The sequence below is a fragment of the Conger conger genome, chromosome 12 (assembly GCF_963514075.1).
Source record: "Conger conger chromosome 12, fConCon1.1, whole genome shotgun sequence".
In the NCBI taxonomy this organism is placed as follows: Eukaryota; Metazoa; Chordata; class Actinopteri; order Anguilliformes; family Congridae; genus Conger; species Conger conger.
In genome coordinates this window covers 4477360-4539883 of record NC_083771.1, presented here as the reverse complement: position 1 = coordinate 4539883, position 62524 = coordinate 4477360, and the positions used below count along the sequence as shown (strand labels likewise).

Genomic DNA, 62524 nt, shown 5'->3' with positions numbered 1-62524 from the left:
GAAGTAGCTAATTATGGAAATCATCCAGGATCTCGCTGACCGCCTGCATCAGTTGGCTGATTCACTCCCGTGGGCAGCCGTTTACTGGAAGTCTCCTCTCATGTGGTCGGGCTTTGGATTACTGTGACATGAGGAATGGTCTGTACTCCCCCTGGTAACGGCCGTTCGTGCACTTTATTCACGTTTTATAACTGAGTTTAATGCAAATGCAGCACTTGCTGTGTTTATCTCTCAATAAAACCCAGAGGCCAATAACTTAATCATGCTAAAACAGCACCTTCACCACCCGTTTTCACTTTTAAGAGAAATAAGAAACTCTGTCCTGCTCTCTCGGTTCCTGTGGTTTGGTCTGTGTAGCTTCCTTCAGTCTGCACAATCAGCACTTTGCCTCTCTAACTTGGCAGAAATATCAATGGATGCTCTGAACACAAACGTTAAATGTGTCTTCCTTTTTCTGTTGTTAAGGAAATAATACTATAATACACAATGTCACACAATGAAAATAATGTTTGTTTCCTGTACAAAAAACCTGTTCCAGCAGGCATGTTAAGACATACACACAAACATATGGTTATGTTTGCCGACAAAAATGCTATTTAGGCCTGGTTTACTATAATTATAGCTCACGTGGCTAAAAGATAAGACCTCAGTGACTTTGAAAGGGGGGAGATGGAGATGGTTCATCTTACTGAGCTTTCAGGGGGAACCGTGTCTTTGATTTGCGAGGAAAAGACATCATTAAGAAAGGGAAACTTTTGCCTGAAGAACATACTCCTGTGTCCTGATGTTTGTGCATTCGTGTCCACTGCAGCTCAATATAAATTAACTGCACATTTCAATCTAAGGCATGCACAGGCAGTTACACAAAACGGTCCATCCAGAATGGCATCCAGAGCAGGATACCAGTAGAGTTTCAGCAAACACTACTTATTACACCTGGTAATGCACATTATAGTGGTGCAAAAAGCACAGACAATGGACTACAGGGCAGTAGAAAAATATGATATGGTCAGGTGATTAACCCTTGAGCGTGTTCTTAAAGAACAGCTTCCTTGTGGATGAACGGTGCTATATTCTCCCAGCAGAATTCTAGTACATTCTATGAAACACCAATCACAAGCTGTTCTGGTGGGGTGTGGTGGCCCAATGCCCTAGAACAAGGGCAACCCCAAGTTAATGTTCACAAATTCATGCATCCCCAACACCCAACAAACGTGCCCTTACGCATGCACACCTCTGTTGCATATTCGATAACTAACTGTCTCACAGAATAAGACACAATTGCATTACCCGCAGGTTTAATGAGACAGGTGCTGGATATCGCGCATCTGATTTCTCCATTGACGTCACTGATACTTTAACATGATGTGGACAAGTGCACTGAATCCGGCCTAACACATACGAGCTTGAGAACGGTACCAGGTTTTCACTGCACGCAGGGAGACCCCGGTGTATTGCCCTTTTGCAGCAAACCAGAAAATCTGTTCGGGAGCTTTGGGAATGTATTACCTGTAAGACCTGATCACAATGCATTCTGCATGTTGAAATGTATGAAGATTACTTTTTAGTTTTCTTTAGTTGGGTTCTTTAGTATGCAATTGAAAGAGCCAAAATATGTTTTTTTTTCTTCAATTAAAAAGATATTTCAGGTGACCCCATTTGGGGAACCCCTGCCCGAGCAAGTATTTTGCCGTTTCCACCTTTACAAATACTACCTGTACATACCTCAACTCTCAATCCTCACTAAGAACAAGTGACAGAATTAGTTTTTTGTTAAATGAGTCATTTTACATAATTGCTTTTGAATTCACTGGAATAATCAGTTTCCAACTGTCTTTCCACACATATTCCCATTATTTTGTGCGACATATGTCCAGTTTCTTAATTTGGCTTTGGCCACCACAACCAAAATGAGTGAAACAGGCTGGGGAATATTTGCTGAGACCAGAACATAATCCGTTTCTGTCAAAGCTCCTATGGGGAAGTATAACTGCTGTAGTCCTCTCAGCCATGAATGTTACCCGACTGTCTTTCAGAGTTCACTGAAACATTTATTGAAACAGATCATTCTGAAAACCAGACCCAAGTGTATTCAGCAATATATTACAAGTGAACTGAGCTCTGACATGATGGTAGTATTCACAATCATCCATGAAACAACTTTGTAAATCCTGTCAAGTATATGATTATATAAACCTTAAGATTACCTGCTGCTGCTTCCTCTCGTTCCTGACCAGACATCTTTTCTAAATGTTTAAACCAATATTTTACATGACAAAGGATTCCTTGGACTAGATTTTTGTCTACTGTACATACCCATACCTGTAGTATTTCTGTGTAGAGTTCAAATGTAATGTTTGGGATGAACTCAAGTGCACAAACATTTCATAAATCTGTGTTTTATGCATACATTTTCTCTGAAAATGAATGTTCAGCCCAATGTACTTGGATTATACAGTAGCCAGATAAATATAGCTGCATTTTTTTCAAAACAACAAAAGTTATCCTTGTTCCCTAAAACTGAAATAAAATGGACCTGCAGAGTTCAAAACTGATTGAGTGGATGTGTCACTACATTTTATATTTAAGTAAATGGTGTATACAAGGAAACTTCACAAACAACTTTCCATATCAAATTGAAAAACACAAAAACATTCAGATTATCTAAGGGTGTATAGTTAATAAAAATAAATTAAATGAATAACTTCTATGTCAAAACATATTAACAACTCTGAATAAGAAAAATAGACAAGTAGACAGGATACTTTTCACCTCCATAAAATAATCACAATGATGGTTAGTACCTGATTTATCCACAAAAAAGCAGATTCTTTTTGAATGAGCAAAAACCATTTAACCATTTCATTTTCATATTTCTAGATTACATCTATTATACATAGGTATATACAATTCCCACAGTATAAAGGGATACAGAACAGATTCTTCTAGAAGGGAAGAATAAATAATGTTTTGAGGAAACACATTGTGAATTTGCTGAGAGAAAAACTCCTTGTGTTCTTTGTAGTGTTTATATCCCATGACCTTACTATTAGAAATAAGTCCTTCCAGATCCTGATGAGGTATGTTTGAAACCCAAGCCTGTGAACTAGCAGAGGTGAAATGTCACTACCTGTGCACAAACTGTCAAGAGTAAGTAGGTTACAGACAAGGCGGGGATTGACGTCGAGTCTGAAGAAGTCTGGACGTGATTGGACCTTCCGTGACCTCGGTCATGGGGCTGGACTGTGATGTAACCGTTTAGGATGCGGACGAGAGGCGGGGGTGGCGGTTGTGCCGTCGTGCTGAAAGACAAAATGAACCCTGTATCAGACCGAACACTGATTAAGCTGGACTGCTGCATCTGGAGCCTATAAAAATGGCAACCATGCATCTGGCGTGAGCACGATTCCTCTACCTAAAACAGGAGATTAGAGAACACAAACACACTGTGCTCTGTTGACAGACGTATTTCTTAAGGGGCCTAACGTATCACTATCACATATCGGTCATATATTTTTAAAGCCGGAATTACAACCCACACTTGTGTCCTACGCTGCCGGCAGACCTTTATCTTGGGAAGGCTGGGGTTTTTCTGACGTTTTCTCCACGTAGGCTGAAATATCACACCGACATGAGACATGCAGAACCTGTGTGGCTTCCCTTTCACCCTTCCATGCCAACCTGCTACTGCGAGGAGATCCCTGACCCATGTTCCGCGCAGCTAGCTGGCAGCTGATCCCCTCCTAATTGAACAGCTATCTACTACAGAGATCTGAAATGAGCATGTAATGGTAATAAGGTATGTGGAAATGTCACCACAGAACTCGGCGTTGATTTTATGGTGTGTCTGGAAATCATTAGATTCAGTCAGATGTGCCAGAAGTGTCTGTACACAGTCTTGCGAACTTGTAAAGCACGCAGAACTTGGATGTAGCAAATGCCCCATGAAACCTCTTAAACCACTTTGAAAGAAAGGAGTGAAAAATAATGGAAATAATAAAGCATTCAAGCAAAGCGACACCTTTTAATACGCCCACAGTCATTCTCGTTGAGGTTTAACTAAGATATAGGAGTAAGTAGCGGGGGACCTGGTGAGGCAGAAGGAATTTGACAGTAGGCTTAAGCGCTAAAAAAACTTGGAGGAGGATGGCAGAGAAATCCAGGCGTGTAGGCCTCTGTCCGTTCAGCAAGCGTGAAGAGAACTGCCATGAAATCGTCTCAGCCGGGCCGTCTGGTGTCTGCCCTGCCAAACTGTGGCAGCAGTGACTGCAGCTTGAACAAATGGACAGGTTCTTCTGCAGCCTTTGGTTGAGCAGGAGTTTAATCCCACTCTTTAACTCCGGCTCCACCTACACGCACAGAAGCTGTTTATCCAATTAATTTGACGTGCAACTGAATGTTTTTTTTTTTTTTTTAAAGAAATCAAATGGACTTTTGTGAGTAGAAAGAGGCATTTGTGGAACGGAGTGTATGGATGGGCATCGGGCCTAGTGGTACGTCCGACCTTGGCCTGGAACTGGTGTGCGCATATTTAATCGGCGTGAAATCCAGTGGGTCATGCTCATTGCCAGCATGTGCCTTTCATTAATAATATTTACTTTTCACTGATTGCGCTTGGCTGCCATGCTTGGACATGGCCCTATCTTGTGCTTTGGGAGTGAATTCAGCGGTTATTCATTTGTTTGCCTGCTCGAGCGGCAAGCCTGTTTATTTTTGTTAGAGCTATCACGGTCCTCTGCCAATGAAGTAAAGATCATGGGGTGTGATCAGGTATGACATTCGTCAGGATGTGGCTCCACATAAGGGCTACTAGAAAAAATGCACTTTATCCTTTCAATCTGGAAGGAATTCCAATCCACATTTTAACAGATATTGGCAAGAACACGATAAGAAGGTGAAAGAACCATAGCCATATAAATGTTTTTTTTATGATGCACTAACAAACTAATACCTAAATTAGAAGTTTCTTTTGAGCTCTGATTTATAATATTACTCTATCTTGGTAAAATAAATGAAGGAAAATGGCCGATTCTGGCATCCGGCAAGAGTGGACAAGCCCTGAACTTTCAGTAAAAAAAAAAAAAAAAAAGCCATTCGAATAAATTGTTTCAGTACTTCAAATTGTAAATGTCATTTCCCTTCCTCCATCTGTGTCAACAGTATTCCTGAACCAGATGGTGTTCAAAGCAACTGCCTGTTTCAACCACCTCAATACAACTATTATGACTGTGTACATCGACAACTAAGAGGATCTCTTAAATGAAAACAACTGTAGATATTATCAGACATTTTATTCCGTTCCAGACAGTCAAGTCTGATGCAGAGCAGAACAAGAAAATGTGTTGTCAATGAAAGTTCTGTTCAAAAAGAAATGACTTTATTAAATGTTTAAAGGTGCTCTAAAGTGGTCCATAGTTTGACTGGTAACTGCATTTAAAAGTGTGTGTTAACTTATGAATTGAGAGGTAATAAACTGCTTTTGGCCCTATCTTTGACTCACTGTGTGAAATGGAATGAAGAACTCTTTCAGGCTCATTTAATTTAACACAGTTAAAGAAATGATGAATGGGGCCTTTAATTTGAGATGGGATCAAAAATTCCAAATGGTTCCCTGAAAAATCTATCTGCATAGACGGAGACATCACCTTAGAATTTCTTCACAGTAACAGTACTTCAAATACGTTTATTTTTTGGGAATGTAAAAAGTCATGATAGTTTTTTTATCTTTCAAGTCTGTATGGAGTCTGTCAAGTGCAAATATACAGATGTTCTTGATGGAGGAAACACATTCAGAAGACAGGATCCAACAACAACAAGAAGGTTCAGAGATGGAAATTGGAATGTTCTATAAAAAAAAAAGATTGTTGGAATCCAATGAGGTTTTGGAAAACTGCTATTTAGGGTTTCACTGGGATCATTTATTTTCCCTAACCTGGTGTCTTTCAGATTCCTAACACTAAACCAACAAGGAGTTTTTTTCCTGAAAAAACTGTATGGAAATTCAATTAAGAAATTAACAGAATAAGAAGAAACTAGAATGGAGAGATACTGGGATATTGGAGAGACCAATAACACAAAGATACAGCAAATCATCTCTACCGTCTAACCTTCAGATACGCTTGAGTATTAGTGCTAGATGACCAACTCGTCCAACTCTGTACTAAACCTGATGGGGTCTATAGATGGGTGCTCCAGCCTGGTAAATGGTTGGCATTTATATAGCGCCTTTATCCAAAGCGCTGTACAATTGATGCTTCTCATTCACCCATTCATACACACCCTCACACACCAATGACGATTGGCTGACATGCAAGGCACCAACCAGCTCGTCAGTAGCATTTAGGGGCTAGGTGTCTCGCTCAGGGACACTTCGACAATGTCGCCCCCGAAAAGCCCCACTGAAATGCCGGATGTGTTCCGAGACGCAAAGCCCCGCTGAAATGCCCGATGTGTTCCGAGACGCAAAGCCCCGCTGAAATGCCCGATGTGTTCCGAGACGCAAAGCCCCGCTGAAATGCCCGATGTGTTCCGAGACGCAAAGCCCCGCTGAAATGCCCGATGTGTTCCGAGACGCAAAGCCCCGCTGAAATGCCCGATGTGTTCCGAGACGCAAAGCCCCGCTGAAATGCCCGATGTGTTCCGAGACGCAAAGCCCCGCTGAAATGCCCGATGTGTTCCGAGACGCAAAGCCCCGCTGAAATGCCCGATGTGTTCCGAGACGCAAAGCCCCGCTGAAATGCCCGATGTGTTCCGAGACGCAAAGCCCCGCTGAAATGCCCGATGTGTTCCGAGACGCAAAGCCCCGCTGAAATGCCCGATGTGTTCCGAGACGCGTCACAAGCCGTTCTCACCTGTCCTCCATGCGGACCCACAGGTCGTTGAACTGCCTCATGCGCTGTTTACGCTGCTTATTGCGCCTCTTCTTCTTCAGCCTGCGGTCCGCCTTCTCCAGCAGGTCCAGGCTGTCGGGCAGCAGAATGTGCGGCAGCAGCTCCTCCTCCAGGGGGCGCTGTTGGTGCTCGTGCAGGAAGGGCTCCAGGTCCTGACCAGGAGAGTAAGTCCTGTGCAGCGGGAAGGTGGGGGATTTCGGCCTGCCACTGGAATGCAAAACAGGATCGTGTGTTAGTTTATGTTTTTGTGTTTGTCTCTTAGCAGCATCCTAGCAATCCGCTTTTGTAAATAATTTTTGGGTGGGTGGGTGAGAACTCCCAACCAAACATTATGAACGCTGGAAATTAGCCTGTTGTAGCTGCCTGTAGGCAATAGCTTCTTTCTTAATTTACAGCTGCAAAACAGGATAATATTCATGTAGTTTGTGTTTAAAAGAGGTGCTGAGAGAGGTTTTTCAGAAACATCTGTTGCGTCTGTTTCGAGAACAAAGTCACATTGATCAAAGTTGCATTGCGTTGCCATATCTTAGAATGTACAGACCTTGGATTTGTGATTCTCTTGCCCACGAGGTAGCATTCTTAAACAATAAAACAAAAGACCAACTGTCCTCACCTCTACAACAGATGGGGAAGTTCATTACTGGCTTTCTCAACAACAGAATCGCAAGTGTTTGATTTTAAAATACAGCAGGGGTGACAGAATCTATTGAGGTTTGTGCTGTGGCTAAAAAAGTGACCTCATTGTATAAACACCAACCCTGACAAAGTCTTATGTGATGAATGTTTATTTTTGTTTTAGAATTTCCAACATCCACATCAAAATGGACACATTATGTGATTAGTGAATTACAAGCCTTTTCTGGAAGTAAATATTCGACTGCTGCCACACTTCGTGCCGATTGCATTAGGAGCTATTAACAGTGATTCAATTTTACAAAAAGGTGGATGTGTATTCGTCTTTGATGATGAAGGTATGCTGCAGTCAAAGCAAAATAAAAGGCTAATTATTTGTGGTTTTTTCGATTATTTGCAGATAACACATTTTTCACAACAAACTGAGCAGAACTGGACATCTGTTTTTGGTCTGTGGTGAAATTACACAAACTAGGGGTGCACTTACTTGGAAAATGATTTCCATTTGAAATCCAGTCAGTGAAACAGAGACAAAAATAAATAAATACTACATAGGCCTCAGGCAGAGGGTGCACTACCAAACTCTGCGGCATAAGTAACCCTACACCTACTTAAGTGATAAAATATGGTCTGCCAGGTTTTAAGAACAAACCATAATATGTAACAAATCTGTGGTAAAGTAAGATATTTTTACATTTAGTTCTGTCTTTTTTCACTCAAGGTAGCATAGTAGGGAATGGAATCCACTAACATTAAAGGTGAAGTTAAAAATACAAACGATCATTAAAAAGAAAAAGAAAAAAAAAGCCCGTTTTAAATTTTGAAGCCTCCTCTCAAAATATTGAGCTGCAAAGATATAGTAAACTTTTTTTAAAGGTTAAGTGCAGGACCACACAAGACCACCGCACTACTGCAAACCAAAACATGAAAGAACTGCTTGTGGCCTAAACATGTTTATCTCTTTTAGGCATTTCTAAGGCAAATGAATATGGTAGTTATGTAGGTGTGTGAAAAGGGACGGACAACATAAAACGGACACTCACAAGAAACATTTGACACGCTTGCAAACTACAAGAAACATTTTTCTTTTTTCTGCTATGGATATTTTATTCTGTTTATCATCTTCCAGCCAAAACAAAATTTGCCAAGCTTTCCAAACTCTGTCACGGCGCATGACTTCTGGGGTTATCGCTGAGCTTGACCTGCTTACTTTTCCCTCATGTTTTACCAAACATTGACACCTCCAGTTTACAAGTGCCAAGGCCAGGAAACGACGTCTCTGGGACATGGTCTGGGCTGGGGTGAAGGGTAGTGACAGAACAGCGAGGGTGCGTGGGTTTATTATTACCTGCTAATGGGCTTCCCTGCCGGGGTGTGCTCCACTTGGTACCCGTGACTGCGTAGCACATCAATCACCGTGTTGTTGCCCAGGAAGTGACCTGCAATGTAAACAGTTCGCCTTTCAGTTTCCCTGTGTAGCAGTGGAGCCCAGAGGTGTCAAGTCAGTAACACAGGGCAGAGGGGCAAAGCGCTATAACAGCGGAATAAGGCCACAGGATTGAGTGGGGCACTGTGTGAGAACGACACATTACAATGCACGCCTGTACAGCCAGTAAGTAAGGCAGGTTGAATATTAACAGCCTTCATCTTTGGTTTTAGACTTGCTTTTTGAAACTGTGTAACCCCACCAGTCCCAACTCACAAAAGGCTGGCTGTGAACACTGTCACCAACTGGACACCCGTAATTTATCATAAATATTCCAGTTCTCAACATTTAAAGGGCATTTCAGATTATTTTGCGAGAAAGAAAAAAAAAAGAATTTCGTTGAATTTGGAGTATTGAACACGCTGTACTTATAAGCTGGTTCTGCGAGACCAAATGACTTGGTGCCTTGTGTTTTCACCAAATACATTTTTTTCTGGATTTCATGTCATGACTTCTTCCAGAAGGTTAAGGGCTCCTGTGATCTGGAAAAGAGATTTTTTTTCTTTCCGCTTGTCCCTTTGCGTGAAACCTTTGCTCCTGCTCAGTTAGGTGAAACCTTTGCTCTCGCTCAGTTAGGTGAAACCAGCCTTTGACAAAGCTCAGGTAGCCATGGCAGGAGTCTCCCGTCCCCTCCGCACAATCACAAAAGAAAGGGGAATCCATTGTGTCCAACAGCTCAGCCACGGACCCTAACGATGTGTAAACAAAGGCCGGCCTTTAATCTGGCCCTAATGGAGACCCAGAACCACTCATGCTAGATAACGTCCAGATAGCGAGGATTTCTCTCCAAAGATGGCCTCAGGTGTGGTCTGTCTGAGGGGCTGCATTGGGTTCTATTTAATCTCACAGCAGCATAATACAAAAAAAAAATAAAAAAAAATAAAAAAATAAAACTCCTGAAATTAATTCCATTTTTCCAAACCGTATAGCTTACATTTAATTCTGCTATGTAGGAGGCTTAATTTTCATTTTTCAGATAGAACCCCATAACAATAGCTATCAACAATCTGTTACCACCACAAAGCACATTTAAGTGAACATTTAAATCAATAGGTCTGAAATAATAGTAATTTAATGAAAGCCTGCCATCTAAATTTCAATGCAAGTCACAAAGCGCATAGCTTACTGAGCTGGCTTTCATCAGCAAAGGTTCAGTGAGCAGTGTACGAAGATATAGCTGATTCGGCTCATGCACAAAATCATCTTCCCGCTTTGCAGCATACAATATGCTGCTACAACCAAATATAGACTCGTCAAGGCGAACAGAAAATGACTACACCGTTCAACTCAGGGTGCAAGATAAATAACCAGTAGAGGTGCACAAGTCCGCTGTTCCATAACTGCAATGCAACTGGAGTGGCAAGGCAACTCAAACGCAGATGGGCTGGTGTCTCTGGCCATGCCCACCGAGTGACTTGGCTAGCGGTCTTTTAAGCTAAACTCAACACTGCGGCAAAGTCAAATACCAGCTCGTACATGGAAGTTCACATTGAAGCACAACACAATAACACGCATTGTTGAGGTCAAACAGATGTTTTTTATTCAACCTACATTCAAACAGATCCCGCAGAGTACTTGGTTGTCTCTCAAGTAAGGATGGAGTTTGACTCAAAGTCGGACACATGAAAGGATATGACATCCATCCTGCGCTGATGTAAATTGTACTGCACTTTACTTGTCCGGAGGAATAACTGGTCTTGGCTATTTGGGGGCCATTGCCTGGGCGTGTGGAGGCCCTTGACAGATTAAATGAGCATTTCCATAAACCGATTTAAAATAGCTGTGGGCCTGTTTTTATTGTTCCTCTATGGGTCTCTAGTGCAGAGTAAACATAAATGTTCTCTCTTATACGAGTAACTGGATGTAAATGTTCTCCAATAAAAATGTATTAGTGGTGATTTAGGTGAGAAGCCAGTCTATAAGCAACACCGAATGAGTATTTATGTCAGAGTCAAATTCAACCTCCCAAATTGTCATTTAGTTTAAGTCACTTGGACATGATCAGGAAGTAAATGTATGCTATTTTTTTAATTTAAAGCAAATCCCATTTTGTGGGGAAATAAAAACAGGAAACATATTCAATCAAACCTGTCAATAATATGCAGACTAAAGACAACCCAACATACTACTGATGCATTGTTATATCAGCCTCACTCATCAGTACCTCCAGCCAAACCAAGGCCACATAAGCCTGAAAGCCCACTCAAAGGAAGTCAAATTAGACTCAACAACCAATTCACTGGAACACTAACTCTCCGCCTTAAGCGGAAATTTGAGTATCAAAATAAATGGACGCCACTGATGAATGTAAGAATGACTTGGCGAAAGAATAGGTGAATGGCGTTAGCGGCTAAATCGTATCTGACAGGAGGGAGAATGCAGATGTAGCCTTTGGCAGTCCCACATTCCAGACCTTTCCGGATACACCGACATGCGCATGATGGTTCTGGTTGCAAACGGTAGCCTGTTGAACCCGTCCGTTGTGCTAACCTGTGGGGTAAGGCTGGGGCCTGGTGTCTGGAGACAGAAAACCGGCTCCTGAATGGGGCTGCTCTACCCCAGGGCAGGGTGATGCCTTTCCTCATTAACACTGAAATGGGAGCCCGGCTATACGTGCTTGTTCAGGCTTGGGTATGCTTAAAGATAGATACACTATCGCAGCCACATCCCTAATGATGTGTGAAGCCCATGTGGGATTAATGTGAGGTATGAGACCTCCCTGTTAGCATGCTTCGCACGTGAGCGTGCAGATCCTTGTAATCCAAGCGATTTTGACATAAACGCTATTTTACCTTATATTATGTTTATCTATGTAGCCTAAAGGCCAACAAAATAAAGACTGATCCATAATTTTTTTCCCCACCAAATCCACTGAAAAATCATTAATAATCATCAAGCCTCAAATGATATTCTAGCTAATCCTTATCCTTTAAAGCATGGATTTAAGGGCCGGATTTAATTTGAACTACAAAGCAGTTTGCCCATACGTTGGAAGACGGATTTAGGCAGCTTTTCTTGTCCTGTGTTTTTGAAACACAACTTAATTGGTAGCTATCTACTGGCCTACTCTTCATATACAGTACTGTACCCGAGCACTGTAACTTCAGAAGGACTGTGATAGGACTGAGTGTTCTGTATCTTTACAGAGATCAAGTGTGCATAATACAGCAATTGTGGAACAAACATGCCATACTGTGTTATTTTGCCATTATGGCTTTATAGGTATATTATAGGTATATGTATATTGTTACTAAGGTAGTGTGTGTGCGGATGTGCATCCACAACATGTTCATCACTTCTTTATTTTCTATACGACTGCCTCCTGTTTTACTGCGTGCATCCATATCAATAGGATCAGTGCTAGAACTCAGGGTATGAAATCATCCATGAGGATGAAAGCAGTGCTGACTTCATGAATCCACGTCGGGTGACAAAGTATCTCCAGCGCTCCTGGACTGAACGTACTATCCTCGCAGGTCCAAGTCTCCGTAAGCAAAGCCAAGGAGTGCTCCATGTGAGCCAAGGAAAGGCCAGCAGTCTCCCAGCAGAAGTGCACTCAGAGGGGGCCCCACAACCAGGCATGCTGCCTTCCAGCCTTCCTGGGCTGTTAGTATGATTAACTGCACCCTTGAGAAATTATTGTCATTACTGATGTTACTCACCTGTGTTCCAGAAAACACCCTCACAGCAGGGGTGGCCGGAGGCCAAATACCGATGGTGTGGCTCTCTCGATCCTCTGATGCGTCTTTTTCGTTAAAATGGAAAACTTGCTCCACCACCAAACCCCCCCCCCCCCCCCCCCCAATCACTGCCCAAGTGCACATCCTTTTATCTCAAATTGCTCTAAGTAGTCAGGCCGATGCAGACAACCTCTGGTTTTGCTGTCTTTTGGAGTCAACCCAAAGATTCCAAAGTGACAGGTAAAAATGTTTTCCTCCACATCTAAAGCTGTCTTCTTAGCATACCTCAGGTGGAATATAAGCTGGGCTGCGCAAATCGCTCAACATTTTCAAGTGCCCCTGACCTGGACCGCATTCTCAATCCGTCCTACAATCGCATGAACACTAGCCAATCGTCCATTAGCAAAAAGTCAACATGGAAGCTTTATCTGTGAGAACAAAAAGAAACAGTCTTCAGTCCTGGAGTCAGGAGCTCAGTGAATGGCTGTACTCATCTGTATCTGCGCTTCCTAAAAGCACAGCTGATATTGTGCCAAAGTGGATACAGTAAGGACACAATTCTATTGGCTCTTACATGCAAAGCACAAGGCTAAAGAGTTTACTACCATGAGATGAGATTCTCAACATAAAGTCTATGACCAAACTATACGGTTTCATTGAAAACTTCCTAATGCTACATAGGAAATGCATCCGCTACATGTATCTGTCAGGACTTAAATACACCAAACTGTATTTCAGTGAGAATGTGAACAATATCATGGATGTGTAAATAAGTGAACATGTGGGCTAATAAAAATGATAAATTACATTACATTACATTACATTAATGGCATTTGGCAGATGCTCTTATCCAGAGCGACGTAGAACAAAGAACAACAATACCAAGCAATACGGTGTTTCCGTGAATGCCTCCCTGACATCTTATTTCAAATACCTAACATTCGTAGATGATGTATATTTTTGCTTTGATTTATATTACTTTCTATTAAAAGTAGCTACAGTTGACCTCCGTACACATTTAGTACCATAACACTGAATACCCATGAACAGAAATATGATATTGCTATATTGACAGCACAAAGTACAAACTATTTTGATTTCCGGGTAAACTGAGATATGAGCTGACAAATTGCGGGATTTTCAAATTATCACTGTTTAGTCTGAGAAAAATGTGGGGTAGGGAGGGGTGCACGAACATGGTTCTTTATTCACCACTAGCAGGACTGAGTAGTTTCAATCTTCACTGGCACTGAGACTGTTTAACATGACGATGACAGAATTGCTGTGCTTGGCATATTGCAATAGCTGCTAGTCTGACAGACTTAGCATGTGAATGCATATTTAGTCAGGGTTAACGTGGTGTTAATGTGCTTTTCTGCTCACGCTGCACCCTTGGTACTGTTTTGGGGAGGTAGAGAATATACCCACAGCAGGAGCGGATTTCCTACACTTGAGGATCACTGTAAGGTACTCGCTAAATACACAGAAGACAACTCGGCCTTATCCCGCAAGGCTGCAGTCTTCGCTCTGCCTTTGGGCTAATGGCTTGGACTGGAGCTCTGTTTACCTGGTCCAGTGATTTTGAGCGCTATGGGTCATTGCAATATTTTAATTGAGCGCCAAGGCTTGTAAAACTGTTCAGCGGTAACTAAAGTACAAATTCATTTCGGTTTGGGGAGAAAAAGAAGCAGTTGTGGATATGCTATTTGCCCGTTTGGGGGTACTACCCAAAGCTGGGTAATAGCCCCAAGCAGTTTCAATAACATTCTGGACCCATATAAATAAATGATATTTCCATATTCTGAGGGAGCTCACTTAGCCCAGCTGTGTGTGTAATATACATCTGTTGCATGGGCTTAATTCCTGACAGCCCATAATTTTTAAGGGCCAGTGGAGCTAAACTTAATGAGACTGGGGGGGTGGGGTAGGGTAGGAGTACTGAGGGTTTTTCATGCACAGCAAGCTACGCACTCAGATTTGCAGATCCTTCACCTATTGTTGAGTTCCTAAAAGGCCAGCCAATATGATGAGCAAACAGGCTCCTGCTCCCAGCCGGAGACACACTCAGTTGTGCAGCAGTGATATGTTTGCTGTAACACCCCGGGCCCTTACCCGCGGCCCTGCCGTCTCTCAGCGTTGCTCACTGAGGGCAACGCGCCTTGTGTCCCCGCGTTCCTGCGGATAATGCAGGGTCAAAATGTCAACAATCACCCCCAGCACTGCGACCATGACAACTGTGGAAACACCGCCCCCCACCAATGCCGAGATGTCCGCACAGACATACACTGAGAGACAAACACACACACACACACTCTGTCTCACATGCACCCTCACACACACACACACACACACACACTTTCTCTCTCACACACACACATACCCCACACACACTCAGACACAAACACACACACACACACACACACTCACTTACACTCATTAAATTACATGACATTACTGGCATTTGGCAGACGCTCTTATCCAGAGCAACGTACAGTTGATTAGACTAAGCAGGAGACAATCCTCCCCTGGAGCAATGCAGGGTTAAGGGCCTTGCTCAAGGGCCCAATGGCTGTGCGGATCTTATTGTGGCTACACCGGGATTAGAACCACCGACCTTGCGTGTCCCAGTCATTTACCTTAACCACCACGCTACAGGCTGCCCTGTACACTCCACACACACACACACACACACACACACACACACACACACACACACACACACACACACACACACACACACACACACACACACACACACACACACACACACACACACACACATGCCCCCCCCCGCCAACCCCCCAACCCTCTCTCACACACACACAAACACTCACACACATACACACACCCCACACACTCTTACATACTCTCTCACACACACTGACGCACACACACCCTCACACACACACACACCACACACACAGACACATACACACACACACTCTCTCACATACACACACACACACACCCCATACACACTCTCACATACTCTCTCTCTCTCTCTCTCTCACACACACACACACACACACACACACCCCACCCTGTCATGTCTGTACGGGGGAAATGGGCTAAAGGTGACCAGGAGCACTTATTCCCTCATAGCAACACTTCACACAGCTGGGGTTATTTACGTTAGGCTCCTTATCTGAAAGCGATAGGGTTCACTTTCAAGGTAGGTCCATAAAGTCTGGAGCCACACAGGCGATTCCTGTGGTCCTAAAATAAAACTCGACCGGGGCAAAGCTGCGATGTGTGTCACTGTATGCTGATTGATGTTGAGGGAGTTGTGCACATTCCAGCAGGTTTCAACTCAAGCCTCAGAAATACGGGTCCCATTGAGTCTCCTCACCCCTGGGTATTGTGTAAACTATGACACGTCTGAAACACGGCCTGCTGTTTCTAATTAAGCTCAGTTCATGGCCAGATTGAAACAAAAGAGAAAATGTGTAAAAAAACAAAACAAAAACAAATGTATTAAGTATTACTTGTCCGTACAAGACAAATATAAGCCGAACCAAACAACCATACATACAAAGGACACATTTCTGAGAAAGTAAGCCATTATACTGCCTGATATAGTGGGGCTATACCAGAGGTTATGTGACTATACCAGGTATATGTATAGTCACGTGTAGATTTCACACAGATGCATACCCAAGAACTGGGAAACTCAGAATTTGATATGGTCTCTTAATTTTTTTTACAGAGCTGTAGGTTTTGAGATATGCATGTTTATAACACACAGCTTGAGGAAAACACATAAACACTACTTTGAAAATGACTGTTTGTGTTTTCTGGACCAGGACACAATGAACAATAATTAGAAGTGAGCGGAATAGGACATATGGTGTAAGAAATATTTCTTATTCATTGGCATACCACCCACATAGACCTCAGAGCAATGTTTGTAAGAGGCAGGCCTCAAGTGTTCCACAGTGCTTTTGCATAAATCAGCACAAAATCGTATTTTGTTGACATACGTCCAAGAGGTCAACAGCAAAGTTTTCCAGCACACTGGACTGGAAATAGAGGGGCACAAAACTGGGTGTTTTTCTGCCATGGACAAGACTCATGAAAATAGTGAACAAAACAAGCTGTCATCTGCAGTGTCACCATTTCTCTAATTCAGGAAAAGGCCGCCTTAAATGTCTTTAATACAGAAGCCTAACTCCCAAACAACTCCCAAAACATCCTCATCTCTATGTCCTTCAGGTTAAAGTAATGATTCATTAATTCTTTAGCAAAACAACTGACCATGTTAGAGACTGAATTCAGTCAGAGTCCCTGACATCATTATTACTACACAACTGCAGACTTTTATTTCTCACAATATTTGTGGTTGTCAAGTAGCGAATTCGGCTGAGGCAATGGTTTTTAACAGAGTAATGCAGCTCATAGTCAATAATTAATTTTACTCTGTGCTTTATAGAGCAGCATACAACTACAATCGCCAAGGGAGGTAACATTTTATTCAGCAGGGATTCGGAGCCTGGCTTCTCAATAGCAGCTCGAAAGGTTAATCAGGTCCCTGAGTTCTCCTTAGGGCAGTTGTTTCAGTACCAGTCTGCACAGCCCAGCTACACAGCGACAAACAACAAGTGGCTGACTGCATACGTTTCACTGGAGACACTGTTACGCACGCACATCTGAGGAAAAGATGTCGTATAGATGTCGTATAGATGGGACAAGCCTGGAATTATAATCGGGTGTTCCAATATCGGGGGGAGTAAACTCATTTAGCAGGGATGAACTTTCTTGGTTTGAGTCATGCTTTTATTGGATGCATTTCAATTTATTTTAAATGCAATGATCCGTAATGTAGTGATCCCCAGAGTAATATTTGGAGTGCCACAAGGCTCTGTGTTTGGGCTTCTGTTTTTCTCCTTATGCTTGTTAACCCTTAGAGATGTTATACAAATAAGTTATGCCAGTATTCTTTACTGAGCTGTTGACATATGCTTTTTTGGCACCATTAAACCAGGTGAGGCCGTTGCAGTTCAAAAACTGTATTTTTTTCGTGAAAAGTTGGCTAGTTAGAAATTATGTTTATTGGTCATAAATGGCCCTGTAACATAACAGTGCTGTTTGTCTATACAATGCATGGTTTTTCAGCAATTTCACCAGCAGTGGTAAAATAATCCTGGTGTAACATTTATGACCCAGACCTCTCTGAGAATGAATACAAATCATTGGGTAAATGGGACCAATGTTTAAATGTATGCACAGCAAGCAACCCGTTTGGCCTTGTCTACCAATGTAATTGTTAAATTGTTCAAAATATCCAGTATTTTTATTTTCTACCTTTACACTTCCCATTATATGCATTGTCGGCATTACATCTGATGCTTTTTTTTGTCATATTTCCCCACTTTTTTCCCCTTTTGCCAGAAAAATAGCAATGACATGTTTTGGATGACACAGTGGTAGCCAGGGACAGATGCAAAAAATCTATTTCCAAATTTTGGAGGACAAACAAAAATGTTGTCATTTTTAATCATTACAGTAAAGGAATGGCATGTACATTGTTTTGCCAAAAGCCATTGAGGACAGTGACGGCATATGAAAAAGACTCTGCTGTCTTTGAGTGCATGGCTTAAACCTTTGATACTGACTGGCCTGCCTTTCCTGGGATTGGCTGGTTTCCTAATTTGACCTGCAGATGACCCTGAGAATAGGATGTGAAGTTTAGGGGGAGGGCTCACTGACGCAGGGCCTAAGTTAACGGGACACTGTAGTTGCAAACCGGCTGATGCCAAAACAAAACCGTGGACTTCCTGTGTGTCCCGTGAAACTGCTCGGAATGTTCAGTGCCTGTTCGGTCCTTTCAGCTGTATTTTCCAGCCTTCAAACTCACCTGAGCATGAAAGTTATTGCTATGGCTCTGTCAACAAAGTATTGTACTGGCAGACTTCTAAAGCTTTCCGTGAGAGAAAAACAGGAAAAAAAACTGAAAAGAATTGACAGCCATCTTTTAAACATTTTTCCAAAGCTTATCCGGGGGTTTGCAGGAGTGACTGGACCCACAGGCGTTGCACAGGACAAGGTATAGTTCTGACTCAAACATGGATGAACAGGACAACCAAAACAATTAATGTAATAAATTCAAACAACCTTTAAATCTGTCGAGCACCTGTAGAGCTTCAGCGCCCTGTGTGAAGCCTGGCACATAACTCTCACATGGAGGTACACCCACCTCTGCTTCACCCACCTCCGCTCCCACACACACACACACACACACACACACACACACACTCACATTGTCCAGTTTAATCAAATATTGTATGTACTTCTCATTTTTGAAAAATGAATTCATGTGAGAAAGTCCAGATTAACTTTGAATCAACATGTGGTTGACGCCTGAAGTACGTGTATGTGAAACCGCTGGATTATGAGACGATTACACACAGCTAATGCAGCCAATCCCTGGACCTTATAAAACAAGGGGCCTGAAGGCATTAACTGAACATTTGCTCTACTAAAGCACAAATACACTGCTATTAAGAACCACAATGTTTGGCAAAGATATGTTATTCCTCTGAATTACGTTCCGCATACATGCAGTCCTGTAGCAAAACAAAGCCATGAGCCAAATAAAACCTTCACAAGGTTTTATAGAATAATAATACGTACTTGTTAATACCATTTAATGAGGTTTCAAATCCAAGATTTGATTCTTTAAGTAATGGGAAATTTCAGGAGTCAATGAGCTGTTTAACTGTCAGTTTGAATTAGGCAGATTCACACAAAAAGGTGCAATTAAAAAAGATTAAGCCGAGGCTGTAAAACTACATCAGAGTCAAACACTGAATATTATATTCATGAATGATGCATATGATTTCACAACTATGGAGGTCATTTCATCTAGATTAGAAACATACAATTATTTGACCAGTCTGCCCAAATTCAGGGCATCTGCTTTGCTAACAAACAAATGCTCTGTTGCTTCTAATGAACAAAACGTGTATGGGTGGGGCTCCAATCTGACATAGCAGGTCCAGACAACTCCACCAATAACCTATAACATGATGGCTTGATAATACTCGCAAGATCCAATAAGAGTGCAGGATTTTTTGCGGAAATCTGTAACTTTATTTTCCAGATTCCAGACTGCATTGGGACAAAACTATAATAAACCTAAACAAAACAAAAATGTATTGTTTTTTCTTGATATGATAACTTCATATTTGGGAGGTCGTAAAGCAGTCCAGCATTGAGAATTGTGCTGAAGGCCGGTTTTAAATAAATACAGTTGAACCTGGAGTATGCAAATGATTCGGAAATAAAGACACACCTATTCTAAGGAAATAACCTTAATATATCAATTGAAATTTACATACCGTAAATTACTTGAGTTTTAAATGTGGAACTTGGTTGGGTGACTCGGTTTAAAGGCGTAATTGCACATGCTAATTCTGGGTTCATACCAGTTTGTTTGACCGGTCAGTCATTAATGATGTTGTGAGATCTAAATGTTTGGAGGCTCTACCATATTATTCTACTGATTATTAGATCTTCAAAATAGGAATTGTGAAGATTTTTTGTAAAAAATCTCAAAACACAATGATGCCAGAAAAGACTTAAAATAGAAATATAACTATTTAATTAAAAATGGTCAGTTGAACAGTTAGAATATGAACACTTCAGATGAATATCTGACTTTATGTATTTTGGACACTGATACTGGAATAAAAATATTCACAGCGTGAGTAATAAATACACCACGCTGTTTTATGCGTTACATATTTTATATATACTGTACTGAATATATATTTAAACCTCTGACAATCTGTAGCTAGGGACATTTTAACCAATTTTATGTTTGCATTTAACATTTGTTTAATTTGTGATTCTTGTAGTCTTGCCCGGCTAAAATAACTCACAATGCCTAGCCAACCAATAAAATATAAAAAGAGTGATATTTAATAAAGTATTGTCCAGTACAAACACACTAAAGCCAAGGCGGGAGCACGCTGAGACTTTCAAACGGCTCTTTTACGAGGCCGCACTTTCGGATACTTTACCGGCCCGTTAGCGCGCGGTGCTGGAGCCCTATGATATGGTTGAGCTGTTATGAAAGAGAAAGCTGTAGCCTATGTTTGGGCCCTCGAAATGACAAGTACAAGAGAAAAGGGTTCATTCATGCAAAGGAGGTCCTATTCTAACATTCAAAAGGCAAAACATTCAGATCTCCCGAACAGATCCCCCATTGCTGTTCTCCCGGCCCTTATAAAAGGTTCCAGTGAGGTATGTAGGCTACTGGTTTTATGGGTTATATGATCACATCTATCTCAACAATCAGTTGCCATCACGACACAGACATACAGTCTGATAAAAAGCCTTGATTTCAATTCAGCGGGATAATGGAATGGAGAAAAACGGATATCAAACAATAGAGGAATTTTAAGCCTTGAGATGCCAAGCTTTGATACGGAGCAGGTCTGAAAATACTCCACCGTGAAGGATCAGGTTTAAAATAAAAACCCTCACAAAGACTGCACAGACTTTACACAGGCAAGCTTTCAAACTCAAATCTGTCTGTCAGTACTAACTGCATGGCTTCTCCAAGAAAAAATAATCACTTAAAATACAGTCTAACATTGAATTTCTAATTTATTGGTTGTACAGAATCTTATGGCTCTCAGTAATTTCCAAAGACAAAGTTTATTTGTCCATGAATGCCTAAGATAATACCAGTAACAGACAGTATTCTATTAACACTTTTAATTTAAAGGTACAATAGGTAAGAGTTTTATGTTAAAACATTGTTACAACACCATGGTAAATCCCCTCCTATCATTGAAAAAGACACTGAAAAAGGCACTGACATGTTGACCCTCTACCCGTGTTTATAGTCCTTAAATGAGGGTTTCAAAATATACTGTTGACGGCCCGAAACTCTATACCAAAACACTGCATAACTGTACAATAATTCAAGCTCATTGGTTAAAATTGGTTCTAATTGGCTCTAATAGCCACAGCCAATGGTGTTAATGAAGGGGGAGGGATAAACAGTGTTGCGGTTTAAAGGTCTTGAAGAATTACCTATTGTACCTTTAACTTGTATTAACACTTTTAATGTAACTTAATTCACATCACAGGAATGACTATGCTGCCTGATTTCATCAGGGTTAGCGGAATCTGAGGAAAGCACTGTTTATAACAGAGAGGTGGGGTCTGGCTATACCATAAAATTATTTACCACTAACTCATAAGTAAGGGAAGGATTTTCTTTCCAGAGCAAAATATCAAATGAAACTATAACTGACTCCAGAGCGGGCCAAATGTAACCTTTAAAATGAAAAATGAATGTGTGTTTTGGAAGAGGAGTGTGCTAATGTGTGTCTTCCCATATTGTTGGATGATGTTGCGGTTAGAGCTATTGTTGGGTTTTCCAGATAGGGAAGCAGAGGAAAAAAAAGGGGGGGGGGGAATCTCATTCTATGCAAGACATAACACATAAATACTCTCCTGTCTGACAGACATTGGTAAAAGTCCATTTTGGCAGCTTTCAGATTGGCTTACCCACTATTTTGGCGGGTGCTGCCTTCAACATTCCAAGAGTAGGACACAATATTAGTCCCAAATTTTATGCTTAAATGGCAGACTAAAAAATGTAAATAAAAACCAGACCTTTTTAACCACAAAACAGTCCCGAACAGAATTTATGGCACTGTCATCTAGATGAAATGAACTATACAAAATCCTGAATGAATGCCGCTAATATCAAAACACAAATTGGTATTCTTTAAAGCACATGACATGGCAATGTCAGCTTACTGACAAACTTCCAAGTACGCCATTTTTAAAATATACTGTATATAACAACAACCTGCTAGACCCCCATCAGTCTGGCTTCAGATCGGGCCACTCGACAGAGACTGCGCTCCTCTCCGTCAGTGAGTCACTTCATGCCGCACGAGCAGCCTCCCTCTCCTCTGTCCTCATTCTTCTAGATCTCTCTGCTGCCTTCGACACTGTGGATCACTCCATCCTCCTGTCTGCCCTGTCAGCAACGGGCATCTGTGGCACAGCCCTGGACTGGATTGAGTCCTACCTCTCTGGTCGCTCCTTCCAGGTTGCCTGGGCTGGTTCGGTATCGACACCTCGGCCCCTCGCCACAGGAGTTCCCCAGGGCTCAGTCCTTGGCCCGCTTCTTTTTTCTCTCTACACTCGCTCCCTTGGCCCTGTGATCACTGCACATGGGCTATCCTACCACTGCTATGCGGACGATACCCAACTCTTCGTCTCGTTCCCGCCGTCTGATACGCAGGTTTCAGCCCGTATCTCTGCTTGCCTGAGGGACATCCAGAGCTGGATGGACAACCACCATCTAAAGCTCAACCCAGGTAAAACTGAAATGATATTCATCCCTGCTAATACCTCTCCCCATCTGGATCTCTCCATTTCCCTCGGGGATACCACACTCACGCCGTCACCCAGTGCAAGGAACCTCGGCGTGGTGATGGACAGCAGACTGTCCCTTTCCGAGAACATTGCGGCGGTGACCCGGTCTTGCAGGTTCTTCCTATACAACATACGGAGAATCCGCCCCTTTCTCACCCCCTACTCGACCCAGCTCCTGGTCCAAGCGATGGTTCTGTCCCGCCTGGACTACTGCAATTCCCTCTTGGCTGGCCTCCCAGCGTCTGCCATCAGACCCCTCCAACTCATCCAGAATGCAGCAGCTCGTCTGGTCTTCAACCTTCCCAAATACTCACACGTCACCCCCCTGCTTACTTCCCTCCACTGGCTGCCTGTCATGGCTCGCATCAAATTCAAAACATTGGTGCTAGCCTTCCAAGCAGTTAAAGGGTCTTCCCCAGCTTATCTGCAAAAAATCATCAGACCCTACACCCCTGCCAGACCTCTTCGTTCAGCCTCCACAGGCCGCTTGGCACCTCCCCCTCTCAGAACCTCCACCTCACGCTCACGACTACTGTCTGTTCTGGCTCCACGGTGGTGGAACGAACTCCCCGTTGAGGTCAGAACTATAGAATCCCTCCCCACCTTCAAGCGCAAGCTGAAGACACACCTCTTCAAACAGCACCTCTCCCCATCCCTCCCTACCTCCCTGTGAACCTTAATTGTTGTCTCTGTGACTTGTGTATCAGTATTTTAGTTGGCTAGGTAAGCAGTGTTTGGATAGTTAACTTTGGTGACTTTTGCTCTGTTTGTTTGTTTGTTCAAAAAAAAAAAAAAAAAAAAAAAAAAAAAAAAAAAATGGCCCTTGTCCTTATCTTTGTTGTACAGGTAGCAGTTGAAATTCTACTTACCTCTAGGGTCTTTCAGCGAACTTATCCCTGGTTATGGGTATGCACTTTGTTGTACGTCGCTCTGGATAAGAGCGTCTGCCAAATGCCAATAATGTAAATGTAAATGTAATATAATGTAATTTCCTTGTTGGGAGGAATCTCCAGGAAGGCAATAGGCAGGAAATGTTCTGAAATCAACTCAGGAAAAAGTAATTAAATTACCTCCTGCAAGGGATCGGCAGCAGTAAGTGATTTTGTTCAATAGAGGAGAATTTACCCTCTTACTGCAATATAAACATATGGTATATCTACTTAATACACCTTCTTAAATTCAACCAATAAATGTTCAACAATAATAGTAATCATAAGCATACATTTGTATTATTAATTGCAGTGGTAGTAGTCCCACTCGTATGTTGTCCATTTATTTCTTCAAATATTAAATTTATATTTTACTCACTGTGGCATGAGTTATGTTAATACAGACAGTATTAATCTTCCAAGGTGCAACAAACTCATTTCATACAGGGATTCTCATTACATTTTCACATTTGGAGTTTGAATTGGTCTGTTTTTTTAATCCAGTAATACAGCATACTACATGTTTGCTACACGACAACATGGCCAACTACAGCTTGGGCTATATGGATGAATTCTGACCAAAAATGTGTTTTCACTTGCAAGAAATGGGAGGTGTTTCTTGAATTGCCTACACAGCCTGAGTAGAATCAAGTAAGGCAACAATGCTTGTATGTTCCCTGACACATTTTGTATTGAAAATGGTGATAATTCGGCCCTAACAACTGCCAATCCTGCCAAACATATGGCAGCTGGACACACTGGGTTCATGTGAACAGGGCTATTCCCTCACCATGCCTAATAATACTCATTTGCAGGTGAATTGGCTTCAACAAAAATATAGACAGACACATAATGTCTGTTTTAAGGAATGCCAACTTTTCAAACGTCAATACTCTCCCTATGTTCTCACTATTAAAAAAAACACCCTGTTAAAATGTTAATATCATATTGTTACCCCACAAATAATCTAATACTTGTCCTCAAACATCACCCTCTTCAGGAATCGCTTAATTTCTTCAAGATGGGTAAATGAACTGGCGTTGGCTCCTGAGAGGCTTATTGCCTTTCACTGAGGGCGTTGATAAGACGTGAGTCAGTCCACAGTCTCTCCCCGCATGGGGCCATGCCATTGAAAAGCTAACTTCTTGAAGGCACCAGTGGGAGTCTGTAATCCTCACGTTTATACAGATCGAAGGACATCTTTTATCTGGACTCATGCAGAGTGTCTGAGGGTGTGGGGTTACAATATCTGAAAACAGGGGCCCCGGGTCCGCTCCCTTTCAGAGAGGGTTACCCAGATTTATTCCCTCTTTCATCCCCGACCCATTCTGGAAGGACCCGTCCAAACGCTTCCCAGGAACCCCACAAACAATGCAGCTGTATTATAAAACAAAGTCGAGGAGACAGGAGCTCACAGAACTTCTGTCCCAATATCAATTTAAGAGTACGTGTTTTTATATTTATTTTGACATCCATTCAGGAATTCTCTTCATATATTATATCATTCAAATTATTATGTTTAAAAATGATGAGAAAATTACTCTGACATGAGAAATAAGAACACATTTTCTTCCAATAACAACTGAGAAATATAGAATTATCCCCCAAAAATTCGTGGTTCGCAATCACTATCCTTCATTTCTTTAACAGTACTGGTAGAGGCATTTTAAGCTTCATCTCTGAAAAAATTAAATGCAGTGCAATGAGTTGGTTGGATTACCCCAGCACTATATATTTCATTTCAAGCTCCAATTAGATACAGGTATGAAAGTAAATCTGTAGCTGTGAGATAAACTGTTTCCTCACAAAATTAAAACATTTTCATGTTAGCTTAATCAAAAGACTAAGGTGATTTTACTACATAGCTAAATTGAATAAATTAATTTAAAATAAATGAAAATACAGCTACGGTGTGCGCATGCTTGGGCACACACACACACACACACACACACACACACACACACACACACACACACACACACACACACTCTCCCTGAGTACATTTGTCTTACAAGCGCATTTACAGGTATTAAGTGATGCAGCCCTAGTTAAACATGCATTGGTACATCACACCCGTTGTTTTACTGACTGGCCTTATCTGGAGGCTGCTGTCGAAATGCTTTAAAAATTCTGTCTTGTAAACAGCTTCACGGTTGTGTACAAGGTGATAAATCCCGGAGACAGGCTACACCTAACCTTATTAGACACAAGCTGGAGGGAACAGACAGGTTTGAATAGCCTTCAGTGCGCGTTGCCTTTTACAACCAATCTTGGGCGAGCACAGAGCCCCCATGATCATTCCAGTTCCATTTTTGCATGTGAATTTTTAAATGCATTTAAATATTTTCTCCTGTTTTGACACCTGTATTCAATTTATGTGACAAGCTTTCACAAAATTGTAGTAAAATAATATTTTTCATGGGGTCTTTGAAAACCTAGCTCCCACTATTTTTTTTGTCAATCCTTGCTTTTCTCTTTTTTCTATACCAACTGACAGTAAAGATTTGTGAGTTTGGTGATACTTAAAGAAATAATATAAAATATAATTTAAGTACGAGAGCCAGAGGTTTTAACTGGTCCCTTGGGCTGGTGTCAATGGCCTACGACACAGTGAGTAATGTGATGGATTGAACAGATCACCATTGCACACCCGTGCACACACAGTCAAAGTCCTGTGCTTTGGTTATGCAGGAACATATTCCATTTTCACTCAAAATCTCCCTCAAGTGCTCAGCAATCCTTACATGTTGAAATACAACAAAATTGTAATCGTCTGTGAAAACTGCTATGTGAGTAAAATGGTTTAAGTAAACAATGGCAGCCATCTGACAGCCACAATTGCCATTACTTTGCCGGCTACCGTGAGACTGAACGTATGACCACGCATCAGAGAAACAGACATAGAGACGGTTTCTGTAGAAATACAGGGCCACAACCACAATAATGCAAGATTGCTTTGTTATTTTTGCTTTAAAGGAGTTTGTCAACAAGAGAGTTTGTCTAAAATTAAGGGGTTTTTTTATATCGCGCCTTATAAACTGTGATTCGGAGAGAAGTAATAAGCACTTCCATACATTCCTCAGAAATTACTTATGGATCCCAGCATGAAACTTATAACATATTCTGGGAGAAACTAAAGGGGTCAACGGTATCATTAAAAACATTAAAGCGCAGAATAATACCAGGATTAATTGCTAACAACCTTATCTATGAACTATCACACTGTCAGTGTGTGAAAACCGATGCAAGGGAGAGATTTTTCACAGCGGTGAAATTAATCATTCATCTACCCAGGGTAGGTCCTGGAATTGAAAAGCAAAGAAAAATGTGGATGAAGCATATTGAATCATTTGAAATGACGACTGAAATAATATTATACAGACATAATTCACATGGAAGAAAAGATAACTAGTCAATAAGTATCACTCATAAGTATTTGTTTGCTTCAATCTGCCTTAACATTTCTGGCATATTCGTCTTGATACAGGTTAGAGAGGAATTATATCATTATAATAATAGTTACCCTATTATTAAACAAACACTATGATTTAGCAAGTAAAATGACTGGAGAACCATATTTGGCTTGCCGTTTCAAATTTAACGAGTTGTTCAATAAATGTTTTAAAGAGGTTTGTGGAAAAGCACTGCAATTTAGCACAAAAGAATACAGCGTTTCAGGCCCTGAGAGATTTTAATATCCCAGTGGCGGACCGTATTCGTATGGCAGACACTGACAGTTTAAAACTTTGTTACTAGCTGCCAAGGTATTTATGAAACTTATTCCTCAGCAGATTGCAGTTTTCAGATATCAAGGTATTGCTTGAGGTCACAAAACTTCTGTCCGGGGGGCATTGTAGGCAGAGCTAGGGATTAAATTATGTCTTAACCTGAAGCAATAAGCGGCAGCAGCAGCCAAATAGTTGACAGATCAGATTTTACACTGAGCTAAAGACAATATGCCAACTGTGCCTCTCCAGATGTTATGAAGAATGTGTGGACCTAAATCCAGTATTCTACGGTATTCTAAATACAATATTTGTTTTTCTCTTTGTCAGGAGGTGTTCATTCCGTAAAAACAGAGAAATAAGAGACACCACCAGTTTCGCAAATTCCAGAGCTGTGCAGCCGAATGATGGGCTGAAAACTATTTTTAAACGAATACTCTGTTCATCAATTCATGCTGGAGCTAAAATAACATTACAGCTACGTTTCGTGCGGAAAACAACGACAACGAAATGGCAAGATTGAGATCAAGCAGGAGAGAATGGTTGGCAGGTGGTGAATGAGAAAGTTCAACTAAGCTATAATTTTCTAAGCCGGTGTGCCTTCCATGTGAAAATGCTGTTTTACCTAAATCACATGCTGTGGTGCATACCTGTAGGCCTAGCACTTTGGTCTGTGTTAGACTGACGTGCTTGCACTGCCGTTATGCTGAGTGTATACTGCTGGACCATGTTTTGCAGCACTGATGGTAAAATGTTAATAGCTATTTTACTGTACACTCCCAGGATGAAAGCTAATAAAAGTGCAAACTATAATAGATGGACACGCAATGAAAGCCTCTGTATAGACCTATGTATTGTCTATGTACCAGTGCATTTAATTACACCACTATGCTGTGTGATGTATCCCAGAGGATGAGTGATGAAGGGGGGGAAACAGTAAGCTTAGAGGCCACTGCTTCATACCCCAGAGGGCCAAGTGCCTGGCACCAAAAAGCCTGCAGAATGAATTGTTCTCCCCCGTCCCAGTCAAACAAACGGATTCTTAACGGCTACACTAGTTCCCAATCATTTTTGTTCCAGTGACAACACAGATCCATCTTTCAACCTCATTGCTTTTCCATCTGCCAGCCATTATAGAGCCAGGAGCTGGTAATGCATCCTGAATAAAGCCACTCCATAACACTGTGGCTGTATGGGGGCTCCGCATTCGACCGTACTGGCTACCGCATGCAGCTTTAATCACTGTTCAAAACTAGGTCCACGGAGAGAAGGTTCTTCAGAGTGCTGAAGCATACGTGTGAGCCTGAGCAAGTTTGTGTGTTTGCAAAGAAGAGAGAAAGATGGAGAGAGAGAGAGAATGGCTGAAAGAATTATAGTTAAGGTTTTGGCTGCATCCCGCAGTCATTGGAACATACTTTACAGTTCCAAGCAGAAAGCCGCTCTGAGATGCAAGATCCTCGGCATGCCAGACTGTGGACCGTGCACCGTGTCTGTTCACAGCACAAATCCAGCTTCCACACAACCGTCTGGCAGGAAGTGCAGCATTTTCCCTGGGTCTCTATTCTCGATGGGAGAGAATTCTGCTCGTAACACGGGTTCAGATCTCTTCAGTTAAAAGCAAATACTGAGCTTACAGAATCGGCAAGGTTAATAAAGGCCCATATTCAGCCTCTTTGAGACCGAGCCAAAAACCTTTCGACACCTTTTGAGAGCCCTGTTGATTTTCTAAACTAACCAGTAAGTTAGTTATTTACTGGTTTCTTTGCTCCTCAATTCAACTCCCTCACTATTATATTCTCTCCACTTAAGCTGCACTTTTGCCACTGACCATGATAACACAGGGAGCTGTCCTTGTTAACAGAGAGGTGTCCATGTTAACATAGAGAGCTGACCATGTTCATACAGAGAGCTGTCCATGTTAAATTTTAGCTTGTATAAACACAGGTTCAGTAAAAAAACATGGTTTGTGAATGTTTCATCTTTCTCACGGTTATAAATGCAACTGGAAAAAAAGACTCTTTACAACAGACAAATTATACCCAGAGACTTTGGAAGAACTAACTTCTGTTATCATAGTTGCCGTACGACCATTTAAAAAGATTTATTGTAACCGAAGAATATTTTGTACGCAACATTTTGCATGATGTATGACTCCCATCAATGCCGTATGGTTCACTGAACACCCTTGCCCCAGAAGCCCCTGTTAAATCGCAAAGTATCGGGGAGACATTTTGAAATCAGTGGGTATGGCAGCCACAAAAGGAGATTAGCTTTCACTCAGTCTGGCCTGTAGTTCCCTGAAAGAAAAGGAGGTTTTTTGTGCGAAAGTAGACAGGGTTCAGTGCCTCCTCCTTGATTTCTGCTTTCGAGGCTACGAAGACAGGAGACAAGGGCTGATGAGCATGCCCTCACAACTGAAGTTACAGGGTCTGCGAGGACCGTGTTATAAAGGCGTCCATTGTGGGCCCACACTGTCTCTCGCTCCGTGCCTCTCGGGGGAATAATTACGACATGTTACCCTTCCGTGGCAGCCCAGCGTGGGCCTCCCGGCACGGGGCTAGCCTCGCCGGATGCACCGCGCGCAGCTTGTGGGTGAGTGGGCAGATCGGTTTCACTCACCTTGGAGGACCGAGCCCTTGTTAAAAACCTGTGAGGACGCGTCATGAAATGTGCTCCTTGTTAAGACAACCTGAGTAGCGAGTTCGGCAGACCTATTAGTCTGTCTCTGTTTTCACTCAGGGACTTCCTGTAGTTGCCAAGCTCACTAGACTGTGAAGACCTCTGCTAACATCTTACTTGAGAAAAATGGGGGCTGTCTTATTCTGTTTAAACGTGCTTCAACGAGATGAGACAATGACAGTGCAAAAACTACAAAAGAATATGAAAATGGATTTTGAAAGGTAAAAAAAGAAATACCAACCAAAAGGTCAAAAGCAAGCAATCAGGCCAGAAATATTACTTGTAAAGGTTCACATTCACTTTAGTGTCTTTATGTGCCAACTCGGATAGATTATTTGTGTGTTAATCGATTTTTCACATCAGCACCAGGTCTGACACAAACTGCTTCTGTACTAAAAGCTCAAAGCAGGCAGGCCAGGTAAGAAATATTAGCCAATTTCCTTTCATACCCCAAAAATAAGAATCTTGCACTTCCCCTCAAATCAACCTTGTTGGGATGTGGATATAGAAAAAAAAAAATCTAATTTCAGAGTTAATTTGTGCAAAACACAAATTACTACAGCACCACAAACAAATAGTTCCGGAGCAGTACAAATAGTAAGTCAGGACTTGAAGCCCACAAACGGGACGGATTCCCTAAGTGGCATACCATATGGGTCTGTAAGGAAAAGGAATACAGAACAATTCAATGTCATTTTCAATCACATTACTTTTCATATGAAGGGACATCTGTTATTGGATTGCTATTTCAGTGTCTGCTTCTTACCCATTTGGAATTCAGTTAAATGTATACTGTTGCAAAGCAAACAGCTACATAACCGCAAATATGAGTAGGTCTTGCTACGGTTTCCCCACCCAAGGGCTAAATGTGTTTGGCTGGATGTATCACGCATTCATAAACCAGAACAATTTGGGCCTCTAACATACATCCACCAAAACTCGTGGTTAATTTTGCGATGCTCATTGAATCTTTCCAGAAAGTTTCAAGGTCTTATTAGATTTACAAGTTAACGATAATTGTAAGGTAAACAGCTGGCACATTCTTTCAGAGCACTGTCCCCAAGGCTTTGAACACTAAGACATTAGACTGAGTCAATTTCCTTTAGTGCCACGTGCATACTCATCTAACTACTTGACACATGTTGCTAAAAGGAATTCCTTTGTCTTTTTGTACCCAACAACACTAACTTTCATAGCACGGTAAATAAAGACGTAGACAAGTGTATCCATCATTACCTCCCAATGCTTGGTCTGGTTCCTTTACCACGAATAAAGTACAATTTAAAAAGACATTCGCAGCCATTGCTAAGTGCAGGTAGTTTGAATGCTTGAGACTGCAATAAAATCTACATAATTGCGGAGGAAATATGGCCATGCTCTACAATTTCGCTCTTAATTTTGAAACGACTAAAAGCAGAAACTACATTTATTTACCATGTTTCTGTAGGATTACATCGACTGTGACTGCTATAAATATGAGTGTTCCAATATTTTGCTTCATAAACAAAGTTTCCTGAGTTCGGCAAATAAAAATGAACTAACCAAACTACGCATTTATTTGTAACTAATTTTCACCATGATCGGGGTAAATGTTGACTGGATCCATCCCAGTGTCTATAATAGGATATCAGCATTTGTCCCACTTCAAGTATCCAAATCCTGTTGTCCTCCCCTCATTTTTGATGTGACTGGGGTGTGCTTATTCCCCCCTTTCCACATGCTCAGCATTGGTAGCTGCACCATCACAGGAGCACAAGCAGCATGTTCTCACTACATTTTGTGACAGAAACAAAGAAGTTGTTGTTGAGAATAACTTTATCCAAAGCACTTTACAATTGACACCTCACATTCACCCATTCACACGCACACACACACACCACCGGCGATAGGCTGCCATGGATTGTACCAATCGGCTCATTGGGAGGAATTGCACAGGGACACTTCAGCACATGAACCCTCCGACTGCCAAACTACCGCTCTTACCATTGCCCTATTGTGCCTTGGTTCTGTGGCCACCACCTCCTGATTAAATCTGGGCTTCTGTACAGCCATGATCGTTACACCACCTCACACAGCCTCTTTGTTGACTTAACCCCAATTCCCACGGCTTAATTAAATGCGCAAACTTTGCTGACAGTGGACTTATTTTATCTGACGTTTCATTAAAAAGGGGGTTACACTAGGCGTAGGCTGGTCTGCGTGCACTCACAGATGTTATAGATATGAAGATGCTTCCGATGTGAACCGCTGATACTGATATGTCCCCGGAAAGGCAAGGGGCAGAGAGGAAGGCCTAAACTTTATAAAGATGCAGCCCACTGAAATCCAGAAGCATCTGTCAAATGTTTTCACCTTAGCTTAGACACTGTGGGCAGAGGTACTGGAGTTCACACCTACAGAAAGTGCAATAAAGTGCAATTTAGATTACTGGAGTATTTTATTAGCAGTTATAACACACATGATTACATATACAGTACAAGGGAGAGTGTAAGTGTGGAGTGAGATATTTCTCTAAAGTGGGATTTGGCGAATAAGACTCAGGTCTATGCAAACATTGAACTTAGGCTTTTGAAAATCCAATGGATCATATTTTATATTCTCAGCTTCAGGTTTTGAGTTAAATTGAAGCAGACAATGTGGCAATATGTGGATTCCTGGATTTTCCTCATGAATCTGGAATTGTTTCTTTATGTATTTATGTTTGAACCCCAGTCAATGAGGACTTCTGTACTTCTTGGTGTCGGATTCTAGTTTTCCCATGATTTAAACATTTTCCCAATCTTATATCTCAAAATGGATGCTTTTAACTCTCTTTGTGTCACGATCAACTGAGTTTGAATAAATTGTTCTAAACTGGCCTAAATCATATTTCAGCCCATTTGCTGTATGTGCATGGAAGGTAATCTTAAGATGTTGTACAAAAGTGATAGCATGTCGTGCCATTATTGTGCTGCACAGTGAGAAAGTGGGCTACATGAGAGAGATGAATAAAAAGATAAAGCCCAGGACTCATATTTTCTGCACATCTGGTGCTAGGAACAAGATATTTGAATCCCTGCATTTAATAAATGTTCAACATTAACCATTGAATATCTTTAGAAAAGTATATGCTTATGACCACCATGAGTTCACTATTGATTTTGATCACAATGCATGAATCCATCACATTCAATATTTCAGAACCAAAACACATTACAGGCCTGTTGCCCAAGAATATACACTCAGTGACCACTTCACTAGGTTTTTATTAGACTTATTAATTAGCCTTTTTGCTCTTCTGCTGCTGTAGCCCATTGACTCAAGGTTTGGCACGTTGTATGTTCAGAGATGCAGTTCTGCATACCACTGTTGTAATTTGTGGTTATTTCAGTTACCCACGGTTGAATTACAGTGCCCTCCACAATCATTCACCTTCATAAAGATGACTAAAGAATGCAAGTAAGAAGCGATACTGTACGTTCAAACAAAATGGTGACTCAAATTTTGTAAGCAAGTCATATTTTTCCACAAAGAGATATTATAATTCAGTAAAAATCCAAGAAAAATAAATCTACATTGACATGCTACTTTTGAAAGTAGATCGCAATCTTACGGAACTGTATCGTGGCCTACCATGACTTCCTGTCTCACTGGAGTATAAAAATGATCTTGGGGCTCTTTTTAAGGCCATTATAGAATCATGAACTTCAGTAAGTACCAGAACATTTTGCCAAAAACCTGGTACCCTCTGCCCTGAAGCTAAAACTTGGCTGCGTGTCTCCAGACTTGAATCTGGTTGAAAGTTTTATATTTTTATTTGTCTTCACCGAGGCAGTGAATAACTCCACTGGCTGGCTACTGAATCTCAGCTGAACTGGTCGCTTGTTGCACGGGTGTGAGAAGTGACTGGACTCACCGGCTCCGAAGGCAAAGAAGAAGCTCTTGTCTGGGTTTTCCTCCAGCAGAGCCTTCACCCTCCGGCCCATCCTTTCATTGCGCTTGTAGATGAGCTCCTGCCTGAAGTAGCTGTCGATCTCCTGGGCGGTGATCTGCTCGCTGGGGGGGAGGGTGACATTGTTGAAGTTGGGAACCTGGAGGAGGATCGCACAAAGAGGCCAGCTGAAGAACATCAAACCCACGAGTCCCACAATGGGAGAGGCATCAGGAGTCATGGGACGCCCCCCAACAATGGGCTGCTTCTCCATTCAGGGGTGCAAAATGAATTTGGACGAATGTATTTGGACATTTTTAGTTTAAGTGTAACCATTTTTCATTTGTATCCCAATAGAATACACAAGAAATGTCATTAAAGCATTTGCACAATGGGCTTAAAATATTGAGTTCTACCACTGTGCCCCTTTGTCTGTGCAATGAGCTCAGAATCCAAGTGAATCCACTGAATGTCCACCTCCCTCCATGAGGCTCGCTAGAAGCAGTGCCCGGTTGAGGGAAGTAGAGCTGACTCACCTGCGAGGTATCGTGGTTGAAGATGATGGAGTTGAGGTCTCCGCAGTTGTAGTGCCTGATGAGGTCCTCCGTGGTATAGGGCACCTGCAGGCTGCCTGCACGCAAGCTCTCCTGCTGTAGGAGGGTCTGGTTAAGGGCGAAAATAACCTAGCAGGGAGGGAAAAAAATGGCATTTGTTCATTTAACACGCAACACATAATTATGCAGATGACCTGTGCTTTTTTCAACAAAGAATTAAAGGCATTACTATGCTTGTAGCCTTGCTGTGGTCCTGTGTTTACAATCAAGAACTGTCCTCTTCTGTCCTCTCACCTCAGTTTTTATATTTGATCTTTATATCTCCATTTTTCGATAGCTGTCACCAGCGAGATCAAGCAATTCCAAGGGTCACTCTGGTTTTGATCAAGCCCCGTCGGCTTCTCGTTTTGCTTCGCTGTACTTTTGCTTCTTAACCTCGACCATCGCAGTAGCTAGCTCGCTCAGCTGCTGAAACATGATCCCACCCCACACGCTCTGTAGCTACACCCACCCCTCCCCTCACAGAAAAGAGTGCCACGCCCAGAAAACATCCCAAACACATTTCTACAATAATACAGGTAAAGCAGCACATATTTGGTAAAGATGTACAAAGACAGAGATTGCCAGTGCATCATAGACATGGCTTTTTATGTGGTTAGTTTATAATATTTTCAACATAAAAATCCTGCATATTGTAACTTTAACACCATAATTCATCAGTACCAAAAACCCATATTTATAAATAATATTTGTTTATAATCTGTGCATTGCAGATATTTGCCACTAATAGCCTATTATCTGTGTGTGAGTACAGAGAAGGATGTATTTGTAAATAATATTGATAACATTTACACAATTTTGCAACGCAAATAAAAATAAATGTATAGCCTAGGCTATTCGCAAAACTACCTAATTAGGGAGGGCTCATGGATTTGAGTATTTTGTGAATTATTGTATTGAAGGAAGATCAGAACAGAATGTTTTTCCGCCCGACCAATTTTCAGCCTACCTACCACCACTGATTAGTGATTAAAGGAGATTTTTCTCAATTGTGTCTCCCGAACACAATGTGACTGACCTGTGTGTTACTTGCCTATTAATTAGCGCGATTATTGGCATGCTTGTTATTCAAGGAGGAAAATTAATGAAGACAGGTTAAGATCAGTGATCAAGGATTTAAAGGAAAGGATTGGGTTTCCCCCATTTTCAGCCCACCGACCACCGCTGGTGGTAACCTAAGGAACCTGGCCCTGGCCAGCTTCAACCAACCCCCTCCCAAGAAGGACCAGGTCAACTGTGTCCAGTCCCAGTGGACTCATGGTCATAGTTGGCTGATGTCTCGGCTGAAGCTCACGCTTGCGGAGATAAAACCTAGCCCGGCCTCATGGTCAGCTTTAATCACTGAGTCACTCTGGAGCGCTAGAAAGCTAGTGTAGATTTATAGTTACATGAATTACCATCCACTGCAGGCTGTGGAGCCAAGCCCAAGTGCCATTCAGCAAAACACAAGAGCACAGAGACTGCAAGAAATATGTCTGGACTATAATTAAACTTTTGATGAATAACCTTTTCCAAGGGTTTACCCTTAAGAAAAGATATTTATGGACATAGTTCTCCTCATCCTTAGTTTCCTCTATGCGTTCTAGATTTGTGGCGTCTTCTTTACTCATTTAATAGTCTCGTGTTTATTTTGAGACCCAAGCTCTGATGGCCATTCTATACATCTCTCTGCACCCCCAACTAAAAGAAAAACAAGAACAACAATCAATCTCCCAGTACAAAAATTCTACTAGATTATTTTCTCAAGTGGAGAAATAAACTACGCCATAGCTATGAACACGTATTCCTTGCAACACATACTCACATACATATGTGTGCGTTGGTTTATTTCTTCTGTTTATTTACTTATCGTGCACGCAACCACTGACCGAGGCTTTTTCTTTTTTTGTGATGTTTTCTACAGTGCTCAGATGACACTTTCTACTTTCGCCGCCATTGTCAGTGCGGCAGCACAGGAGGAGAGGGCAGGGCTCCGCAGATGCCTTCTTGTTCGAGACAAAGGCATCCCTGCCACCCTCTCCAGTCCCTGCACTTTCATCCAGCCGTGATCAAAGCGCCACTCTGCATATGAAAGGGGGCTGGCTTTATGCTGCCCAAATTAGCCTATCGCCACCCCGCCGGCCTCCCAACTCCACAACAAAAACTCTCACATCTGTTCTGTCCAAGCCTCATCTTTGAGGGGGGGGTGGGGGGGTGTAAATCATGGGTGTGTTGGGGGTTGGGGAGAGTGCGGATCACTCACACAAAAAAGGAGTAAGAGGGGGGGAGAAACGGAACTAAGGGAGCGAGAAGGGAGAGCTGAACGAATTACATTTCTTCCTGTGATCCCTTCTGTTGTGTGGTTTTGCCGTGGGTCAGCGGGTGTGTTCTCCTCGTCCATAGTCCCCCCCCCCCCACTCTCAGCTTAAGACACGCAGCTCGTTTCGCCTCTTTGCTGGGCGGCCGCACACTTCAAACCAAAGTTGGCGCTGGTATTAAAGCACCGCGTCCCCCAATGAAAGTCAATAATTGTCATTTGTGATGGAGATGCTGCTTTCGGTGGGGAACCAGGTGGCCAGGGGGGTGCGTTTTCCCTAAGGGTGCTCATTTTCTGAAGTTTATATGCACACTTCCCAGTGGGGGTAATGAAGTGGAAGACCATAAGCTAAATGATTACACACTTAAACAAGGCATAGATTCAGTGGTGGTAGTGCATGGTTTTTTTTTTTTTTGTTTCAAGCCATCTTTTCAATGTGCTGACGTTTTATTTAAGTTTGAGGCTCAGCAAACAGGTTGTGTATTGAATTTCTGAATGCCATTTTGACAAAAAGGAACAGAATATCCTATTTTAATTCTCTACTAAAACGCTAGAGCTGCTACTGTGGAGCATGACTGCAACATGAATAAACACTTTTCAGAGCCAAGTGTTCCTGTGAACACCCTAGCTAGTTTATAATCAACAAGAGGTTGTAAGAGTCATTTTAGCTAGGGAGAGTTTACCCCGCCTGTACACCTGGACTAGCTCATTTTGTCTGGGTTATCCATTTCCTACACTCCCTTCAACAGGTGCTACCACCATAACTGTTCACTCAACTAGGTCATTAACAAACAATTTCTCCATCCATTATACAGTTAACAAAATATTAATTTTCAGTCATATACTACGGCCATGCTTATTTAAATTTTCACCTTTCATTTATCTGCCTAGATGCATGGTTCTTTGCGTTACGGTCACCTTTCTGTCAGCTTTGACCAGTCAGGCCATTCTCCTCTGACCTCTCTCATTAACAATGTGTTTCTGCCCACAGAACTGCTGCTCACTTGATGTTTTTTGTTTTTCGCCCCATTCTCTGAAAACAGTAGACACTGTTGTGCGTGAAAATCCCAGGAAATCAGCAGTTTCTGAGATACTCAAACCACCCTGTCTGGCACCAACAATCATTCCATGGTCACTTTGATAATTTTTTTTCCCCATTCTGACATTTGGTTTGAAAAACAGCTGAACCTCTTGACCACATCTGCATGCTTTTATGTGTTTAGTTGCTGTCATGTGATTGGCAGATTAAATATTTACATTAACAAGCTGGTGTACAAGTCTACCCAATAAAGTGGTCACTGAGTGTATGTTAGATTAAACAATGGCATAAGCAGGAAAAGAGACAGCAGCACTCTTCTCTCTGATTTCTTCTACTGCTCGACTCTGGCTTATTAACAGTGTAGTTACCTGTGCCTGCTCAGCTAGCTTCTGTTACTGCTCAATTCCTTCCTGTGTTGTTTAATACCTCTGTAGTCATTTATCGACCGGGAAATGAATGTGCTCATCTTATTGTGTAAATTCTAATTCTAAGTTTCAGCAACAGGTGAGGCATTAATGTTACATTATGAATGATTGCAGGCTTACCACAAAGGAGGGAGAAAATATTTTGTTCTCCTGCCAAACGCTATCACAGACAAGAGGTAATTTAAGGATTTTCCCCCTGTTGACAGACGCGCACTGAATTTTCAACTAAACTGGCGCTAGCACATGAGGTGCCTGCAAGCTCCATACGACCCAAAGTGTGAATCAGGATGAGACCTCCAAAACACCAATATGTATGGCAGCAGTCTACTGACACGAGGACTTTGTAACTTGAGGCGTTTGCATTCAAAAATGTGTTTATTTATCAAAGAACCCAAAGTGTTTCTGCACTGCCTCCTTACTTGGACAGTGTGATGAGAGGAGACAAGTGTTTCAGAAAAAAATCTAGAATGTTCTATGTGTAGATTCGCTTCATCACTTCGAAAAGTAGGGTTTTTAGAACGTTTTTTTCAACATTCTAAGCCTGTGCTCTAGAATGTCATTGCTTTCAATCACCAGTAGTGCTCGTTACATCAGCATTATAATGTTCAGTCAAGCATGTTCTACTGAGACCTGATCCTATCCCAGCCCACAGGCCCTGTAGCCACACCAACCCTTCCAAACACAGGAAACACCCTGCACACATTTTAGAATATCAAATAGCCTACAGCCTACATATTTGCTGTAATGTTTCTTGAATATTTATCACCATTTCACATGTTTGAGAATTGGGCACCTTTTTTTGGGTTATTATATTTGGCAAGCTCTCTACATACCTCCACCCCCTCCCCAATAGATAACGAACAATCCCGATCCCTATTTAACAGGGTAATTGGCCACTGGTGTCTATGGCACCTTCACACAAATAATCCTAGGTGAAAGACTGTCCTACAAATCTTTAAATACTAGCAGAAAGTCAGAAAGTCGCAAAATCATCTACACATTTCTTATACAGTACATTGTCAAGTCGTCTATTCTATCTTGAATAAATTCTCCCCAAAGTAAAAACAAAAAAGTGGTTTAAGAAGCTATATGCTAAATGAATTTAAATTATGAAGTTCCAGTAAATCAAAAAATTGACTACGGACAGTTTAATTTACTGTACCTGTGTTAAACTAGAAAATGGCATGGTGGGGAAATCTCAGACTAACCTCTACAGCTCCCTGGTGACTGCAGGGCCATACAGAAGCTACACTTTCATCCTCTCCACAGCTGTGCTGAAGGACAGCTTCAGAGCGCTGTTTTAATAGCCTGCTGTTAAAAGCATTAACCCTCATGAAAAAGAGCCTTTATCTCTGCTTCTTTTGCACAGACACTCCTCCTGTCCCAGTAACACGTCCTCGGTGGAAACGGCTAGCTCTATTCTATGCACAAAAGATGGAATTATAACCACAAGTGACAACATCCTCAAAGACAGAGAGTGGATTGCTCTATAATCATCTATAACCAGTGCAAGGCTTCGTAATGATGGATATGACACCTGCACTCTGACATCTGGAGTTTGACGTCTCGCAGTAAGGCCGTTTTTACAGCGTAGCCTACATTTGCCTCACAAGGCATCACAATAATTTCCGATCTTAAATCACACTTTCATCCAACAGTTTAACAACACACAAACTGAAGTGACAGCTAAAATGAATGTCAAAGAAAAGTGAGGTTTCTGCCCACTGGGATTTCTCACTGTTATTTCTTAGCTGTAGAAAAAGTAGACAAAAGGAAAATGGCAACGTTTGCTACTGTATCCAGCCAAAGACTGTCACGTTCTTCTAAATGCTAGCTCTAATGTTGATTCATGTTGCTATTACTCAGTAGTAGTACTCCACTAAGTATTTTACTGAACTGGCTAGCATGCTAGCTTTAAAAATTTGATGAACTAAGAACCAAGCCACAGTGTGGTGTGTAAGAATGTGAAGGTGCCCTCACTTTACATGAGGTGACCTGATCAGAACCTCCAGTAATCAGTATGCGGTCTGAACCATTTCCTTAAGGACATCTAGACATGACCATTTAAGTTACCCCAGATAGCTCTCACTTTCATTTTTCAATTACCCAGCTGTTACATCCTTCAAACTAATCTCAGCAAGCTGGCTCGGCTGCAAAACGCAACTAAAATATGGTTTTAGACACCTTGTGAAAACGATCTGATAATTTTTGGAGATAACAGCAAATGGTGGATGGTTTTGTATCACAGATCCTAAACATGTACAATTTGTATTCAAACCAATTTGTACAAAAAATGCATCTTGTACATTTGAGTATATGCATGGCCCATATCCAACTAAAACATTCCCAAAGACGTTTCGGAGAAGTAAGTAGTCTAACACATATCGTACTATTAGTTACGAAATTAACTGATCTGTGAAAACACTCATGTATGGATGTCAGTGCTTATTTATGTCTCGTAACGAATAATTCAGTGGCACACATGTGCGTTTCATTTCTGGTCAACGATGCCATTTTTCTAATTTTATTACTCCAGACTGTGAAAATAGCGCACAAGTTGTCTCTCTGGCAGACTGTTCAAGGTCAGCCCCTGCTAGAGACTGTTGCTGCTGGCTGTCCATTTTGGCTCAGCCAGCAGCAGTCGCAGCTCCAGGTCTGCACTTTGATGCGGCACGCACTCCACACACCGGCCTGGTCTCGAGCTGTGACCCCTGCATTCCGGCAGGGTCTAACGGCTGGAGAGCGAGGACTCCTCATTATGGATTACTGGAAAAATCTTGAGGTCTGACTAAAGCATGCCTTTGAAGATTTTTATTAATTTTCCTATCGGGGAGGTGAGGGGAGGGATAAGAGTGAGGTGGACATACTTCAAGGATTTTACTACAGACAACTTCATTCGAGAAAAAATGTCAACTATTGATAAGTGTAAGCAGTAAGCTGTTCACATAGGAGATCCAACCTGCCCCTGTGTTAACTAGCTGCAAATATAAATTAATTTGTAAAATATATGCCTGACTAACTGACAATGGACCGAGTTAAAGAAGCCTCTGGAAAGAAGGGGACCTGTTCTCACAGAATGGGCTACTGTATTGGCATTCTGAGGGGGGAAAATAAACATGTTAGGCACCCAGGGATGGGGCCGGTTAGCCTGGATAGATGTGGGCTGAATACGCGCTTGTCTTTGGGCCTGGCGAGCGGGCCCTCCCTGGAGCGTCTGAACCTGGCTGGCCGCGCGGGCCGTGTGTGCGATCCCTGTTTCTCCTCTGATTTCTCAGCCACTTACGGGACTAACCTCAACCACTTCCCACACAGTCTTGGAGGGGGAATGTATGACATTACATCAGGCCTACCTCCCTCAATACACTGAGCGAGGCACACACACACACACACACACACACACACAAAAAAACACATTCTCGAGAAGCCAGTTTACCTTGGTGCGCAGCCACCGCCGCCTATTTAGACTGTCAGGAGGCATCAGCATCAGAAACAAAATGGCTACAGAGCCCAGGATGATGGCTCCTCTATGCCCTCCCCAATGGATCACAAGTGCTGGGCAGTTGATCCAACCGCCGACACCCATCAGCACTGGGTCTGACAGGAGGGTGGACAGGGGGAGAGGCACAGGGAGGTGTGGACCACAGAGAGTCACTGTTCCCTGGATCAGTATGGGCCTTTCAGAACAACATAATTAAGCCAAACCGATTCAAACCCGAGAACTCCCAATTTTTACGAAATTAGGAGGAAAAACAAAAGCAGAAACGGGAGCGCATATCAATCTCCCCGGGGCTGTTGACTCGAGGGTGTAATCTGTAGTTTTAACACAACGTGCGCTACGTACTACTCCTGCTGCCATTATCCCCCGTTGTATCCACCGGGGACGTTCTGCATTCATTTACATTCATTAGCGACCGGAGAGCCAAAAGAGCCTTTATTCCAGTTTTGAACACAGTTCATTATATGCCTTCAGAGGTGAGCTCAGGTTTCTCCCACGTGCAGTTTTCTTAGCCCAGAGAGCATTTGTTCTTAAAAACACTGCCTCCGTACACGATGGATACCGAGTGATTAGGAGGGGGTTTCTGGATATTTCTTCGAAAGATCATTATTTTGGGGTTTGAAAAATGCCTTAATGCAGAATACTTCTGCATTTTTTTATAGATTCACATTCAGATTTTCTAAGGATTTCGGTCCAAACACGACTTTCGTTGCCATCTAATCTATTGAAGATGCCTTCCATAGCTACTAAACTATTTAATAATGAATTGATCCTGTGCATTATGACATTGTTATCACTGATTTGAGGCGGGCTTGAGATTACGATGTCAACCAGGTGCAAATATCATAACACATCCATCATGTCTACAGTCTGTGTGGCTCATGCTTAGAATAATAAAGTTAATGAATGCTTCCATACATTTTAATTTTGTTTAGAATCGATAAAATATGGTTAGATTTAACATGCTAGCAGCTATATGCCGTTTTATATGTAGATTTCTCTCATCTCTATGGAAGATGGGAGCTTATATGGGTGACATAAGCTTACATGTGTGACAAAAGTTAAATAGTCCAAAGTGGCTATATTGCTAATTGCAATCAGATTCTTTGATTTTAGATAATAGAGGCATGTAATGATGTATGAAGCCAGGATAGTTGGAAGTGTTGTATAAACAAAACCCACTGAGTACCACTGCTAACTCTGTCTTGAAGGATGTAACTTCAACATATCCAAAGTAGAGGGTCCGGTGAAATTTGTGACATTGGTTTCTGGGTGGGTATAAATGTGCTAAAAATGGCCAAACTGAACTTACCTTGGTCAAACCTCAGCTAATGCTATTAGTAATGTGTTTATCTTTACACAATGAGAAAGTTCTCTCAGATGACTCTCATTTACAAATAAAACTACACAAAAATTTTTTGAGGCCAGATATGACTTCTAGATTCAAAAGATTTAGGGGTTTAGGTTAAGTTTAGAAATATTGCATTTCGTGCCGTGACGTGTTTTTCATCACGACACCGGCCGAACTGTAAACGGCTCTACCAGCAGGATAGTTGCATATGAAGCTCAAAATTTAGTTCTATATCTCATCATTATCTACAAACGCACAGAAAATCCTAAGGGGTGCTGTGGTGCGACCTGCTGGAGTTGGCATGGAATGGCCCATTCATGAAGCAGGTTTCCTGGGAACTTATTCAGCTTTGATTGATTTGGAGCAGACCTATAGTTTAAAGTAGCATTACCGGATCAAAGGGCTTAAAGATCCAGGGATTTGTAGCATTGAGATCGGCCCAGTGGGCCTGCTTGCTGGATCTGTACGTCTGTGTTTAAAGAACGGAGGGGAAAATAGCCTGAAACCATTGCACAGGGTTGGAGACAGGATGCCCAAATTTCAACAGCCGTATTTATGTCACACAGCAGAGGCTGGTGGGCTGGAAACAGGAGGGGCAGAAATAGTTTTTGATTAATAATCCACTGGGAGGTATTCACAAAGCTTTCTCTTAGCTGTGTATTACAGCATAGCCTTCTCTTTAGTCCTGTCACACCAGGGAACGATAAGAATATGTTTCAGTTTGGTAAAATCAGCGTGATGGTTTCAAGATTATATTTAGAGGAACATCCCTCCGTTTTCTGTGTATTAGAGTGCTAAGCAGAACACACAGTAAAGACTAGCAAACAAACTTCGGAAAATCTTTGCCAATATCCTGAGCATCTAAACCATGTATGCTGATTTTAAAGTCATCTGTGTTTTGGGTATGGATAATGAAGCGTACATTTCTCTAGTTGTAATAGTCTGGATATATAAGAAAAAAAAGCCACAATATTTTGGTGATATAAAGAAAAATAATGCCTTCACAAAATACAACCTGGAATAATTGGCTATATCTACTGCCATTCATTTTTTAATTTCATCAATAGCTGGACAGATGACAGTAATGATTGGGTTTAAAGGTTACAGTTTGTCCTGTGGGAAACTACACACAGCAAGGAAAGCTACCAGTTGCAGCTTGTTAATTGGCCTTAATTAGAATGTGTGCAAATGAACAGGACTACTGCATGTGTTCCAAAAATCCTCTTTAAGTCTCCCGTTTCAGTCAGTTTGCTGAGTGCCATCCTACGCACAAATGGCCATTGTGGCATGATGACATTATCTGAGGATGCCCTATGTATTAAATGTATGAATGCATACACACTGTAGATGCCTTTTGTGCAGTTGTTCGCTTTCTGCACTCAACAAAGATGGTAATGCTCAAGTTTCCACTGCAGACATCGCTTTCAAAAGCAGGTTAAAAGGTTTTAACCCTGCAACATCTGCTGGTGCACAGGGGTTACTAACCTGCTTCCTTCTGGAACCACAAAGGAACATGGGTTAAATAAATGTTTCCTTGCTGAAGCTACATATGGTAATAGCACTGAACATTTGTTAGGCACGTCCATTACAGAGATTGGATGACTTCTAACGCTCATCTTTGCGATGGCTTTCCCGAGATAATTTTTTTTCAAGCAGGTTCATGTCAGGGTTTGAAGCTCTAATTGACAGAGGCCACATTCACACTGATTGTGTCCTGTGCACAAGATGTGCTTGTTAGGAGGCGGGCAAAATAAGCCCTGCTCATTAATCCTCTCAAGAATTTTCAAAATCAAAAAAAAAAAAAAAGTTGTAGAGTTGACTCTGTAGGAGCCATTCACTGTTGGGCATAATTGCTACCAAAAAGTCTAAAACGTTAAGGATGCCAACAATGGTTCGGTTACTCATGAAAGTCCCTGCCGTAAAAAGAACAAGATGTAGAATTGGCAGGGGATCTCTTTCAGGACTTCAGTTGCCACAGGCTTGGTGAGAGCAATTCCTGAAATAGAAACCACACATACATGGATTACAAAAATCCATCCAATACCCCCGGATGAGGCCTGGACCAAAAAAAAAAAAACACTGGCAAATTTACCAGGCACACGCTGAACATAAATCCCATATAAATGCAAGAAAAGATCCAGTAAGACCCCTAAACACAGAACAAATAATCTACATGCCTTGCACTTTAGAAGCAAAAGGTCAAGATGTACTGTTAACTTTTCGAGAGCACAATACAGACTATTACAAACTTTGTTGTATTGGCTCTGATAACCAGAATCACTGCATCACAGTCTAATAGACTGTTAGCTACAGCATTAAAAGGCTTAATGTTCAGCTCTGATTTAGCGTTGAGGGTCTATTTATATTCAAATACTTTGATATATGTATATTTTATTGTTTGCATATGAAAAAAATGCTGTTATGCAGAATCCAAAAACATGTACTTTTAAAAATGGCCAGATAAAATTCAATACTCCACAATGTCAAACGGAGAGAACAGTGAGACCAAAGCTGGAGCCCTGGGCATTATGGAGGACGTGGGGCCGTTTGTGAGAAAAAGGAGAGGACGGGGGAGAGAGAGAGAGGAGATGAAATTAACTGTGAGCCTGTGAGAGGAACAGTGGGCTTCTTGTCAGAGATCTACAGCTTTTATGAGGTCGGCTACCAAATCCTGACAATTCCACCCCATCCCCAAAGACAAACACTCTTTGGGCGCAAATGACCCTGAAAACGGAGGCAGCTCCTCCTGAGCGTGTGGAATTCTCTCAGAGCGGGACAAAAAGTAAACAATACAAAGGGTGGGGGGCAGGGAACAGCCTTTCACTCTCAGAAGTGCCAGGGCAGATCACTGCGCATTAAACAGAACCGCTGACCCCGTATAAATCCAGCAACAGGAGTAAGAAATACCTTTCAGGGACCCCCCCCCAAAAAAGTGTGATATTCCTTGCAGTGTGATAGCTAAATAGAATATATCGCACATACGAAGTGTGCTGAGAATTCTGACAGATGAGGGGGAGAAAGAAAGGCTTTAGATCTGGCTGTATGAAGAAATCAGAAATGCAGATCAAGAAATGTAATTCCGTGTACAGATACAAATGGGCTTCTGTTCTATAGGCCTAAATATTAGAGATGATAACGGGGTGTTAATTTTTTAAAATCTCAAATATGAGCCATACAATCACAATTAAATCCTCTGCCTGCCCATCTGTGTGTCTGCTGAATGCATCCTTTTAAAGATCAAAACTTTCCTCCAAGACCACACTTTTTTGGGGTATTTTTTAGTTTACTTGCCACTCTAAATGATTTTCTTTCAGAGGAATTGTTATAATGGTTCCAAAAGATGGACAGTCATAGTTCTCACCACCTCAGAATATTGGTCTGACCTTTAGTAAGGAAATGGCAAAACGTTAGGTTTGATTTCTGCCATATTTCAGCCCCAAAAGCAAAAATTGCAAGTTACCACTGCAATTGAAGGCTGGACATTAGGCAATGTTGTATAATGGTCATTTTTTCAGCCGTAACTCGAGTTTCTCTCTCAAAACTTTTAATGCAGTTCTGCCGAAATATATGTTCTGTCTCAAATGAAATCAGAAATTGTACGTGATTATTAGACCAACCATTAACTGGCACACAACAAGATCTATGCTGCCATTTCAGTGAGTATTTCAACAAGAGCCATGGCAAACTCACAAAGGCTATTACTGGAGTTCAAATTTCATTAAGTCTATAAAGGCTGGCTGTCAAAATGTTTTTTCTTCTCCTCTCATTTACTTGTAATGGATGTATGTAATGTCCATAATGAATGTCGACCAAAGACTGTCCGTTTCAAAAAAGATAACTTTAACACGTCTACTTCTAAGGGCCTTGCTATGCTGTGGCATAGGCTTTTATAACAAATTTAGGTTCCAACTTCAAAGGGGCACACAATTTTCCAGCCCCCAAAACATGGTGCTGAACTGTGGGAGCAGAGCTACCAGATATGGCCAATGGACCTTACCAAGTGCCAACCACATTAAACCTTACCGGTCCCGTTCTCCCCCCACTTCCTGTTTGCCGCACAGATGAGCAGAGCAGCTAGCATTAGAACATCACCTGCACAACATCTCAATACTTCACGAAATAGACCACAAAAGACCACAAAAGAGCACAAAAGAGCAGAAGCACCTTTAGAATCTCGACATTCACCAACGCCTGCTCAATCGTGACAACATTCAAGGATTTATTACACAGTGTCCATGAATCTTATCAGGAAAGCCATCAGTGAGTTTATTGACTGCTTTTCTCAAAGGGCACGTTCATCTCCTGTCAACTCTGGCTTTTGGATCTTCAAAGATTTGCACAAAATGTGCTTCTAAATTCCTGCTGTGTCAGTGTTAAGACAAAGCTGACTGTTGCTATGTAATCTATGGACATGGGCTCCCTACAACTGAACAGTCCAAGGGGGTCAACCCCCTGGCCCTCCGTCCAATTAAATATCTGCTATTCCTGTCCACCACAGATGCAAGATGTATAAAATGGACTGATGGAGAGATATAAAAATCTTTTTTGAAAGCACACAGACCATTTCTTACACAGAGCATGTCTTATCAGAGTTTATGCTCACACAGGAACTTTGAGTCGGTAGGAATTACTTCAAAAATACTTCCATTAACAGCTTGAGGTATGAATCGATCATCTGTCTCCTGCACTAAAAATGTCAAGGATAAGAGACGCAGTTCTTTTTACAACAAACTTTCAAAAGCTCCAGGCAGGTTCTGAAATGAAAAGGAATTTCATTTGATGTTTATCAATTTATAACACCAGAGAACAAAATGAGTGTGCCTACAATACGTCTGTGTCTGGACAAACCCTGCAACAGGAATATTTTTTTCAAAGCCTAAGCAAAGGCAATAGACCATCATCGTGCATATTGTCTCGGCCCTTGATTATCTCAGGTCTTTTGCCAAGACAGAAAAGCAGTGAAAGAACTGCTTTACAGCTTATCAAAGGTTGTTCAGATGTTATCGGAAAAAAAGAAAGTTAAATCAGTTCCGTTCACATAACAGATCTGACATTCCTTTTTCATAATCTCTGTTCCATGTCAGATCATTTTACTTTTGTTCACATAGTACATGGTCTTTAAAAGTCAACAGGGGTTAATAGGAATAATTATTTCTCCGTTTTAAACAGCTGCTCTTGCAATTCATGTGTATGAAGTTGAAATGCTCCACAGTTCAGGCATTTATGTCTTTATAACTGCATATTAGTGGACAGATTGGACTATTTGGATTATTATCTTTGTGGTGGTATGCTGTGACGTTTGACCAACTCCTCCACAAAACAGCATCTTAATAAATGTGATCATGTATATATTACATTCATGAAACATTTTGTGGATTCAGATGGCTATGGCATGTTGCTTATATGTTGTTTAATTTTGTAAACAGCGTGAAATGCCTACGCATGCAGGTAAAGGTCCATTTCTCACATTTAGCAGTTCCCTGCTATCATGATATTTGCACATTAAGTGACGATGTGTGCTAATAAAGACACAAAGCTCGGGTAATTGCTTGTAACTGCTGCACACAAATGCTAATTGAGGGATTGACTGGGACAGCCCAAATTGATCCCTTGAGCAACTGTTACATTTACCCAGCAGTAAACTATCGAAAACAATTGAGATAATGATGACCTGTTAAAGGCTTAAAGAACAACCATTAATTAGTACATTGGCTGTTCAGGCCCATCACTGGGGTTTCCTTTAATGCGCTATCAGGATTACAACTATCACCTCTATCTGCAACACACATCCAAAAAAATTAAGAAGACTGCAATACTCAAATTTCTCAGTAACCAAGTGGAAAACCCAAACTGCAACACAATTAGCACCTACTTTACAAACCGAGGGCATTAGCCATCTTTTTCAGCAGGATTTTAAACAGACACAGCTACTGTGTCTTGATATATTGATATATGACCGGAGCAAAGTTTAAAGAATCAAATATCAAAGTGCTATTTTATCATAAATCCTAAATTCATAAGGTTCCATGTTATAAAACCTTCTGGATAACCACCAGCTAAGCCTGTCTTCACATGTCTGTTCAGAAAGCAACATTACTCTCTACATCACTCTTTGAACTGCACATTTGGCCTTTTTTAATCGATTTTTTTCTTTCAAGTTTGTATTGCACCATGACTGCAGTCCTCCATCAATGGTTGAGCAAAGAGTGTGGGTGCTGTCAGATGTGTATTCTTTACTCTCTGCAACCCTTTTGCGTGATATGAGTCTGGGATAACAGTGACGAATTTAACCCTTCCTCCCTGGGCGATGATTCAGCCAATTATATGGCACCCCAATGGGCCGCCACAGTGCTTTAGTAAAACATACAACTCAACATATTTTTGAGATGACAGATAAGTACTATAGATTATGTAGTACCTATTCACAACACTATCCAGATAAATTAGGAACCGTGAAGCTTTAATGACCTAGAGCAATGGAGAATTATTTTCAGTGGTTCTTTTGGACGCATCCATGATGCTAGCATGTTAAAGTCTGCCATGACGGGCTCTCCACGTGGTACTTTGTTAAGGGAGTGAGCAATTGTCGGTTACTGTTGGAGCCGTCTGTGTACCCCACACTGTTGGTTTTAAAGGCAGAAATAATCCAAATTGCCCACGGGATGTCGAGGTATCTACTGCGACGAAGAGATCACAATCTGTGATATGAATGTCTTTGTTCATCACAGTGCACATCAGGGGAAAATGCCAAGAGGGAAAATAGAGATTAGATGATTTGCATCATTTGTAAATAAAGCAAATTTATCCTATATTCTCAGTCTCTCGCTCGCCAATTATATTAAACCTCCTAAAATCAAAGATGCCTTCCTTCCAAAAACAACATGTTGAAGAATCAATAATTACTATAAGCCAAAGGAAGGGACAAAATGTAGATTTAATATATATATATATGCTATATATATATATGCTATATATATATATATATATATATATATATATATATATATATATATATATATATATAAAAACTTTAAGGTCAAAGGTTAAAGTCATGATATATGCTGACATAATCAAATGTCTGTAGGGTGTAAAGTACTTCAGTTAGCTCTGTGAAGAAATGTAACGGTGACACTTTTAGGTACACTGTGGCAGCGCACCCAGGATAGTATAGTTTCTGATTTCTTCCTATCGCCAGCTCCCAAACCCAGCTGCTGCTTTACAAGACCCCATGCCAGTCAAATTCAGAACCAAACTCCCATGAAGCTTCACCACGGATCTTTTGCTCAGGAGGGGAAATCTAAAACATCTGTGGTACAATATTTAAGAAGGTTTTTTGCCCTTCAGCAAAGCCACCGTTATGTACTCTGTATTCGAAGGTTTGAGAGTAACCATATAAAATGCATAAAATAAATATCACAGTGGTCATGGGTTATTTCAAATAATTAAATATGAATGTGAATACGTATTTTGAAATTGCTTATCTGAGCTAGTTCCATCCAACCATTTTGGTTAGTCATTTAGAAATATGACACCTATCCCCCTCTTTCAGAGATGAAATTATTTTTGCAACCATGACTGGACAATGATAAATGCGTAATTTATAACAGCAGGAAAAAGTACCCCTTCAAATGATAAGCTTACGCTTATTATTCTTAACACATTTAAGTTGCTATTTTAAACACATGCAAGTGCAAATTAAATTAATGCTACAAAAATATAAAATAATTAATACATTTAACACTTCAGGAAACTTGCTGAATTTGAAGTCCATCCAATAAGGGGCATGGAATATGCAGGGTTTTGTTCTATTTTTAATGGAAACATCACTCATTAAGATCTAATCTGATTAGCCAACAGGTTCAGACAGATTTTTCCGCTGTTGGCAAACTTAGAAAATGATTGGCAGGTTGCCAAAATTTTGCCAAGAATGGAAAATAAGGACCACTATTGTATTTACATGGGTCCTAAAACCTACACTTATGCAGTGCTATTTCAGTAATCAACACACTGGAAATTATATAGTTTCACTGATTCGAACCGTTTAACAATCTGCACTTGACATGTTCAGAGTCAGCTTTCTGCACAATGCTGTTCCACAAAAATTGAGTGATCATATGAATGCAATTACCTTTTTCAGCACTGGGTCACAGTTTGCTATTTCTGTTTCATGTATCAGAGAAGTAATGTAAGCAAAAATATCTAAACTACACTGTATCAACCCATAACAGTGTGAGAATACATGTGAGCATTCATTTGCATACCCAATCAAAGTTTTCTTTCTACTGTAACTGCACTCAGGCATTTCAGGAATAATTATTTTAAAAGTTCAGGCTCTCTTTGTAGACTGAAATAAAATGGCAACAACCACCAATATTTTACATGATTATTTCCAACGGTTGTCATCTTTTTATAATTATCTCGTAATTATCTGAAACAGACAATTAGCTACATTTCCATCAACCATTTCCACCATTTTAATACATGCCTGTGCATGCAGAACGTGGAACTGAAAATCATCCCTTTCTTGCTTGCTGACTATTTTTGTTCTGCTGCTGTTTAAAAACCAGCAATTGGACTAAGAAGGCCCATTATTTTTCTCCATGGAAAACTAACATTCTTCAATTGCGGGCGAAGAATATCATAATTAAGTTGAAGTTATAACAATAATTGGGTTTCAGGCTTGGCTTGGTGTAAAAGTATGCCTGCTGCATATAAACTATACTTCTGTCACATATCTGGACACAGATGGGGACGAAAGCACGAGTTGATCTCTTTTCTTAAGCAACGCCATCTGCACAAACACTATTTATAATTATCATTTTTCTCTCTCTCCAGATGCAATTTGATGCAGGGCTACTCTTTATTTTCTAATTCTGTTTGAATTGACTGCTTAAACACAATAATAAGTGTGGAATTTACTGGGTCTTCCTTTCTAGGCTTGTCTCTAGAAAAGAAATTCATGAGAATGATCTTGACTACAGATACCTCAGCATATGGTTTGGCTTCAGACCCCAGGTGGGACAGCTGCCGTATCCACAATGCACGCTGACCACTCACTACTTTATCTAATACGCACTTTGTGTTTTCATAAGCAGACTGTAAAAGACTTATGGCGATGCCTGTGTGCTTTAATCCCGTATGAATGATGACAGAGAGCTGTGACTCCCTTCTGCAGCTTTCAGTTATGAACCGAGACACATGAGGGTCCGTCCAACTCCTGGTCTGTAGTGCGCTGAAGCCAGCCGATTAATCACTTTGTTTATGGACCAGTGCTTACAGTGACGGGGAAAAAGAAAACACCGCTTTCATTACCAGGACATTCCTTCGAGGTCTGCACAGTTCCACGAGTTCCAGAACAGACAAAGGTGTCTTGCTTGAGAAATCAATTACTTATGCGACCCAGCACACTTGTCAGAACGGGTTTAGTGCGCACGCTGACCGGCAAAAAGTGATCATTCAGAGCATAGCCCCTGGAAACCAATGACACTTGAGGAAAATGACCTGCTTCAAGACAGAAAAAAATAATCTACTCCTGATCCGGTCAGATTTCATATGGATGCCTTCAGCTTCACCCTACACTTGTCAAGGAAATACATTTCTCTAGTGTTGGCCTTGGAGGAACCTTTCACACTGAAATGAAGTGACTTGGGGCTCGGCTGTTTTGGTTCCCTGTTCCTCTCTGGCCTTGTGCTGGTTCAATGAAACAGGCAGGAAGATGTTCTGAATTATATTGACTGGTTGTATAACCATGGAAATAAGACATTGTAATCATTACATAATACTACTTTTTTGTAGAAATTAACTTGCTCTAATGGAAACAAATGGTAGAAGTAAAAACGAGAGGTCCAGAGGCCTGCACTCAAACGGAATCTATGATGTGCAGTGTGTGAGTCCTAAAGAGAACGATGCTGAAAACATACACTGCGCATTGCACTAGAGAAGGACCAGTCTATGTCTGTTTCTGCTTTTACTAACACTGCTTTGGATCCAAACATTTTATGAAATTGCCACGTGTAATCCCCTTAGTTCCAGTGGGACACGAGCACAAATTGCACGACTCAAAATGGTCTTGATGCAATTGGATGCTTTAAAGGACCTTCATAATTGCAAGGCCGACAGTTATCCAAGCACGAACAGGGATGTTTTGAGTTAGATTCATGAGAAAACCATTAGGGTCAAATTTTTCTTAATACAGGAACAGACACCAAAGTGGATTATTTGTTCAGCTGATCCAATCCACGTATATTTTGACTCAAAAAATCCTACCCAGATGTCTCGGAAATCGACATTTATCTTGATGCGCATCACATCATGAAAATACTGCCTAAGAAAGTAAAATTTTAGTTGGTTTGACAAACATAAAAGAAGTTGTCACGAAGTCAGCAAGGATGTTCTCCAATACTTTTGCCTCAACAATGAGAGAATGAATAAGTCAATGAAATTTTAATTTCTTGAATTCAATGAACTTTAGACCACAGTCACTAGAAATAAAAAAAGACAGGAGCTACACATAGAGAATGAATCCAGCTGGGATGGATGAGAGGAACACTGAAACGGGATACTGCTCTAATAATGACGTGCGCACGCTTGACAGAATAGCAGTGCTGGCACACAGAACTAGTTCAGTTAGACACACCGTTAAACTTCATGGGACAGGTAGCAAACTGATTCTGGCCACGATTATACGAAGCTAGTTAACAGTGGCAGTACTCTCAACCAGTATGGCAATGTAATTGGTACAAAGTATTGGGGGGCGGCCTGTAGCCTAGTGGCTAAGGTACATGACTGGGGCAGCCTGTAGCATAGTGGTTAATGTACATGACTGGGGCAGCCTGTAGCATAGTGGATAAGGTACATGACTGGAGCAGCCTGTAGCCTAGTGGTTAAGGTACATGACTGGAGCAGCCTGTAGGCTAGTGTTTAATGTACATGCCTGGAGCAGCCTGTAGCCTAGAGGCTAAAGTGCTTGACTGGGACCCAGTGGGTGGGTGGCTCAAGCCCCGGTGTAGCCACAATAAGATCTGCACAGCCATTGGGCCCTTGAGCGAGGCCCTTAACATTAATGGCATTTGGCAGACGCTTTTATCCAGAGCGACGTACAGCAGATTAGACTAAGCAGGAGTCAATCTTCCCCTGGAGCAATGCAGGGTTAGGGGCCTTGCTCAAGGGCCCAATGGCTGTGCAGATCTTATTGTGGCTACACCGGGGCTTGAGCCACCCACCCACTGGGCCCCAGTCATTTACATTAACCACTAGGCTACAGGCTATTCCAGTCATGTTGTACATTAACCACTACGCTACAGGCTGACCCAGTCATGTTGTACATTAACCACTATGCTACAGGCTGTCCCAGTCATGTATATTAACCACTAAGCTACAGGCTGACCCAGTCATGTACATTAACCACTACGCTACAGGCTGCCCCAGTCATGTACATTAACCACTACGCTACAGGCTGTCCCAGTCATGTACCTTAACCACTACACTACAGGCTGTCCCAGTCATGTACCTTAACCACTAAACTACAGGCTGTCCCAGTCATGTATATTAACCACAAGGCTACAGGCTGACCCAGTCATGTACATTAACCACTACGCTACAGGCTGCCCCAGTCATGTACCTTAACCACTATGCTACAGGCTGCCCCAGTCATGTACCTTAACCACTAAACTACAGGCTGTCCCAGTCATGTACCTTAACCACTACGCTACAGGCTGCCATTCCCACCCCACATTGCTCTGGGGGGGGGGATTGTCTCCTGTTTACTTTAATCAACTGTCAGTTGTTATGGATAAAAGCCTCCGCTAAATAACAAATTATTATTATTATTAAGTCCTGCCCGCCTGTCTCCCAGCCCCAGCTCACCTGGGAGAAGTTCAGCCCATTCAGGGGGTGGCACTGCTCCTCCACCTTCTCCACGGCTCCCGTGCTCTTCCTCATTCTCTCAGCCTCCTGGGCCAGGTACAGGTCCAGCACGGGGACGCCCCGGGTCTTGATGTCGGCCTCGGTGAGTGAGTTCACCATCAGCATCACCCACACCGGCCTCTTCCGCTCCCAGTTGCCCGCGATGGCGTTGAAGAGGTAGTCCGCGTAGAGGCCCTTCCCCCGCTGGTCCGGGGTCATCCAGGAGGGCATCATGAGCTTGACGTACTCCAGGTGGCGCTTCAGCCGGCGGTAAATGTCTCGCGGGAGCACATCCTGCAGGTTTTCCCCCTGCGGCAGCAGCTGGCAGCTGGTCAGCGCCGAGATGGTGTAGGGGTCGGTCAGATCCAGCTCAAAGTACACAATGTTGCTCTCCTGGAAGGCTTTTTTAGAGTTCTCCGGAATGAAGTCCCAAACTCTGGTGTAGGGGACATGGATGGTTCCGTAAAAGTAGGAAGGCGGATCGCGTTTAATGGTCCACAGGAACGAGTTCAGGTCACTTTGCTGCAGCAGCGGAGAGGAGACACGGTTATGTTAGTACCGGCGCACTGCGCGTTTAATTTCTCAGCCAATCTGGAACTGATCGGGACTGACATGTCTTTTGTGCATCGCAGTCACGTCGTCAGCTGCATCTAATGTATGTAGTCTATGTCTGTGTTAGACGTCGCTACTGTTGTAACACAAAGTAATTCATTTACCATTTACCATTTAATTCATGAAATAATATTCAATAAATCTGTCATTTGCCAATACAAGTCACTCAATTTGTATGGAGCAATTCATTCTAAATGTGATTTACAAGACTCCATAAACACCTTATGTTATTTGGTAGAATGTGTTAATGTCAACACATTCTCAAAACTCACAAAATTCCCCAGGCGTTTTTCCAAAAGATCTATATATTGTCATACGATTTAGCACACTGTAAAACAAAAAGTTGCTCCAACATGCTGGTATGTATAAAATGGAAAATAGTTCATAGTTTATATTGTGTGAGCAGATTGTAATAAAAATATTTTTTAACAAAGCTTTATAAACTATTTGAAATTGACGTAAGCCGACATATACCTGGAAAGCCATTTGCTCGGAATTGGTCTATTAGTGATGTGAAATAATGAATGTCGAACTTAAATATATAACAAAATAAAATAACAAAATTCAGTCACTGGCACAATAACTGCAAAAATAAATGACTTAACGGTACTTTCGGTGCAGGCCTAGCTCTCGACTGAGTGTTAACTCTTAAAACTGTGCTAAATCAGCTGTTTACCAGTAATGGAAGTTGTTTTGAAACACTTGTAAATGCGTTAAAGTTCACTTTGCAAAACAGGCAGTGTGTGCTACATCAACAAATGGGAGTTAAATAACCTATTCAGGGGGCAAATTACGGTTCCGACGAACATCAAGGGACAGCAATAACATCTCATTGTCACCACAACATAAATATTTAATATGGGGTGCAATAAAATGACAATAAATTGATCATTACTGTAGTTCGAAAAAAAATCCCTACCCACTGATGTTTTCAATTGATATGCTATAACTTGGTCTGGATAACATACAACATTTTGTTATTTTACACGGGGCATATCAGTTCCTAAAATGAATCGTTTTATAGTTCGTAAAGGGAGTAACCTACGCGATTAGCTATATTTTACGGGGGAAACGTACCTTTTTGTTGAGTTCGCATGGAGCTGGGTCTCTCAGGTTCCACCGGTTGGCTCTCACCAACAATATTAGAAATGCTTGGATAAATGCGCCCCAAGTGATCAGCATCGTAGCTCCAAATGTGAACGGGGTTTCCACAAATGTTCTTCCCGTCACCTTACAACATTTGAGACTACAGCAGCCTACGTATATTATAAACTGTAGAAAACTTCAACTTAATCAGCCAGAGTTTGCCCGATGTATTGCTGCTGTCCTGGCAGCACTCATCGTCTCTGTGTGAAAGTCTTTTACGGCTAGGCTAATATATTGTTTTAAGGTGCATAAATGGGCTGAAGTTTCATCAGTTCTCAAGAGGGGAATTACTATGGCATACTGCGATGGGTTTCCTGACGGTGTTTTTCATCTTTCAAACCGTTTTGATAAATAACGTGGTACGCCTCTGTCACATGTTTACTCTGAAATCAAAAGCAAATCTGGAATAGGCTATGTTCGCAACCGTTTGATACTTTCCTTCATACTTTTGACAATCCTGTTTCATTCTTCACGCCGTTTTCCCATTGGTCGTTTAACTCTGAGGTTTGTCCTATGAACACGATCACGAATCTTGTAATTCCAGAGTTTGCGGATACTCGGTAGTGTTGAGGAAACACACGAGGTGCGGGTTAAACTTTCTATCGTGCATGGACTTGTTGCTGCAACTTTCTATTAATTATTCGACGAAAGGGTGCTTCCTCCGTCGTAAGAAACCTCCGCACTTCTGTTCTTTGCTTCCTTCTGTACCCCCTTTCAGCACCAACTCGACCATAGCCAACATATATCTGGGAAGTATCACTCCTTTAGTGTCTTTTCTGTGTGCATCCACTACTTCGAAGAATCCTCATGTTTCGCTCGCAGTGGGATACTGAAGTTGCGCGATCATCTCTGTCAGGGCAGAACTGTTCTCGCAAATCCCCCCTCCACAGCACACACTCGTACTGTGCAATAATCTGATTAAAGCATTTCATCCCCGCGGGCAACAGGGGAGGAGCAGGGACTCTCATTGAGAAAGTAAAAAAAGAAGATTGTTTTGAAGAATTTATTCAAGGGTCGGGCATTAGATAATGCTGGGCACCGGCCAACCGGTCCTTGCTTTGACATTTTATTTTAGCGGCTGTGTGTAGATTAAAAGGGAAACTTCACACAAATAAACACCTACAGGAATGTATCGCAAATGAAATGTAAGCACTAGACTTGCATAACTCACTGTGGCCAGACAAGTGGGTATAGAGTGCCTGTATAATTTAAATGCAGCCTATATAAATCGGGATCGCGGTTCTTCAGTTCTTTTTGAATCGTTACTCTGCTTTTAAAGTAAGGCACGTATTCAGTCATTAGGCTTTTTAATGTTTTTTTTTTTTGGTTTGTTTTTTATGCAGACGGAATTTGTTTCCGACGGCTTCCCATTGTGTATTGAGTGTAAATAGTTGGTTTGTGTTGGTTAATTAATGACGGAATAGACTACACGAGGTGTTCGGTTTCCTGTTGTCAGCGTTATGTCCTGTTAATGCCCTACAAACCACCAGCTATTAACATGGTAATAGACTACGCAGGGAACCATTATGGTTCTTTAAGTTATAGTATGCCCTAAAATGCAATTACCAGGACCGTCCGATAAGTCTACATATTGCTTCTCTCTCTAGCAGAACCTAGCCTATCCGTTTTAAGGAAGCGATCAGAGGAAAGGTTATGATTAAAGTAATCTCCCAGATCAGTCCTAGGTATTTGGTGAATTTTCGTGCAGGAGTGGTTTTCCCCCACCGTCCTACTTGTTGGAATTCCAGGCGGTTCCTCGGGCGAATTGTTCAACTCTAGAGATCAAGCAGGCCTGGGTCCAGTTTGGAGAAATAACGTAGATAACGTCGACAAAACTTCGCATGGCCACACAAAGCTCCAAACTCGAATATAACTTTTGGCTGCGAGTGAATTGTCTTTAGAATACCTACACTAGTTTGACATGCTACACTAGGAAAAGAGAGTCATATCTAAAAACACTTTCAACTTAAAAAGATAAATACATTAAGCATAATCTCTAGAGTTCTGTTAAAACCACAATTCCTAAAAATCTCTCTGCATGCCAAATTATTGACATCAAAAGAACCTAATTTCACCGATGTATTGCGTCCAAATAACATCCATGTAAATGCCAGACATCGATGCCTATACACATTAAAGTAGCTTGGCCCTGTGTTTCTTCATCTTGCCGTTGAATGTGTATTAACAGTATGTGGGGATATTCGCTATTGTCAACTGAACCTAGGTGCAATTGTAAGATAATCATTTATATTTCGGGTGAAAGACTGAATTCTTTGTGAATTCTGCTGTCTGTTAGAATGCAGCAAGTATAACGATTTACTGACTAACATATTGGCTGTTTGTTAATTACACCTTTAATAGTGACTGTTGACTTTTCTAAAACATTCTACAGTGTTTATTTTGCTGTTGTGTAACTTACAGCAAGGGGGGCTCTGCCAAGGGAGAGAATTAAGAATACCATTGCACAAGTAAAATTAATATTCACATTAACAAATTAATGATCATATGATTTTGTGTAATTGGGCTTGGTCTCAGATCCGTTTAAATCAGTTAAGTTACAACAATAGCACCAAATTGTGGTATTTTTCCAGGTTGATGCATTGCGTTAGAGTTTTAGGAATTTCTCACTCGCTAAGAATTCAACATAAAACACTCGTATGCGCATCACTCTTCACTCCGAATGGCCAAACCGGTCGCCATCTAGTGGGCGGATTAAACAGTCCTGAAATTGTGAGGTCCTTGTGCAATAACGCGATTGGCTGTAAATTCCGGTTGCGTTCAACTATGAGTCGATCAGTTGACTACAGATATTAATTTACTAGCGTGCGAGCTGACAGTTTTACTAAGAGCAAACTTCAAAGACTTCAAAGAGAGAGAGAGAGAGAGAGAGAGAGAGAGATGCAGTGATTAGTATTTCCTTTATATTGGCATTTACCTGTAGTTCAACTTCATATCTTTATAGGAAGGTCAGCATAGTGGAGCTTTACAGTAGTTATCCGCCAATTATATTTCAAATGACCAGGACAGCCCTAATTCTTCATCATAGAGGCTATCTCTTTAAAATAATGCTAGCTGGACTGCTGGGTGGCTTAGTTAAGATAAGATAGGTACGATATACTTTATTGGGTAAATGATACTCTGAATTTCACGTTACTTGCAGTGGGCAGCATCCACGATGCAGTGCCTGGGGACCAGTGTCTTGGTCAAGGGCAATGGCAGGAGCAGACCTAACTCGATCTGCATGTCTTGGTAAATGGTCGGAATTTATATAGCACTTTCATCCAATTGATGCTTCTCATTCGCCCATTCACACACACAGTCACACACTAATGGCAATTGGCTGCCACGCAAGGCACCAACCGGCTCATCAGGAGCAATTGGGGGTTAGGTGTCTTGCTCAGGGACACTTCGACACACCCAGGGCGGGATCAAACCAGCGACCCTCCGACTACAAGACGACTGCTCTTACCGCTTGAGCTAATGTCTTTCAGCCACCTTCTGGTAAGGAGGCTGTGGTGCATGGGTGAGAAAAAAAAAGTCTCAGAAAGAGTCCAGAACACGGCAGGGCTTACACTGGCCGGGGGCTCCGGTTCTGCATTTCATTGTTGTCGTGTGACCATTTTCCTGCTGCTCAAACCCACTCTTGAAATTAAGTTTACAAGAAAATATGGAAAGAAGAATTGACCTCTAAAAGTCAGTATTTGGGATCCACAGTTAATGACATTTTATGAATTCCATTGCAGATTGTGTGGCATAAGACTCATGCCCCAAGGGTTGCAACTGCAAGATACACAATCATTTGGACTGCTCCTGTGACAAGTCTTATACAAGACAATTGTTTTGTTGCATTTTGCTTTAAAATCTGTATCTTTTTAATATTTTGCCTGGCGAGAGTAGAAATAATGTTTTTCTCTCTGTGTGTAAACTGTACTCTGACTCATTTGTAGAGAGCAGTCAGTCACTTAGTTGACTGTGAAATAACCCTGAAATGCTATCAACCCCAGCACTAAGGGAACTGCACCCTATTTACAAATCCCCATTTAAACACAGAACGGTGTGTAAAGCACTGTTTTCATAGGTTCGCCTTTTTGATTTCACGTTTGCCCTGGAAGCACCACACAAGGTGCAGCAACAAAGATAAATCCCTCCTTCCTGACTTTAAAGATACAGCGCTCACTTGAATAAACAGTGTATCGGGAAGGAGGGCAAAGGCAAAATACAGGTCTGGTATTTCCTCTCTTTGCACCAAGGCGGACCTCCTGGGGTGTTCTTGGAGAGGTTGGGGGTGCCCGGTCTCTGGGCTTGTTGTAGACCCATCCAGCTTCCTGATCTGGGTGCAGGACCTCCCCTGATCTGGATTTCATTTTAAAAGCCGAGCCAAGCCGAAGGAGGTGTGAATCCTTTATGACTGGGATCTCATTTCAGGTTGGGGAAGGCATGTTGAATTTTGTGAATTTTGAGTGCTTGCGTGTGTGTGTAGCATCCGCTGCCACTGTCCAAATAATAGATTTCTTATCATAACTTCATACTGAAGGATTATTATTATTATTTTTAATAATTTGGTTTTTTTATTTTCCTTGAATCTTTGAGGACAGGAAAATCTTCAGTGTGAAATCAGTACATTTCAATAGTGTATTTTGTTGTTTATTGTGCCTTTCAAGGTACCAAAGGAAACATTGTGCCATTAGAAAATATAAGAAACAGTATTGTTGCAAGTGTGTAGGTATTAGTGTATGGGTGAATGGTGTGTGTGTGTGTAGGTATGAATGTGTGGGCGAATGGTGTGTGTGGGTATGTGTGTGGGGGTAAATGGTGTGTGTGTGTAGGTATTAGTGTGTTGGTGAATGGTGTGTGTGTAGGTATGAGTGTGAGGGTGGATGGTGTGTGTGTGTAGGTATTAGTGTGAGGGTGGATGGTGTGTGTGTGTAGGTATGAGTGTGAGGGTGGATGGTGTGTGTGTGTAGGTATGAGTGTGTGGGTGGATGGTATGTGTGTGTAGTTATGAGTGTGTGGGTGAATGGTGTGTGTGAGTATGAGTGTGTAGGTGAATGCTGTGTGTGTGTGTAGGTGTGAGTGTGTGGGTGAATGGTGTGTGTGTGTAGGTATTAATGTGTGGGTGAATGGTGTGTGTGTAGGTATGAGTGTGAGGGTGGATGGTGTGTGTGTGTAGGTATGAGTGTGAGGGTGGATGGTGTGTGTGTGTAGTTATGAGTGTGTGGGTGAATGGTGTGTGTGAGTATGAGTGTGTAGGTGAATGCTGTGTGTGTGTGGGTATGAGTGTGTGGGTGAATGGTGTGTGTGTGTA

General features: G+C 41.7%; 1 protein-coding gene across 2 annotated transcripts; it reads right to left on the bottom strand.

Annotated features, from left to right (window-relative positions):
* Positions 1 to 2179: 2179 nt before the first annotated feature.
* trabd2a (TraB domain containing 2A) lies at positions 2180 to 57272 on the bottom strand. 2 transcript variants are annotated; one of them, XM_061215676.1, is made up of 7 exons: positions 57151 to 57272; positions 55423 to 55983; positions 34873 to 35019; positions 34322 to 34496; positions 8872 to 8962; positions 6852 to 7097; positions 2180 to 3302 (listed from the first exon to the last, which is right to left on the bottom strand). In XM_061215676.1, exons 1-7 carry the CDS (start codon positions 57253 to 57255, stop codon positions 3107 to 3109), a joined length of 1521 nt encoding a protein of 506 aa, XP_061071660.1. In that variant the 5' UTR covers positions 57256 to 57272; the 3' UTR covers positions 2180 to 3106. The 2 variants fall into 2 exon arrangements, with proteins under 2 accessions (XP_061071660.1, XP_061071661.1); XM_061215677.1 differs by having other exon boundaries at positions 6852 to 7091.
* Positions 57273 to 62524: the final 5252 nt, after the last annotated feature.

Bases quoted from the DNA above. Each gene is read 5' to 3' on its own strand.
- trabd2a (XM_061215676.1), bottom strand. From the start codon at position 57,255: ATGCTGATCACTTGGGGCGCATTTATCCAAGCATTTCTAATATTGTTG. The intron at 34,497-34,872 runs GTGAGTCAGCTC...ATCCTCCTCCAG, and splicing joins TCAACCACGATACCTCGCAG to GTTCCCAACTTCAACAATGT. The intron at 8,963-34,321 runs GTGAGTCCAGTC...TTTACATTGCAG, and splicing joins CTTCTTTGCCTTCGGAGCCG to GTCACTTCCTGGGCAACAAC.